Source organism: Bombina bombina, chromosome 10, assembly GCF_027579735.1.
Source record: "Bombina bombina isolate aBomBom1 chromosome 10, aBomBom1.pri, whole genome shotgun sequence".
Classification (NCBI taxonomy): Eukaryota; Metazoa; Chordata; class Amphibia; order Anura; family Bombinatoridae; genus Bombina; species Bombina bombina.
Window position 1 is genome coordinate 73739690 of NC_069508.1, and position 72089 is coordinate 73811778.

Here is a 72089-nt window from a genome sequence, read left to right on the forward strand (position 1 = left end):
TAAGCTGTTAGTGCAGTTGGGGCTCTAGCAAGAAGAGGATCGGGTCAGCGTGGCATGCTCTCCAGCATGCAAAAAGTAAGTATAAAGCTACAGATACCAGGGGTCAAGTCGAGCGGAAACGCATGGGAACAGAGTTTATGCACTATTTTTGCAGGGGGAACTAAGTTCCCCCTGGAGAGAGAACAGAAATGATTCAATAAACACTGCTGCTGATTGTGGGAGGAGCTGGAGCACAGTCTGGTTAGAGGGAAAGTGAGATCCTCTAGAAATGACCAGTAACACTTCCTACAATACACTAAATGCAAGCCTTTCAGCTGTCCTGCTGTGTGATCACCCCTCAGTGTGTGTAACATATGGTGCTTACATTTCTGTGTGGCTTGTTCTAGTTATTTAGCTCCCCTCAGCAGAAATAGGACTATTCAAACATAAAAAAAAGCCTTCCAAATGGCCCCCAAGTATAACTAAATAAATAACCATCTTTCTACCATAAACAATTACCATTTAAACAACCCCCTGACACTAAAATTGTCTTCTCCACTAACCTCGTTAATGAACCACTAAAACTTAAAGCCTCTCAAGTTAAAATAAATAATAAAAAATAATAAAAAATAGTAAGTTAAAAAAATGCCTTAATAAAATGAAGACACATTTCTTACTTGTCTAGAAGCCTTTATGCTGTACTGTCCACAGACACAGGTCAAATTTATTGTTCTTTGTCAAAACCCAATCTTGAAGATTCTTCCTACCTACAGCCATAGAATGCATGTTTTTAATCAAACCGAGATACACACAAGGGTGCAGAGGTCTTATTTAATTTCCCTAGACACAAACACACAGAAATGGACTGCACTCTCAAACTGGACTGGGTACACATCCTACGTCACTGTAAAACTCACAGCCCTGGATAATTTCATACAGCTGTACAGCTTCAAGCAACCCAGGCAGTTAACCCCCTGACCAGCCTGGGTGCAACGTCTCTAGAGAAAATGACAAAACAAAATAACCAAAACAACACACGGAAATTCTGGCACTCTCTTGAGGTGGTCCTGGGCTTAAACCGTTTGGCCAAATGCTGTAACTAACTCTTCTATTTTTATTTTTAATCTTGCTGTGTGCTTAATGGATACTGGAATACCCCAGGACTGCAAAACAATATATTTGGATTTAGTCTTGAGTGGTTAATGGGATTGTTTTCTAAAACAGCAGCCATTTTACCTTGAGTGGTTATCAAGATTATCTTCTGAAATAAAACTGTACTCTTTGAAGCACAAACTGAATAAGTACTTTATAGGTTTTTTTTGGAGAATACATTTGAGATTATTTATGTCTCTTGGAACTTTTTTGAAACACTTGATTGAAACTGATTAGTACAAGTAGTACTTTATATTGTGTTTGTTTGTGTGTGCTGTTTGCTATATATATCTAACTATCTATAACTTGGCTTTAATAAATTCACATAGCATGAGGTTAAGCCATGATTAAGTAAACCCTTTCAGTAATTCATATTTTGCTTTACTTGAACAGTTCAAAAACCCCTAGTTTGCCTTTTGAGAACTATTATAAATGAACATACTCTACCGTGACAGGTCTAAAGGAAACATTACAGTTCATTAACTTTACTTAATAGCAGTACTGGGGAAAACTTGGTAAACACTCAGAGTAATATAAAGTCTCATCACTAATATTATTTTACCTATATTAAGTACTTTATTTTGTAAAACCACATCCATCTGGCTGGCTGTTTATCTGTGTGTGTGTGTGTGTGTGTGTGTGTGTGTGTGTGTATATATATATATATATATATATATATATATATATATATATATATATATATATATATATATAAATATATCACTAGGACTGATGTGTATATTTTCTAACTATAGTGATTATTTAGCACGAAGTGTTACATTTATTTGTATTTCTTTTTTATTGTAATAATTATTTAAAAAGAACACAACTGTATAACCATGTCAAGAACAGTTTAAGGACAAAAAATACAGTTGTTAAAACAAATATAAATAAAGCAAGACAATACCAGAAATTCCCATTTTACATTCTGTGCAAGCTACATTTTTTTTCTATATTGTATACTGTGACTGTATCCGGTTTATACCTAATCTGGTTGTTTTGACCCCTCTTGCAAAGAGTTTAATTCATCAATTAATTTCCCTATGTAGTTTTACGTCTCTACATTGTTTCCCTGTATCATCTGTTGTGCTACATGAAATAAACTGCAAGGAAAAGGTTTATTGATTGAAAGTTCATAATATTTATTTTTTACTCTACTGAAACCCAGAACACAGATGATGTGTGAATGATAAATTAACCCCTTAAGGACCAAGGTTTTTCCGCAGTTTCCATTCAAAACACAAGCAGTTTTGGCATTTTTGCTCACTATTGGTTTCACCTTAAAGGGACATGAAACCAAAAAGTTTTATTTTTTTATTCAGATACAGTAGTTTCATTGCCAATAGGCCGCTAGTAGGGTGTCAATCAATTCAATAGGGTTGATTGCTCTACGCCGCTCAGAGGAGGTGGATCCAGTTAGGTAGCAGTGGTTTTAAGACTGCTGCTTCTTAACTCTGTTTCTGGCGAACCTGAAAGCTCGCGCGGAAACATTGTGAGTTAGCCCCATTCGGGGCATAGTAAATTGGCCCCTGCGCAGTTCCTAGATCCTCTGGCATCCACCCCAAGTAAACCTCTGGGATTGAGGTTTACAAGGGGGGCTTCGCCCACGTTGACCCCCAGGTGCTGGCAAAAAGGATAGTGGAAATGGGGGAATTAGGGTGGAGCGCAGTCTACTTCTGGGATTGATATATATGAGCCTGTAAAACAGACCTACCACTGTTCTCTATTTTAGGCATTGAAATGCTAATTATGGTTGGGGAGTTGACTTGATCACAACCCACATATTTCAGATACAAAATATCTGTCTCTCTTCTACCCCCCACTTGGAGATTAAATAGTGTTATTGTCTACTGTTTACAAGGCTTTTCTAAAGAGAAAACATTTGTTAGTCATATTGTCAGTATAGGTGGGTATGCAACGGGCAAAGGCAGCTATTTCAAATAACAAAATAAAGTAAGATGAAAATTTTTTAAACAAATATACACTCTAAATGGTTAAAAGGACCATTGGAAACACATTAAAGGGGTGAGTACAATGTCTCTTTACATGGGCACTAAACACCTCTTGATTTTGTGTAAAAATGTATCAGTCCCATACTTCCTAGAGAAGACAAAAAACTAAATCTGTCAGCTAGACCTTGTCATGTACCATCTACCTTTTAACCCTTATAAACATTTTTATTATTCCTTTCATGCCGGGGGGCAAGTGCTTTGATCGGAATGAAGTTCAGATGTAAAAATGGACTATAAAAATTAAAATCACATGATCGTCAATGCGATCACGTGATTTCAAGGCCAGGATTGGGACATGGGGGATTGCCTACACTGCTAGGCACACCCTCAAGTACGCTTCTTGTTTGCGTCAAAGGGGGAGGCTGCAGGGCGACATATAAAGTAGGATATTCCACGCTGTCCTAATGTTGTTAAAGCCCAGCACAGTTAGGACAGCATGAAACGTCCTAACGGTGTGAAGTAGTTATATTTGTACCACACAGTGTATATATGTGTTTATTTTAACGTATTTATGTTGTGTTTAGTGCAATTTTTTTTATAACGCTTACACTTTAAGCGAGGTCTTCACTTGTGCTAACATGATATTTTGTTTGCGCTGGAGCGCACCCATTTTAACTTGTACTATGCACGCTAGTAAGCGTTTTCGCAATATTACTTATTGCGTCCCTCTCTAACAATAGCACAACACTTGTAAGCATTTTTATGTAACTGATATTTTTTTCTACCTTTGTCAGAGTAAAAATATTAAACTTAGACTAAAATGTAGAAGAGTAACCAATTGGAAGTGAATAAAATGTACAAATGTACTTCGTGAATAATTCTGTTTATGAATGTGAATTTAAGTTTTAGTAGACAGGTGGATCATTTAGCAATTTGTATTAAGAGATAAATATTGTAGTGCAACTGTATTTTCCTCTAATAAAACAGCTGCATTTGTGATAATCAGCCTCAACAAGATAATATATGTAAAATATGAAAATTAAAAGCTTTTTTCTCCCATATGTGAAAAAAGACAGCAAAATCCTAACTGAGTATTTAAAGAACCATGAAAAAATATACAAAGTGAACTGGTGTCAAATAAAACAAATGGTTGCAATTGAAAATGTTCCACCTGTTTCTCATTAGGCAAACAACTGTGGTAAAATGCACAGTCCAACTACTGGGAAGTATCCTTTGCAATGAAATGAGTCTCGGAACACTTGGGAGGTTAATTAGGGAACAACGCACCATAACAGTTGTATCCATAACTTTTAATATTGTACACAAGAGTGTTTAATTCAGAAGCCATACAGCTGAGTTTTTGGGAGATGCAAATTTAATCACAGAGCTATTTTTTATTTTATTTTTAAATGAAAACCACACAGCTGTACGAAGCACTGTAATTTTGAAATTAAATCTGTACAGTTCAGTAGAGGACATTGGGACAGCAATTTCAATATTGAATTTAAATAAGTTTGTACATAGAGCAATTTCTTAGAAGTCAGCTTCATTGAGTAAAAGTCAACTTTTATTTTATTGCACAGTTAATTAATTGTGTATAATTAGTAAAATTAGAATTTAGCCCCATCACTTCTATAGCAATTTAACTGGAACCTGGGAGCGGTCTCCATAGCAAAGAACAAATTCTTCAATCAACCCCAAAAGAACATCGACAAGCGGTGGAGAGTGTTTACATATAGTTATCCAATTAAACCGATGTTGAAAGTAGCCAGCTTGATTAAAATCTCACCCTCAGGTAAACACCCCCACATAAAATACACGCAGTCGCTCTTCTATAATTAAGGGTGGCCTCCCTTATGCAAATTGCCAGGCATCCTTTCATCTTTACACACACCCATAGGCATTCTACCACCCTTAAACAAATCCCTAGGCATTCTCCCACCTTTAAACACACCTATTTGTATTCTCCCACCCTTATGTATACCCATAGGCATTCTCCCACCCTTACACACACCCCTAGTCATTCTCCCACCCTTATGCACAACCCTATGCATTCTCTTACTTTTTGACACACACCCCTAGGACTCATTCTCCCACCCTTATGCACAACCTAGGTGTTGTCCTACACCCAGGGCCGCCACTAGTAATTTTGGGGCCCCTGACTTAACCATTGATCAGCCCCCCCGCATTTGACATGTGCAATTTTTGACCAAGTGACTAAAACGTGTATGCACTTTATTCTTAAGTGTCTATTTAAACTTGGATATGTTGTATAGGTAATAACATACAGACACACTCATACACTGAAACACACACTCACACATAAGGATTCACATATAGACACTCTAGCAGACATGCAAAGAAACACACTCAGCACTTGTTTACATTGACCTGACAAGTAATGAGGTAAACTACAGTTTTGTAAAAAAAAGGAGATTTAGAAAACAAAATATGGAGTTCTGGTTATCTTTTTGTAAAGGAAGATGCCAACTAAATGACAACAGCATGCAGTGGATGAAAAGAAGGGCCCTGAACTGTCTAAACAATAATTTAAAGGTTAAATGGTGGATTAGGTGACTTCCGGAAAGGTCTCATTAGTCTCAAAGTCTGTAGAAAGATGTGAATAATAAGTAGTACGGTAAAAATGTCCTAAAAAGGAACAGACAATGGACACACACACACACACACAAACTCAAACTTGCACATACACCCAAGGAAACACCGACAGAGACAGCCTCAGAAAACACACAAAGACATACACACACACACAGACACACCCACAGAAAACACACAAAGACATGCACACACAGAGAGACAACCACATAAAACACAGGAATACATACTGTACATACACACACCCTCACTGAGACATCCACAGAATACACACACCCTCACAGAGACATCCACAGAAAACACAGACATACACACCCACCCTCACAGAGGCATCCAGAGAAAATACACAAAGACAAACATATAAACACCCTAACAGAGACACCCATAGAAAAAGCTCAAAGACATACACCCTCACAGACATCCACAGAAAATGCACAAAGACATACACACCCACCCTCACAGAGAGACCCACAGAGAAAAAAATACATAAAAACCAAAGCACAAAGACATAAACACAGAATCCCACAGAAACACTCACAGGAGGGAAAATGTATACACCTTGCATCCCCTAAATCAACAGTGTGTGTAACATGCATGATAAAAAAAATGCAGAAATTAAGAGATCACTTTTTAAAGAATCATAATTGTAATTGTGCGAACAAAAATAATTCTGTGAATTCAAAATTGAACATTAACGATTTGGGTAGATTGTTAGATGAAGAAAAGTACTTTTAAAAGCTTGACATATGTTTGTTTGTTTTTCCCCAACCAAACCACCACTTCAAATATAGTGTACAAATGTTCCCATCTGTCAGCTGTACTTATGGATTTTGAAAATGCTGTACTCTATATGGTCTTGGTGGAACCATAAGCTGTGGTACTCATATCCTATCTAAGTTAATTTCATTTATAACTCTTTATTCCATATTCTATATTTTATAAATACACATCATAAACTTAAAGAAAAAATGATTTGGAGATAGATTTATTATTTTATTTTACATCTAAATGTATTATCTATGAAGAACATATTTAATGTGTAATTCTTCTTTGAAATAGTATATTTTAGTCTAATCATGATTTTATAACTCCACACACATACCATTAGATCTGGTTAAATGCAGGATTTAGGCTTGTTGGTATGTATTTCAAAATTAAGTCAACTGTAGTGTAAACTGAACAGTTTTAAGTTAACCTGTCTCATTTTAAACACTGAGCAATCTTAGTCTGAGAGTATAACATTTTATGCAGATGTAAAAATCTTAGATAAAATGCCTCCTTGCATCTGGAAAGCCCTTGCATAAAGGGGCAGTACACTGGAATGTAATATATATATATATATATATATATATATATATATATATATATATATATATATATATATATATATATATATATATATATATAAATGCATATCTGTCAAAAGGGCACCTACCATTTGTGTATTGAGGAGGAAGCATTTCTGCATGGTTTTAACTATAGAATTTCTACAGCATTGTCAAATAATCCTAAATACACTGCTGCTAAAAAAATGTGTTTTTATGGACCCCTGGCCCCACCATACAACTACTACCACACTGAAGTTACAATCCAAAATTGCACAAAGAAATAAAAAACATTTGCTAAGTAAGTCCTACCTCCTCTGCAAATGAAAGTGATCTGCCGTCTTACCCAGGCACACACTGTACAAACAAAGTGCCAAGTCTGTCTCACACTGTGCATAGTGGCTTTGTGCACACTCAGAAATCCTCTCAAATGCTAATACTTTACTCCTTGTAATAACATTTCCCATGCTCAATTAGCACTCTGCTGTAGTACCCACTGGTGGATACCAAAATTTAAAAAAAAATTAAATTTAAATTTAAAAAATGTAGTTCTTGCCTCATGGGGCCCCCCTGGCCAATTGTGCCCCTGACAGGAGTCACCCCTGTCACCCCCTGATGGCGGCCCTGCCTACACCTATACACAAACCTGATATGCATGATGTTTTCACCACCTTTTGCAAACTAACCAGGTACCCACATCACACACATGATTCACTTACTACACATACAATACCTTGGGCACTCTCCAACTCTTATGCACACACACTAGGCTTGCACTTATACACACAAAAACATACATGTGTGGCCTTCCCACCCTTACACACAGGAATATTAAACAGTGCTCCTTGTAAAAGCAGATATGTTAAATCAGAGTAAACATAAAAAGATATAGACTGTGTAAAAAATAAGATACAACTTACCTGTTTTCAGTGTAGCCACTGCTCTCTGGGTGATAAGAGAACTGGCATGATGGCAACTTAGGTTGCATTCTGCCTATTTTGAGCATGGGCAAATCTGACTCTCTGTTTATCTAGTTTATTCCCTTAAAAGTAAAGAGTTAATGTTACTCTAGAAGTTGTATGACATCAAACTAGATAAACCTTCCTGAAGAGGCCACAGCCTTCATGTGGGGGGGGGGGGGGGTTACAGGAAGTAATGAACACTGCAAAAATTAAGTTTAAAAAAAATAAATAAAAGGTAATTCCATTTAAAATTATAAACAATACAATAATATAAAATATTAGTCACTTCTTTTTTATTATAACAATGAAATAGACTGTTCATATCCCTTGAAGGACACCATTGGGCAGTCTGCAACAATTATGTAGAAACAATTAGGTGTTCCTTCACTGTTGGATACACATCCATCAATCCTTGTGTACTTATCCCTCAAAGTTTCTCCATATTTATGTGTACACACACAGGAGCTCTAATCTCTTGTCCAAAGAGGGATTGCCTGGTATTTCAGGACTGGATAGTAGTTTTTAGGGGAGACCAGACTGAAATACTGCAGGAAAGTTCATCTTTGTGAAAGGCACATTCTGGTCAAATAGAGGCAGCCAAAGAACAATCTATTTTGCTATTGTTTGTTCCATGGTTTGAGCACTTGTCTCTTTCTTATGTATGAAGATTATGTCCTTGGAGAAGAGTCTCCCTAAGGGGGATGGTCGGAATCCAGATTTGGACCTGTTACCCAATTCACCTAGAGGGATATGGCTACACCTCACTGATGAGGCTCACACAAGGCCAAAACACATTTCTGAGTTTTGCCACGTCTCTTGTTTAGAAAGTGATCATCTGTTTTATTGGTTTGGACTGTGCTTTTTATGCAGAAATGGACTGATGTAGTTCAGAAAAGTTCCTTTCTGTGAAAGGCACTTACAGAGGCTGCTCCTTGTGTGGCAACTTCTCTCTATGTATTTGTGATAATGGAAGTAATTTGAAAAGTCTTTTAAAATTGTATGCTCGATCTGAACCATAAAAGTTTAATATTGGCTTTCATGTTCCTTTAAATATATTTTTAAATGTATTAAAATGTAAAATTAGTTTATGAATTTGTCTAATATTTGGTCAATTTTTACAAAAATGCAACAAATGTTGCACAACTGAGAAAGAGCCTTACTCTTGTTTAAAAATTAAAGGGACACTGAACCCAAATTTTTTTTCTTTTGTGATTCAGATAGAGCATGAAAGTTTAAGCAACTTTCTAATTTACTCCTATTATCATTTTTTTTCATTCTCTTGGTATCTTTATTTGAAATGCAAGAATGTAAGATTAGATGCCGGCCCATTTTCGGTGAACAATCTGGGTTGTCCTTGCTGATTGGTGGATAAATTCATCCACCAATAAAAAAAAGTGCTGTCCAGAGTACTAAACCCAAAAAATGCTTAGATGCCTTCTTTTTCAAATAAAGATAGCAAGAGAACGAAGAAAAATTGATAATAGGAGTAAATTAGAAAGTTTCTTAAAATCAAATTCTATCTGAATGAGAAAAGAAAAAAATTGGGTTCAGTGTCCCTTTAACAAAAAAGTATCAAGGTGGGAACATACCACACATGCATACCAAATAACTTTATTTGAACATATTGGAAACATAAAAACTGTACTTATATTAATGCATAATCTGAACATTTAGTTCAATATCCCTTTAGAGACCCTCTTTATGTGACACCCTGTCTTCAAGCTATTTTTAATTTGTGTGTGTGTGCAAGTGTGTGCATTGGTTGACTGTTTTTTATGTTTAAAATATTTTCAATTAACGTTATTTGGTATACATGTGTGGTTTGTTCCCACCTTGATACTTTTTTGTTTAATTTTAAACAAGTGTAAGACTCTTTCTCTGTTGTGCAACATTTTTTGCATTTTTTAAAAAAAAAATATATATATATATAAATAAATTATTAACCCCTAAACCGCCATCCCCCCACATCGCAAAGCAATAAACTAACAACTAAACCCCCATTAAAATAAATTAAATATAAACTATATTAATTACCTTAAAAAAAATAAAACTTAACTGTAAAATTTAATTAAAACCTAAGCTTACATCACCAATGGGACCCGACAGGGGTGCCCTCTATCTCCATTGATATTCGCATTGGTAATGGAACCGCTTGCGAAGGCCATTAGGAGCAATCCAGAGATAGGCGGTGTTGCGATTGAAGGAACTATACAAAAAACTGCATTGTTCGCAGATGATTTAACTATTTTTCTCAGCGACCCTGTTCGGTCTCTCCCTGCCCTATTTAAGTTACTGGACTATTTTGGTCAATTGAGTTACTATAAACTAAACTTAAACAAAACCGAAGCTTATGCTGTTAATATGGCGGAAGATGCACTTGAGTCTTTAAAAGCGACATACCCGTTCAACTTGAGGATGGCGTACATTGGAACAAGCTACCTTGCCTAAGTCTTTATCACTTCCAGATCTTATTTGGCTTCCCAAGCATGTTAGACCGATATACAATATACAAAATAGTATCATAATGCACTCTTTGCGTTTTTGGGATAGACTACGCTCGCTGAAACAAATTGCCCCACATCCCTCTCCCATACACTCCTTGTCAGGGCTTTTCTTGGCCCTTAGAGACTCGCACCCACAATCCTGGCGTGAGTGCGGTATCACTTGCATAGCTGATCTGTTTCCCAGAGGCAAATTTATGGCCACATCTCATTTTATCTCGGCCTACAACCCTTCTCCCCTCTTGCATTTTGAATTCTGGAGGATCCGTAGCCTCTTAAAATCCTGGGGTTTTCTTGACTCTCCCCTTCGGGAGCCCACCGTATGGGAAAAGAGATGGGCGAGCAAAACCAAGATCCCTGGGGCGCTCACGATTTCTTATAGGGACCTGCTGAATTCTCCTCCTTTCTTCAAGTCAGCTTACATTATAGCTTGGGAAAGAGATTTAAAATTCCATGCTGACCCAGCTGACTGGGCCAAAGCGGCCACGCGAACTAAACAAGCGCTTCACTGCGTAACTCTTCTAGAGCTGTAAATCAAACTTTGCACCCAATGGCATCTTACTCCGCTTCGGTTATTCCAAATTTCTCACTCTAACTCTCCGTTGTGTTGGAGGGAGTGTGGGATCGCCAGCTCACATTTGGTGGGGGTGTCCGACATTACAACCATTTTGGACCACTATCCTAAACAAGTGCTCGGCGCTTGACCCCTTGATTGGCGATTCCCCGCAAACTTTGCTATTTCATATAGACATTAAGTCAAGCTCTATCTCTAATATTTTTTTAAGCATTTACCTATTCTCGGCAGCCAAGTTGGCAGTTGCTAGACTTTGGAAGCAAAAGACAGTTCCAAAATGGGCAGATGTAGTTAGGATCATGTCTTACTTTGAGCAAATGGAATGCCCAATATTCACTCAACAGAATAAGGTTGTCCTACACTCCCAAATCTGGGAATCCTGGAGATTGATAACAGACTCACCGGGTAGGCCCTAAAGAGGTACCCTATCCATCAGAAGTCTGGAATACCTAATATGTTCCTTAAGTATAATGAAGAAATGGTTAACACTGAGATCTTATACTAGAAGCATTTGAACATATATGACCCCCTTTTTTTTTTTTTTTTCTCTTTCTTTTCTCTCCTGGCTATCTTTCCCTCCTACCCTCTCCCTTCCATTTCTCTCCTTTCCCTCCTCTCTCCCTGCCACCCCCCTGTTCGGGCCACCTAGACCACTAGTAAGTACAGTATATTAAATATCTTGTAGGTACTGTTATTTGTCCTTCTTATTTACAGATACATGATACAACGCAAGACTAATGGAAAAAAATAATAATACTGAGGTCGCCTGTTGTTTATTGTTTTCATTCTGTATGCTTTCATGTATTGTTTGCATAGCATTGTTATGTACAATGAGCATCGGAATTGTTATTTTCATTTAGATGTCTGATCAGTACCTTGTTATTTCTTTTTTATGATTTTTGACCTCAATAAAAATTCATTTAAAAAAAACCAAAAAAAAAAAACCTAAGCTTACTCTAAAAAAAAATACATTAAAAAAAATAAAAAAACTAACATTACCAAAAAAAATCCCTACCCTTTACAAAAAATAAAAAAACTAACATTTACACACAAAAAACAATCATTACAAAAAAATAACAAAAGCTACCCTTACAAAAAATAACAAATGAAATTACCAATAATAAAAAAAATAATCCTTTTCTTATACCCCCCAAAATAAAAAATAAAAACTATTCATAGTAACATAGTAGATGAGGTTGAAAAAAGACTGAAGTTTATCGAGTTTAACCTATACAAATCTAATATACTTGCAAAAAGCTCCAGTTGAGCTTAAATTAATCCCACTAAAAGGGGACCCCATTTAATACAAGCAATCATATCCATGAATTTTGTTACTAGCCAAATGCACCCAAGCAATTTTTAAACGAATCTAGGGTATTGGCATTCACTACCTCTTTTGCTAATGAGTTCCACAATTTTATTGCTCTTATAGTGAAAAAATAGTTTTCATTGCTGGAGATTACATCTCCTTTCCTCCAACCTTAAATTGGGATCACTTGTCACAAACAATTTTCTTGGAATAAACAAAGCTTCTGCCATCTCTGTATATGGGCCTTGAATATATTTATATAAAGTAATCATGTGACCTCTCAAGCGCCTTTTTTTCTAGAGAAAACAGACCCAATGTGGCTAGCCTCTCCTCATAGCTTACATTCTCCATTCCCCTTATTAGCTTTGTGGCTCTTCTCTAAAATAGTTCTGCAATATCTTTTTATGTGATCGGTCCCCAGAACTGCACTCCATACTTAAGGTAAGGTGCTTTAATACATGCTAGTATCTTATTAGCTTTGAAGACGCTACCCTGCATTGTGCACCCATCTTTAGCTTATTATCTATTACTACTCCCAAATACATTTCCTCCTCTGTTTGGCTAAGTCTTGTCCCATTTAAATAATATATTATCTGCTTATTTTTACTTCAAAAATGTAGAACCTTGCATTTTCGTGTATTAAATATTTTCCATTTACCTGCCCATACTTCTAATTTTTGCAAATCCCTTTGTAACGAAAGTTCATCCTGATCTGACCTAATAACCTTACTCAACTTAGTATCATCTGCAAAAAAATAGAGATATCGCAATTTAATCCTTGCTCCAAGTCATTTAATAAAAATATTAAAAAGAACAGGGCCCAGTACTGATCTTTGGGGGACTCCGCTGATTATCTCCAATCTGAGTATAATCCATTCACTACTACTCATTGCTCCCTATCTTTTATACAGTTATTTATCCATGAGCTAACATTTTCAGCTATTCTCAGTCCCTTAATTTTGTGCATTAATCTCTCATGTGGCACTGTATCAAACGCCTTTGCAAAATCTAAGTATATCACATCAACTGATTCCCCTTTTTCTGTATTTTCACTTACTTCCTCTCCTCATAGAATCTAATTAGATCAGTTTGACATGATCTATTTCTCATAAAACAATGCTGATTTGAACTCATAGGGGCCTAGTTATCAAGCCGTCAACCTCAAATACGCTGTAATTCCGCAGCGTATTTGTGGCGAGGCTGATTCACCTTAGTTATCAAAGGCTAGAGACCGGCAAAAGTAGAATTTTGTGACGTAAACTTCGATCCGCCGGACTCAGTCCGACACAGATCGATTCTTACGTCACTCCAGATGTTCCGCACAATCTGACTACTTTTGCTAGTTATCAAAAAACTAGCAGGTACGCTCTGCACTTTTCCGGCCCAGTGTACCCTGGAGGCGGCGGATCCCATAGGAATCAATGGGAGACTGACCATAGCGAAAGTACAAGTTCGCTGCTGCCAGATATCCCATTGATTCCTATGGGAGCTGTCTACACCTAACACCCTAACATGTACCCCGAGTCTAAACACCCCTAATCTGCCCCCCTACAACGCCGCAACTAAATAAAGTTACTACCCCCTAAACCGCCACTCCCGGAGCCCACCGCAAGCTACTCTATACATATTAACCCCTAAACCGCCGCTTCCTGACCCCGCTGCAACTATAATAAATGTATTAACCCCTAAACCGCCGCTCCCGGAGCCCACCGCCACCTACATTATACCTAGTAACCCCTATCCTGCTCCCCCTATACCGCCGCCCTCTATAATAAAGTTATTAATCCCTATCCTGCCGATCCCGCACCTCGCCGCAACTAAATAGTTTAACCCCTAAACCGCCGCTCCCGGACCCTGTCGCAACCTATATTAAATTTATTAACCCCTAATCTGCCCCCCCTACACCGTCGCCACCTATAATACATTTATTAACCCCTATCCTGCCCCCCACTACACCGCCGCCACTGTAATAAATTTATTAACCCCTAAACCTAAGTCTAACACTAACACCCCCCTAAATTAAATATTAATTAAATAAATCTAAATAATATTTCTATTATGAACTAAATTAATCCTATTCAAAACTAAATACTTACCTTTAAAATAAACCCTAATATAGCTACAATATAAATAATAATTATATTGTAGCTATCTTAGGATTTATTTTTATTTTACAGGTAACTTTGTATATATTTTAACTAGGTACAATAGCTATTAAATAGTTATTAACTATTTAATAGCTTACCTAGCTAAAATAAAGAGAAATTTACCTGTAAAATAAAAACTAACCTAAGTTACAATTACACCTAACACTACACTATACTTTAATAAATTATTCCTATCTAAAACTAAATACTTACCTGTAAAATACCTGTAAAAGAATTATATTTATTTTACAGTTAACTTTGTATTTATTTTAGCTAGTTAGAATAGTTATTAAATAGTTATTAACTATTTAATAACTACCTAGCTAAAAGAAATACAAAATTACCTGTAAAATAAACCTAACACTACACTATCATTACATTAATTAAATAAATTACCTACAAATAACTACAATTAAATACAATTACATAAACTAACTAAAGTACAAAAAATAAAAAAGCTAAGTTACAAACAATAAAAAAAATAGGTTACAAACATTTAAAAAATATTACAACAATTTTAAGCTAATTACACCTAATCTAAGCCCCCTAATAAAATAGCAAACCCCCCAAAATAAAAAAATGCCCTACCCTATTCTAAATTAAAAAAGTTCAAAGCTCTTTTACCTTACCAGCCATTAAAAGGGCCTTTTGTGGGGCATGCCCCAAAGAATTCAGCTCTTTTGCCTGTAAAAGAAAAATACACCCCCCCAACATTAAAACCCACCCCCCACATTCCCCTAATCTAACCCAAACCCCCCTTAAAATAACCTAACACTAATCCCCTGAAGATCATCCTACCTTGGGTCGTCTTCACTCAGCCGAGCAGCGATGGAACCGAAGAGGAGATCCGGAGCGGCAGAAGTCATCATCCAAGAGGCGCTGAAGAAATCTTCCATCCGATGAAGTGATCCTCCAGTCGGCACTGAAGAAGTCTTCCATCCGAGCGATGTCATCTTCCAAGAGGCGCTGAAGAAGTCTTCTATCCGGGCGATGTCATCTTCCAAGAGGCGCTGAAGAAGTCTTCTATCCGGGTGATGTCATATTTCAAGCAGGGTCTTCAATCTTCATCCTGCTGACGCGGAACATCCTTCTTTACCGACGGACTACCGACGAATGAAGGCTCCTTTAAGGGACGTCATCCAAGATGGCGTCCCTTCAATTCTGATTGGCTGATAGCATTCTATCAGCCAATCGGAATTAAGGTAGGAAAATCTGATTGGCTGATTGAATCAGCCAATCAGATTCAAGTTCAATCCGATTGGCTGATCCAATCAGCCAATCAGATTGAGCTTGCATTCTATTGGCTGATCGGAACAGCCAATAGCATGCGAGCTCAATCTGATTGGCTGATTGGATCAGCCAATCGGATTGAACTTGAATCTGATTGGCTGATTCAATCAGCCAATCAGATTTTTCCTACCTTAATTCCGATTGTCTGATAGAATCCTATCAGCCAATCAGAATTGAAGGGACGCCATCTTGGATGACGTCCCTTAAAGGAGCCTTCATTCGTTGGTAGTCCGTCGGGAAAGAAGGATGTTCCGCGTCGGCAGGATGAAGATTGAAGACCCCGCTTGGAAGATGACATCGCCCGGATAGAAGACTTCTTCAGCGCCTCTTGGAAGATGACATCGCCCGGATAGAAGACTTCTTCAGCGCCTCTTGGAAGATGACATCGCCCGGATAGAAGACTTCTTCAGCGCCGACTGGAGGATCACTTCATAGGATGGAAGATTTCTTCAGCGCCCCTTGGATGATGACTTCTGCCGCTCCGGATCTCCTCTTCGGTTCCATCGCTGCTCGGCTGAGTGAAGACGACTCAAGGTAGGATGATCTTCAGGGGATTAGTGTTAGGTTATTTTAAAGGGGGTTTGGGTTAGATTAGGGGTATGTGGGTGGTGGGTTTTAATGTTGGGGGGGGTTGTATTTTTCTTTTACAGGCAAAAGAGCTGAATTCTTTGGAGCATGCCCCACAAAAGGCTCTTTTAAGGGCTGGTAAGGTAAAAGAGCTTTGAACTTTTTTAATTTAGAATAGGGTAGGGCATTTTTTTATTTTGGGGGGTTTGTTATTTTATTAGGGGGCTTAGATTAGGTGTAAGTAGCTTAAAATTGTTGTAATATTTTTAAAATGTTTGTAACTTATTTTTTTTATTTTTTGTAACTTAGCTTTTTTTATTTTTTGTACTTTAGTTAGTTTATGTAATTGTATTTAATTGTAGTTATTTGTAGTTAATTTATTTAATTAATTTAATGATAGTGTAGTGTTAGGTTTAATTGTAACTTAGGTTAGGATTTATTTTACAGGTAATTTTGTATTTCTTTTAGCTAGGTAGTTATTAAATAGTTAATAACTATTTAATAACTATTCTAACTAGCTAAAATAAATACAAAGTTACCTGTAAAATAAATATAATTCCTAAAATAGCTACAATGTAATTATTAATTACATTGTAGCTATCTTAGGGTTTATTTTACAGGTAAGTATTTAGTTTTAGATAGGAATAATTTATTAAAGTATAGTGTAGTGTTAGGTGTAATTGTAACTTAGGTTAGTTTTTATTTTACAGGTAAATTTCTCTTTATTTTAGCTAGGTAAGCTATTAAATAGTTAATAACTATTTAATAGCTATTGTACCTAGTTAAAATATATATAAAGTTACCTGTAAAATAAAAATAAATCCTAAGATAGCTACAATATAATTATTAATTACATTGTAGCTATCTTAGGGTTTATTTTACAGGTAAGTATTTAGTTTTAAATAGGAATAATTTATTTAAGTATAGTGTAGTGTTAGGTGTAATTGTAACTTAGGTTAGTTTTTATTTTACAGGTAAATTTCTCTTTATTTTAGCTAGGTAAGCTATTAAATAGTTAATAACTATTTATTAGTTATTGTACCTATTTAAAAAAAAATTGAAATTTGCCTGTAAAATAAAAATAAATCCTAAGATAGCTACAATATAATTATTATTTATATTGTACCTATATTAGGGTTTATTTTAAAGGTAAGTATTTAGTTTTAAATATGATTAATTTAGTTCATATTAGAAATATTATTTAGATTTATTTAATTAATATTTAAGTTAGGGGGTGTTAGGGTTAGTGTTAGACTTAGGTTTAGGGGTTAATAATTTTATTACAGTGGCAGCGGTGTAGTGGGGGGCAGGATAGGTGTTAATAAATTTATTATAGGTGGAGACGGTGTAGGGGGGCAGGATAGGGGTTAATAAATTTAACATAGGTTGCGGCGGGGTCAGGGAGCGGCGGTTTAGGGGTTAAACTATTTATTTAGTTGCGGCGAGGTGCGGGATCAGCAGGATAGGTGTTAATAACTTTATTATAGAGGGCGGCGGTATAGGGGGGGCAGGATAGGGGTTACTAGGTATAATGTAGGTGGCGGCGGTGTCCGGGAGTGCCGGTTTAGGGGTTAATACATTTATAAGAGTTGCGGCGGGGTCTAGGAGTGGCGGTTTAGGCGTTAATACATTTATAAGAGTTGCGGCAGGGTCTAGGAGTGGCAGTTTAGGGGTTAGTAACTTTATTTAGTTGCGGGAGGCTCCGGGGGTGCCGGTATAGGGGGTAGAACAGTGTAGTTAGTGTGGGTGCTTAGTGACAGGCTAGCAATAAAGCTGTAAAAAGCCGAAGAGCAGCGAGATCGGATGAGTGATAACTCTCACAGTCCGCTGCTCATCGCCCCGTACTTGGTGCGCGGCTTTTTGACAGCTTTTTTGATAACTTAGGCGAATTTTTGCAGGTCCGCGGCGGCGATGTGAGGCGAGCTTAGGCGGGCGTATTGAGCCGGCGAAGGCAGGTAAAGTAGACACGTTGATAAATACCCCCCATAATCTTGTTTACACAAATATGCTCATCAATATATCCCCTTTTAATCCCTTCAAATATCTTCCCCATTATTGATGTCAGACTAACTGGTCTATAGCTTCCTGGATCATCCCTGCTTCCCATTTTGATGAGTGGCAACACATCAGCTTTATGCCAATCCTGGGGTACTATGCCTGAGGATAATGAGTCTTGAAAAATTAAGAGTAGAGGTTTGTCTATAACAGTGCTAAGTTCCTGTAACACCCTTGGGTGTATTCCACCTGGGCCTGGAGTTTTATTTACCTTAATATTATCAATTTTTTTTATGATATCCTCTAGACATAACCCAGTTAATGGTATGGGCTGGCATGTTGTAGTTTGTTCCAAAGTATCCTCCATTGGTTCCTCTCTTGTGTATACTGAACAAAAGAACTGGTTTAGTACCTCAACCTTTTCCCTGTCACTGTTAATCATGCTACCCTCCATGCATTTTAATTGTACCTATATTGTTTTTGCTATTTATGTACTTAAATAACCTTTTAGGGTTAGACTTAGAATCCTTTGCAATTAATCTTTCATTTTAAATTTTGGCTAATTTTATTGCTTTTTTTGCCTGCTTTGTTACATTCCTTATAAATATGGTATGTTGAGTCTGTACTATTTTCATTGAATAAATTAAATGCCCTACGTTTTTTTCCGAATTTCTCTTAATACATTTTTATTTTGCCACATTGGCTTGGATTTTTATTTTTATAATCATATGGTATTTGTTGATATGTATATTTATTTAACAAAGTTTTACATGGTATCCATTTATCCTCTGTATTTTTATTAGAGAATACTTTGCCCCAATTTATGTTATTTAATGATTTCCTTAAATCATTGAATTTTGCTTTCTTTAAAGTAAAATTCTTAGTTAAACCTTTAAGACACTGCTTATTAAAAGAGATTTCGGGGGCGTGTCCGGGCTATGGTCCAAGATGGCCGCTAAATTAGGAGCTCTCTAATCCAATACTGCAATCCACCTGCAATTTGGACTTCAAAAAGCCATCCAGCAGGAATTTATATCCTAAAACATAGGGGACACTTTGCTGACTGGAACGCTATAAAAAAAAAAAATAGAAAAAAATTGTTGTTTGCAAAGCAAGAGGACTTCCTAAACTGGACAGCTGAGACTCACTGGTGGCCTCTACGGAGAGAGAGCTCAGCACCCCCCCGGGAAACCGGGTTAACAGAGAATATAGACATTCTCTTTCCAACCTTAATATTGAACATGGGGGATTTCTATGTCTCCCTACAAAAGCTGATGATCTCCTTTGAAAGCACAATGTGCGACAGATTTGACAGGCTTCAGGCCCGCATGGAGTCCGCCCACCTCAGGGAAATGGCACCCTTTCAGGAAGAAGGATCTATTGCAGGGCCGGATGATGCGGGTATGGACACACAACGGAGTATGTCTGAACCGCGTGAGAGAGGAGACCAGGACGGCACACAATCAAGCAAATGTAAGAAATCTTTGCCCTCTGCTGTGCCCCGGGAGGGAGCGGCCGGCCCTCTTGGGAATAGCAGGGAGAGTGGAGCACATGAGTTAGGCGATAAGGCCGGATGGTCCTCTGCCCCTATAAAAGGGATAGCAAGCTACTTGGTGTCCCCCGCACCCTCGCCATATTTGTTGGGCCTGATAAAGGCAAGCGGAGTATACTTCGCTAGAAATAGATCCTCGCAGCGGTGTCATGGATTTGGGGAGCGCCGGGCTACTTGTGGCTTACAGGCTATTGTGCAGCTCAAACTCTTCATCGGGCCAACTCATCTGGGGCAAATACAGTGCAGAGTTTGTGAAGAAAATGCTCGCTTGGCTGAAAGTATCCTCCTGAAGGGACTGGGTCTCTGCAGATCCGTCAGGGACGGTGTTGGTTAGCGGAGGAGGCTCGCCATTTTAGGTGTTGGGCTGAGTGATGGATACGCATCTAAGCATACTGCTAATAGTAATTAAGCACTCATCCTCAGACCAGGGGTCGGCTTGTTTTTCCTCCATGAGGGCTTATTTGTTTGTATTGGCACTTATGCCTTAACATTTTGTTTTTGTGTTTGTTTTTCTTTTTGCAGCTAAGCCTTGTTCCTCTGCGTATGCCCCTAAAACATGTTCAAACTACAAGATATGCCCCAACCTGGGATAAGGACTAGACTTTGTCGCAGTTATTAATTTAGTTTGGTGCTATGTATTTAGATAGGGACTCAGTTAATAGATCAGATGGGTGTTATAACTCCGAAAATGTTACATGATCTCTGTTATGCATATACCTTAATAATGTACATATTTATCTACAGGCTCTAATGATTGAGTGTTTAGGGCAGCAATAACCTTCATTAGAGTGTTATTCAGGGGACAAAAATGTTTTACTTTATGCTGGTCAGGTGTAATGGGTTTGGCATATCTATGAAGGGTAATCCACACCAACTATATAGGTTTCCTCCCCTTATGTATATTCTTGGCACACTGGATACTACTATATAACGTCTTAAATATGCCAGGGTTGCAGGGGTGGAGTCTCAGATCTTATGAACCCATGCTACCCACTAAACACACACATTCCTGGGTCTAGTACCGGCTAGTTAGGTTTGCTTACATATTTGCGTAAAGAGCCAGGTTTGTGGTTAAGTTTTTTAGTACAGATATGCCCCTCTGCCCAATAACAGTTTTGAATTTTAGGGCACTTTTGGCCCTCTGCTTGCGCTGCTATAACTACTAAACCTATTATTATCCTTGTAGTTTCATACAAGGTTTTAGAAGTCCATATTAGTGCCAACCCTTACAACACTAGGTACAATAATTCTAGCTTATCTCTGCGGCCTTGATGGGACCTATACATCTAACTGGAGCTTCACTAATACGTTGGGTCTTAGAGGGGCTCGCAACTTTAACCCCTACATTTACCTCACATTTTTCTTTCTCACCTGTGGGCCAGGAGTGGCCGCTCACTTTTAATGGAGGTTTACCATTATCAAGTTTTCACATATTTTCAGGGGGTTTGGTGTCAAAATATATATAAAATATGCTATTAATTTCTTGTGTTTGAATGGTTTATGTTCTGATGTAAAGGTATGGACACATTTCCTAATGTCTACCTCATGGTAAAAAATGAGATGCTTACTATTATTGCCCATGTGTAGAGTCTACTAACTGTTGTGTTAGGTTACTTGCTGCTACTAAGAGGTTAATGGTTTGATACCCTCACATAACTGTATAGTAATGTATCTACAGACTTAGGTACGTGGCTTTGGAGTGGAGTATCAAGGTCTCACAAAGTCTACCAATTTCCGTGTTAAGCCATTTAATTCATATCTTGATAGGAGGGTTATAGCTGTAACCTCAGATGTTAATGGGCACAATTTAATCTCCATGGGTATATACAGTTGCATTTATGGTATGGACATATAAGACCTAATTCTTTCCTTAGAGAGCTCTGTTACGAAATCTAGGTTGAATGATGATCACTTGTCATGTTACTTTTTTTGTCCATGTTTCCATGTTTATATAGAAAAAGAGGTACTGCATACGGCCTACTGTATTTCCTGTTGTGCAGGATCTCATATCGCTTACAGTTCTATGACATGCATGTGAAACACAAGATTTGATGTATGTATTTAGGCATGTTGCCGTGATATCGTATGATGTTATATGTATTTCATTGTTACCTCAATAAAAACTATTAAACAAAAAAAAAAAAAGAGATTTCAAATGTGACCATGTTATGATCACTGTTACCCAAATGTTCTTTGACTTCTATGTTTGATATTATATCTGTATTGTTTGATAGCACTAAATCCAATATAGCTTTACTCCTAGTTGGCTCCTCTATTAATTGTGACAAGAAGTTATCCCTGAGAACATTTAAAAATCTATTTTTCTTAGCTGAATTACTAGTTTTATTGGCCCAGTTTATATCAGGGTAGTTAAAGGAATAGGAAAGTCAAAATGAAACTTGCATGATTCAGATAGAACATGTCATTTTAAGACACTTTTACATCCACTTCTTTTTTCAAATGTGCTTCGTTCTCTTAGTATCCCTTGTTAAAAAATTAATATGCACATATCATACACTAGTGGGAGCTGCTGCTAATTGGTTCCTGCACACATTTGTCTCTTGTTATTGGCTAAATATATATTTTCAGCTTCCTGTCAGTAGTGCAATGCTGTCCCTTCAGCAATGGATAACAAGAGAATGAAGAAAATTTGATAATAGAATTAAATTGGAAAGTTGTTTAAAACTGTATGTTCTATCTTAATCATAAAAGAAAATATTGGGGTTTACTATCCCTTTAAAATCTCCCATAATTACAGCACTGTTATTAGCAGCCTTACCTATTTGCATTAGTAGTTGAGTTTCCTCCATGTCACTAATGTCGAGGGGCTTGTAGCATGTTCCAAGTAATATTTGTTTAGGATTTTTTTCCCCCCAATCTTTATTTCAACCCACAGGGTCTCTACATTGTCCCCTGTATCATCATAAATATAAGGTTAGGTTTAATATACATGCAGATTCCTCTACCCCTTTTATTATTCATGTCCCTCCTAAATAAAATATAACCCTCTAAGTTAACTGCCCAGTCATGTGACTCCTCCCACCAAGTTTCAGTTATACTGATAACGTCGTATTCCTCTTCTGCAACTAAGAGCGTCAGCTCCCCCATTTTACATGTCATGCTTCTTGCATTTGTTGTCATACATTTAATTTTCATGTGCTTTCTGCTGCTACTTGGTGTGCTTTAATCAATACTTTCTAATGTGACATTTCTTAAGTCATCCCTTTCATTAGATATTATAGGAGTGACATATCCACATAATGATCTCTCTGTTCTATTGTGTTCTAACTGACCCTCCCCCCTTTGCCTAGTTTAAAAATTAGAAGTGAAAGAGAGAGCGCCTAATGGTGTGATATCGTTTGAGATCAAATAGATATGATTACTATACACTTCCGCCAAATGGATACTCACAAAAGAGTCAGCACTCACAAGTAGTGCATACAGGCAGGCTGACCTTTGTACAGCAGTCAGTACGCTGAATCTGTCAGATTAGTGTTGTAGATCTGTTGTAATAAAAGAGGGAGAGAGCGCCTAATAGTGCAATATCGTCTGTACCAAAAAAGACACACAGAAAACAAGGGGGGCAATCAGGTGGATACTCACAAAAAAGTTGGCACTAACAAGTAGTGCATTTGAGCAGGCTGACCTTTAAACAGCAGTCAGTACGCTGTACTACTAGGATTTGTATCCCTCTGGCCAGTAGTATGATAGTTTGCAGATATTTGTAGATCTTGCTTGTCTTTGTCACCCAGATTTTCTGCACGATAAACGTCTATGGCACAGTGGTTCTGTGTTAACCAATGATCCTAGGAGAATAATGGAAGAACTCCAAAGAATACACCTGAAGCTGTGTGGTGGCTCAGAGTGTATATGGAACAATTTTCAGTCCAAATAGTGTTCATGGTATGGTATGAGTGTTGTATAAAGAGAAAGGTAGGTGTTAGATAGAAGTCATATCCTTAGTATCCATTTGGCGGAAGTGTATAGTAATCATATCTATTTGATCTCAAACGATATCACACCATTAGGCGCTCTCTCTTTCACTTCTAATATTACAGATTATCCGACTTACCACCGGCTTGGAGTGAAGCTGCCTGCCACATTTGCTGAATGTAACAGCGACTCTACTCAACGTTCATTCATTTATTTGTTTTGTCTGGACTTTTTTGTATAGCTTGATACTAATAACAACACGAATATAGATTTGTACTTTCCAAGTGGTGTATGAAAATATCACTTTTTGTGTTCACATTGTGTCACGACACTAAAAACACTTTTTAAACTAAGGATATGACTTCTATCTAACACCTACCTTTCTCTTTATACAACACTCATATCATACCATGAACACTATTTGAACACCCATTTATTCCAGCACTCACAATCACCACACAGAGTGAATAAACCCCCCCCTCCCCCATCTTTTGTGCACCCAATATTATTTTTGCGCACCCTATTGTATGTTTGTTTTAGCATATCTTTTTTCTCTCTCTAGTTTAAAAATAAATGATCTAAACGTGCTACCATCCTTTCCCCCAACACACCAGCACCCATGTCATTCAGGTGCAATCCATCCTTACTGTACAAATTGCACCCAAGTAAAAAGTCAGCCCAGTGCTCTAAAAAGTCAAACCCCTCATTTTTTTCAGCATGTTTTTAACCATGAATTAACAGACCTTAGCTCCTTCTGCCTTACTGAGTTAGCACACGGTACTGGTAATATCTCCTTAAATATTACTGTGGAGGTCCTTGCTTTAAGCTTGCTACCTAACTCTCTGAAGTAATTTTTTAGGACTCTCCATGTCCCACTAATTCCTTTATTAGCAGAAATATGTACCGTGACTGCAGGATCAGACCCACATCCCTCTAAAACTCTATCAATACGCTCCACAATATGCCTAACACTGAAAGACAGCAGACTGTTCTTTTTAAAGGGTCTGGATGACAAACTACCCTATCAACCTTCCTAATAATAGATTTTCCTACCACCAATTTCTTCCTCAGGCCTTGACTTGTATGCCCCTCTTCCATGACTGAAGGACTGTTAACTATAGTATGCCCCGCTACCATGTCTGAAGGACTGCCCACCATAGTATGCTCTTCTTCCACGACTAAAGGACTGTTCACTATACTAGGCAAAACAGCCCACTTATTCTACAAATAAACTACCAATAGCCCTTAAAGGGCCTTTTGTAGGGCATTGCCCTAAAGCGAACAGCTCTTTTGCATAAAATAAAAGAATTACCCCTTAACATTTACAACCCCCACTCCCAAAAATAAAAAAACTAGCTAAAAAAAAAACTATCCTTTGCTAGGGATTGGCGAACGTGTTTATATCCCAATTCGGATGTTAGAACGAATGTTATTGTAGAAATTCGATTTACATATTAGAATGTTGATAAGAACGAATATTCTTAAAATTTAGATTTTTGAATGTTATTTACAGTTTTTGAATGTCACATTCGAATTTGAATGTCACATTCGAATTCGAATGTTACATTCGAATTCGAATGTTACATTCGAATTCGAATGTTAAATTCGAATGTCACATTTGAATTTGAATGTTACATTCGAATATCACATTCAAATATTACATTTATAAAACACAATTGTAGACTAGAAACACTATTTCGAATGTCACATTCAAATCGAATATCACATTCGAATCGAATATCACATTCGAATCGAATGTCACATTCGAATCGAATGTCACATTCGAATCGAATGTCACATTCGAATTCGAATATTACATTTATAAAACACAGTATTAGACTAGAAATACTATTTCAAATTTGAATGCCACATTCGAATTCGAACATCACATTTGAATTCGAATATTACATTTTGAAATTGAATGAATACATAGCTAAACATTCTATTATTCGAACAAATATTTTCAAATTTTATTGAAAAATTCGAAAACGAAAATTAAAAAATAGAATGTTAGAATGTTATATAAACATTTGAAATTCGATTTGAAAGAACGAATGTATAAAAATTTGTTTTAAATTTTGAATTTTTAGAAACATTCGCCCATCCCTACCCATTGCCCAGAAAACTCATTTGGATGGGCTTTGCCCTTCAGCTCTTTTTCTGCCCATAAAAAATAAAAAAAATCCTATTATTTAAAAAAATATATATAGCTTTCATCCTATTGGCTGATTTGAATTTGGAGAATCAGGAATGCAAGGGTACCCCTATATAAAAGGCTGGAGACCACATGAAGAGGGAGCTCCGTGTCGATTGGCCGAAGAGGACCGCCGACATCACTGCTGCCACGGGATGAAGATAGAAGATGGACCGCGGCCAAGAAGAAGATGGACCCATGATGGATGAAGATGGAGTACCGCCGGGATGAAGATGGATAATTGGTGAGTACCAGTTTTGTTTTTTGTTTTATTTTTTATGTTTTTTTTTATTATTTTGGGGGTGGGTATGTTAGGGTGTATTTTTTTATGCAAAAGCTGTTTGCTTTAGGGCAATGGCCTATAAAAGGCCCTTTTAAGGGCTATTGGTAGTTTATTTGTAGAAATACATTTTTTAGGGGTGTTAGAATAGAAATATTTTTTTATTTTTTTGTAATTCTGTTAGTTATTTTTTGTAATGGTAGGTTTGTTTATGTAAATGTTAGGTTTTTTTATTTTTGGTAATGTAAGGTTTTTTTTTTTAAGTAATGTTAGTTTTTTTTTTAGTGTAAGTTTAGGTTTTAATTTAATTTTAAAGGTAAGTTTTTATTTGTTTTAAGATAGTAAGTATAATTTTTATTTAATTTATGTGTATTTTAATTGGGGTTAAATTAGGGGGTGTTAGGTTAGGGGGTTTAGTTTTTTAATTTGCGTTGTGGGGGGATGGCGGTATAGGGGTTAAAGGGACAATCTAGGCCAAAATAAACTTTCATGATTCAGATAGAGCATGTAATTTTAAACAATTTTCCAATTTACTTTTATCACCAATTTTGCTTTGTTCTTTTGGTGTTCTTAGTTGAAAGCTTAACCTAGGAGGTTCATATGCTAATTTCTTAGACCTTGAAGGCCACCTCTTTTCAGAATGCATTTTAACAGTATTTCACGACTAGAGGGTGTTAGTTCACATATTTCATATAGATAACACTGTGCTCGTGCACGTGAAGTTATCTGGGAGCAGGCACTGATTGGCTAGACTGCAAGTCTGTCAAAAGTACTGAAATAAAAGGGCAGTTTGCAGAGGCTTAGATACAAGATAATCACAGAGGTTAAAAGTATATTAATATAACTGTGTTGATTATGCAAAACTGGGGAATTGGTAATAAAGGGATTATCTATCTTTTAAAACAATAAAAATTCTGGTGTAGACTGTCCCTTTAATAGTTTATATAATTTGCACTGTGGGGGGATGGCGGTTTAGGTGTTAATAATTTATTTAGATCATTTGCATTGTGGGGGGGGGGGTGGCAGTTTAGGGTTTAATAGTTTTATTTAGTGTTTGCTATGTGGGGATGGCGGTTTAGGGGTAAATAGTGTAGTATATGGGTGTAAGTGTACTTTGTAATGTATTTTTGTTGTGTTTTGTGCAACTTTTTTATAACGGAATACACTTTACCAGAGCTGTTAGATGGAGGTATGGATTGAAACAGAAAAGACTATTGCGCTAGCACAATGGCGATTTCTCCTGACTTATAATATCAGCTGAAGAAAAATGGATCGCAAAATCGCTGTTGCTCTAGTGCAAAGTCTGTTGCGCCTCACTTGTAATCTTGCCCTTAGTGTAGCGGATCCCAGAGCCTGCACTAAACTGTCTTAAGTATAAACAGCATCCCAGCACAAAGGGTTTAACCCAGAACGTGACCAATATAAATAGGCCAAGCAAAGTCATTCAGACAGAGTCAGCAACAAGCTGACAGAGAAAGTACCAAATCACAGTCCAAAAGGAATGGTCAGTTCAGGCAGTAGGATCAAAAACCAGATGGATGATAAACAGCCAAAATCACAAGACAGGAGAATAGTCACAAAAAGCCAAGGGTCAAGGAATCAAAACAGAAGTCCAAATCACAATCCAGAAGAGAAGTAGAAGCCCAGGCAAGAAGTTGGTACACAGAAGGAATTCTCAGTAGAAGTAATCACACCAAGTAAGAATCCAATACACAGCTATAGCCATAAAGCAGGAAGCTGCTTAAAAAGGCTGCTAATTAGGTAACTGCCTGCAGGCAGATGGAGCTAGAGAGCCAGCCAGGGCAGACAGTAGGTTTCGGCCATCTATACACAGATCCAGAATTCTCCAGTGGCTCAAGAAGACAGACAAATGGCCAGGAGGTTTCAAGATCAACTCTGGATGCCCTCAAACAAAAGGCGAAAAGATGTCTGACCGTGACAGCAACACTATTAGAACTTTATTGTTACTTGCATTGGATTATAATAAGTCATACAAACACGAAGTAAAAATTAGGTAAACATTAAAGTAGTTTGATGAAAACAGTGCAGATTCTTACCTGCAATAGATCACATGACTTCTAGCAACCATGAATTACACATACATGTTGCCTACACATATTTCCTTGAACCTCTTTCATTTTTATTTTTTGTTTAGTTTAAGATTCTGTATTTGTGACTGTGAGAGGCTGAGTTGCAAAACATCTACATTATTTATTATGCACGGGAAGTGCATATTACTTTCTATATAGCTTTAGAACAGTTCTGCTTTAGTAGATAGAATCCTTATCGAGCTGACAGCTAGGTACCTACCGATCTGATTGTGGGTGCTGCTAGCTGGTATTTTGGTGAGACCCTACAAAAGCTATTTGAATAAAGCTGTAGAGCTCAAACTTTATCACCAGTCTAGTGGGAGAACCAAACTGAACCCAAGATTCCGCTCTGTCACCATTGATGCAAGTCTTGCTTCAGAGCCAAAATACATTGCTTCCCTTGGATCTCAGAAGCTAATCACTTTAACAATGGGGTTGTCACCTGCCTACTTGAGATTTGTAAGAACAAAATCAGACTTTCTTTTATTTGACCCCCAGAAAAATGCATCACTGGAGGAAAAGCTTTACTGGGACCAACCAATAAACCAAGAGTCAAAACTATGTGATGAAAGAAACCTCCCTCCTTTTCTGGAAGATATGCTGCCCTCTTAGTGGCCTGCAAAAGAGCAGTTGATACTGAAGGAATCTTTCCATAACAAATTTAAAAATATAACTTTAACAAAGAGTACCATAGATCTGCTGTACAGATTTGCCAATTGCTCAGATTTACATCTGATTTTTGGTTTAAATTCTTTGCTGCACAGGGAACATGGGACAGCTCAAATGCAAAGTTACTCATTGATTATTGCACCTCAAGCAAGTATAACCTTTCTTGGGAACTAGGTAATGAACCCAACAGCTTCAGGAAAAAGTCTAAAATTTATGTTGATGGCTACCAGCTTGGCAAAGATTTTTTAATGTTACATGAACTTCTCAGCTATTACAGTTGCTACAGAAACTCAGGGCTTTTTGGTCCTGATATTGGGCAGCCTAAAAAACAGTCTCAAAAGATGTTACAAAGTTGTTTAAAAACTGGAGGTAAATTCATCAATTCAGTGACTTGGCATCACTATTATGTTAATGGTCAGACTGCCAGCAAGGAGGATTTTCTCAGCGCAGATATTTTGGACACTCTAATACCAGAAGTACAAACTGTGTTCCAGATAATTGATAACACAGTGCCTGGGAAGTTAGTATGGCTGGGAGAAACTAGCTCAGCATATGGAGGGGGCTCATCTGGATTGTCCAATACCTTTATTGATGGTTTCATGTTGCTAGACAAATTGGGAGTGTCTGCTAAATTGTGAATTAATGTTGTCATGAGACAAGCACTTTTTGGATCTGGATCATATAATCTTGTGGACTCTGACTTTGAACCCTTACCTGATTATTGGCTGTCTCTACTTTATAAGCAGCTGGTTGGGTCAATTGTCTTGAATGTTCATTTTAATGCTGCCAAATATATTGATGAAAAGAAACTTCGGGTTTACAGTCATTGTACCAACATTAACAATTCAAACTACAAAGCAGGGGATGTTACACTCTATGCGCTTAATGTGCACAATGTAATTCAGGAGATGCAGCTGCCAAGCACTTTATCTGGAAAGTATGTAGATGAATATCTACTTGAACCCTTTGGGGATGACCTCCTATCTAGATCTGTCCTTCTGAATAGCCAACTGTTAAAAATGGTGGATGACAAGACACTGCCAACATTACATGGAAATCAGTTGGAAACCGGATCTTCTCATGTGCTTTCTGCTTTCAGTTTTGGCTTTTTTGTTATAAGAAATGCAAAAGCTCCTGGTTGCCTATAAGAATATATACATATATTGCTTTAAATGCACTTTCCTTATATTCTCAATTCTGACATCAGCTATCATGTGGAAAAATGTTGTTTCATCAAATTGACAAAATACAGCTTTGTTTCTTTTATTGACAGAAGTATCTTGAAAGTAATTTATCACAATGCAATCAAAATTTAAAGGGACAGTCTACACCAGAATTTTTATTGTTTTAAAAGATAGATAATCCCTTTATTACCCATTCCCCAGTTTTGCATAACCAACACAATTATAATAATATACTTTTAACCTCTGTGATTATCTTGTATCTAAGCCTCTGCAAACTGCCCCTTTATTTCAGTTCTTTCGACAGACTTGCAGTTTAGCCAATCAGTGCCTGCTCCCAGATAACTTTACGTGCACAAGCACAATGTTATCTATATGAAATACGTGAACTAACACCCTCTAGTGGTGAAAAACTGTTAAAATGCATTCTGAAAAGAGGTGGCCTTCAAGGTCTAAGAAATTAGCATATGAACCTCCTAGGTTAAGCTTTCAACTAAGAATTCCAAGAGAACAAAGCAAAATTAGTGATAAAAGTAAATTGGAAAATTGTTTAAAATTACATGCTCTATCTGAATCATGAAAGTTTATTTTGGCCTAGACTGTCCCTTTAATTTGCATACAATATGCTGATAGTTAACTCTTGCCTTTTGTGAAATATTGTGTTTAAACTAATTAAAAATATAATTGGTTTTCTCAGGTAATTCATTTTGATTCAAATATAAAACAGGGCAATCTAAATTTGTTAGCCGACAACAAAATACTTGTCTGAATCCGCCATTGAAGGGATATGAGACCCAAAGGTTTTCTTTCATTATTCGGATAGAGCATGCAATTTTGGCCAACTTTCTAATCTTTCCCGATTCCATTTTTTTAATTCTATTTTTATCCTTTGTTGAAAAGCAGGGAATTATGCTGAGGAGCCTGCCCATTTTTGGAGCGCTATATAGCAGCGGTTTTGCAAAAATGTTAACCATTTACAACAGTACTAGATGGCAGCATTATTTACTGCCATGTATCTATTCAACACAAAATATCATGGGAACTAAGCAAATGTGGTAGAATAAGTAAATTGGAAACTTTTTTGAAATTGTATGCTCTGTCTGAACCACAGGAATTTTTTGGGTTTCTTATCCCTTTAACATGTCAACATGCCAGCAGAATTATTTGTAAATACTATGGGAACATACTTAATAATGTAACAATAATATTTACATTTATTGTTCATTATATATCTATACCTGTATTCAAAATGCATAAAATTAGGGCTTTATCATATTTAGAGGCATATACAGTTAATTATAAGGTGCTAGTTTTAAGGGTTATGAAGCACAAAATGGTTCCCAGGGACTGTCCGGTGCCACCCATATGTTGACTTCTGCTCAACCTGCCAAAGCACAGCCAACCCAACCCAAAATATTGTGCAGTACGAATTATGCATTGTAAAAATTAAGCAAAGGAAAAGGAACAGCCGCACTAATAAGGCACCAAGGAGAAGGGCTGATAAAAACAAAAAATTATTGGAACAGTTTAAAATAAGGTATGTGGCAGGCAAACAAGGATGTTTGCCTACCACATACCTTATTTTAAACTGTTCCAATAAATTTTTGTTTCTATCAGCCCTTCTCCTTGGTGCCTTATTAGTGCGGCTGTTCCTTTTTCTTTGCTATTTTTATCATGGTCCTCCTGGCCGTTTTTACAGATTAGCAACCCCATAGCTAAGTCTGGATGGACTATTCCAGTCACTGCTCATTTTTGTCACAAGCCTCGTTTTGGGATCTGCAGCAGTGGAGAGTGTGTTTGGAGATTGTAAAAATTAAACAAATTTAAAAAAATATACTCAAGAGGATTCCAAAGGGCATGTTCCTAAACTGAAAACAATTTCAAATTTTGCTAAAATAAATACAGTTTTAAGCACAAAATATTGTGAGTGCAGATCTTTTCCACTAAAGTGTTTAATTGCAGATGCGTGTCTAAAAATTATTTTAATGTCTTTTTAATTACACAGTGTGTGGGTTTAATGGGACAGATACCGGTTTGACTGCTTTCAGAAATAGAGGCCTATTTATCAAGCCGTCAACTATGCTGCATTCACCAGCACCAATACGCTCGCCTGACATTGCCTAACATCGCGGCCGCGGACCTGAATACACTCTCCTTATTTATTAAAAAAGCTGTCAAAAAGCTGCGCTCCAAGTACGGGGAGATGAGCCGTGGACTGTTGTTAACTAACAGTCATCAATCTTGCTGCTATTCGGCTTTTTACCAACTTTATTTATACACTGTCACTAAACACTGCCACTATACCAAAATGTTTAACCCCTATCCCGCCACTCCCGGACCCCGTCGCAACTAAATAAAGTTATTAACCCCTATTCCATCGCTCCCGGAGCCCACCGCAACTGTAATAAAGTTATTAACCCCTATCCCACCGCTCCCGGAGCCCACCGCAACTGTAATAAAGTTATTAACCCCTATCCCACCGCTCCCAGAGCCCACCGCAACTGTAATAAAGTTATTAACCCCTATCCCGCCGCTCCCGGAGCCCACCGCAACTGTAAAAAAGTTATTAACCCCTATCCCGCCGCTCCCGGAGCCCTCCGCAAATAAATGTATTAACCCCTAAACCCCTGGCCTCCCACATCACTACCACTTGCTATACCTATTAACCCCTAAAACGCCAGCCCCCACATCGCCATAAACTAAAATTAAGCTATTAACCCCTAAACTTAACAACCCGCTAACTTTACATTAAATATTAACTCATCCCTATCTTATAATAAATTTAAAAACTTACCTTTAGAATTAAAATAAACTATAGTAAACTAGTAATTAACCTACCCTAACTGTTACACTAAAATTACATTAAACTATAATAGTGTTATAAAAAATAGTTGAGTGGAGCGCTAGACTCAACCCACTTTGCCAACCTCTGATACTACCTCCTTCCTAGGTAGTTTGAAAATCAAAGAATCTAGATACGTGGAGTGTAGGTGGCGCTAAAAGTACACTAAGTATAAATAGCTATGGGTTAATAAACTAACGTTAAAAATAGCCCAGCAGAATATATATCTTAGGAAAGTTCCATATAAATTAGCGTGTAAACTATCTGGTTAAATAAATGGAGGTACATGCAACTGAATATGAATTTTGTACAAATTTATTCTTAGTTGAAATAGTATAAAAAAATAGTATAAAAAACCATCAAAAATTCTCTCATACAAATGGCCCACACTCTTCACTCGCAACAACTTCAAAGTCTAAATAGCTACCACAAAGAATAATAGCAATACTAGAACAATTTAATACTAAAATAATGTTAAAACATTGTGGTGATAAATACAGTGAAAAGACAGTCGTCTAAGATCAATATGCACAATTGAATATTTTAAGCCGTTTGATTATAGTATGACTTTCTGGCTGGGGTTCTATTTCCTTTACAAGTCTCTGCTCGTTAAACACTTTCTCTTATTACGGCCACAATCGAACAAACAAAGGCCTGTCTCCAATGGGCTATGGCAACCCGTAAAACAAATAGTTCTTGTTATAAGCCCTGTCACAGAGGAGAATCCAGCTTTCACCTTTGCAAAAAGGGGGAGTTCCTCAGTTTGAAGTCTGCAGTCTTATGCAAATGGGGGCGGATTCCCCAGTATCAGATCAGCAATCTTTTGAGGGTTCCTAAATAGGAACAATAATAACAAACACCAGAGTCTATTTTTGTTAAAATCCCACAGACAATCTTAGTCCGGTTTGAATGTTACTTAGCGGGGAGTTATTGACAATACAGATACTCTCACCTGCTGCTCCTTGTCTGGGTATGTCAGCTCCTGTATGGATTTGTTGTTTAGGATAAGTTGCGGACCTCCTAGTCCCTGAATGTAACTTTCTTCACTTGCGCAAGTCTTATCTAAGTTACCTTTGTACCACAGCCTCTCAACGATTCTCTGCTCTTTAAGTTCTCCGTACGCAGAGTGGGTTATTGCTGTATATCCTCCTTGTTTGTCTTTCACCTTTCTACGCGTTTCACCCCTAAGGTGTGGGGCTTTTTCAAGATACAGTGTGAGAGTGAAGTCTGCCTTTTATCTCCCCTAGTTGCCTTCAATTCGCTATCATCTTTTCACTTCCTCTGGTCACTCTGGAAGTGAATTTTTCTCAAAAGGTGGGATCCTCATGTCTGCACAGGTAACTTTTCCTTTTATCATTTCCTTGCTAATAACCCCAAATTAACTTCAGAAAAGTCATACACCTTAATCTTTATAGTTACCTTGAAAAAATCTTACATAAAATCTTAAATAAAAATCTTTTAATCTCATAGTTTAAAATATAAAATATAGACTAAAAAAGCCAGACAAAAATCAGGAGAAATACTTTTGAAAACTATATATATTTCCCTTGGGGGATCGAACCTAGGATCCCCAGGGCTTGGGGCTAGGATGTTACCTCTAAGCTACTTCCTACTGACAAAACTATGTCAGGATATCAATTGTATATATTTGTCTTATTTGAACCTATAGATCATAAACCTAGCTGTCAATTTAAATCTAGCTGTCCTAAAACAGTATACTTATATCGGAAGGTTCTAGTTAAATCCTAGACTCCTGCTGTGCTAGAGTTTATAGTAATAACAAAAATAAAAAATAAAAATAAAGCTAGCTTCCTTCCTTACACCTAGGGGATTCGAACTCGGGGATTTGGCTTTAAAGACTAACGACCTTACCACTATGCTATAGATGCGCCCAATAGTCAAATTGACATTTTGGAATATAAATAGAAATGATGAGTTCCTTCCTATACTATCAGTATAATTTTGAGTTCGATATAGTATATTTTAGATATCTTCTAAATAACAAAAATATATATAATTCTATAAAAATATATGTATAATTTCTGGTTAGCATTCCAATTAGGGAAAAAAAAAGTTAATTGTGTTTTGGGAGCAAGATATTGAGTGTTATTAATTTATTACTCTGATTATGATAAAAACGGATTTATATCCAGTTCAGAATTTAAACCGTTCGGGTATAAGGTGTTAAAGTTGTAAATCATTTCCGCCTCCTTTTTCAGGAGTAAAGTGTCCAGATTTCCCCCTCTCCAATTGCCTTTTATTTTACATAGGCCCCAAAACTTGAGGTCTTTAGTGTTGTTTTTATGCACCTCTCTAAAGTGCTGGTACAAATGCGTCTCCAAAATGCCTTTTTCAATGTGCCAGAGGTGCTCACGGATTCTATCTCTTAACATTCTTGATGTTTCTCCGATATATATCAGGCCACATGAGCACTGTAACATATATATCACACCCCTACTATTACATCTTAGGACATCTTAAATTTTATAATGAATATTTAATCCTGGAATACTGATGTTTTTCTTTTTTGTACTATGCTTGCATGACTTGCATGAAATACACGGATAGAATCCGTTTAGTTCTTTACCCCATAAGTCTCTTTCTTTACCTTTTTGACACATTTTACCTTTTTTGAATTCGCTTGGGGCCAGCATAGATTTGAGATTTTTTGTTTTTTTTAAATACCATTCTAGGGAAAGGTGGTAATTTATCTCCTACTATAGGGTCGCTTTTGACAATATGCCAATGTTTCCTCAGTATTTTCCTTATCCTATTGTGGTCGTCACTGAATTCGGTTACAAATGGTACATCATATTCATCTCTAATTAAATTGGTTTTAGTTTTATAAGTAAGTAGTGTATCCCTGTTTGTTTCTCTAGCTCTTATAACTGCATTATTTATAATCTCCTCTTTGTAGCCTCTTTCAACAAATTTTTCCTCTAGTAATTTAATTTGTTCTTCAAAATCATCCATTTCAGTACAATTTTTCCTGATTCTCAGGCATTGTCCTACTGGAATATTATTTTTCCACTTTGAAAAGTGGCAACTGGACGCATGGATATAGTTATTGGAATCAGTTGGTTTGAAATGGGTCTTTGTTATTAGTTTATTATTTTCCACCCTGATATCCAGATCTAAAAATGTTATAGTGTCCTTGCTTATTTGATAAGTAAAAGATAATCCTTTATCATTATTGTTCATTATTCCAAACATATTAGTCAAGTCTTCTTCGCTCCCTTTCCATAGGATGATAATATCATCAATATATCTTTTAAAAAGCACGAGATTTGCACCGAGCCCCGCAAACTGGAGAAATCTATTTTCCCAGTCTCCCATAAACAGATTTGCGTAGCTCGGTGCGAATCTCGTGCCCATTGCTGTTCCTTCTATTTGCAGATAATAGTTGCTGTCGAATGAGAAATAGTTATGTTCTAGAATGAAGCGGATGCATTCTATTAGAAAAATCCCCTGCTCTTTTTTAGACCTGAATCTTGTTGTAAAAATCCCTCTATTGCCTCTATACCAAGAGTATGGTTAATATTAGTATATAACGATACCACATCACAGGTAGCTAATAGATAGTCTTCCTTCCATTCTATTTCATTAAGTAATTTTAGTAAGCTGGTAGAATCTTTTAAATAGGTGTCTAATTTGACTACATATTTCTGTAGAAACTTATCGTCATATTCAGATAAGTTGGCCGTAAGAGATCCTATGCCGGAGACAATAGGTCTTCCGGGTGGATTCACTAAGTTTTTATGTACTTTCGGCAGGTAGTAAAAAATAGGAATTATTGGATATTGCGGTTTTAAATATATATATTCTTTGTCTGTTAAAATTCCCTCATCTTGTCCTTTCAGAAGTATCTTATTTAATTTCTCTAAATATTTATTTGTTGGATCCAAAGCCAACTTTCTATATGTCTTCTTGTCATTCAATAGTCTATCTGCTTCTTCTTTATATTTTACAGTATCTAGAATAACTACCCCCCCTTTATCTGCCATTTTTATGGTAATGGTCTCATCATCTTGTAATTCCTTTAATATTTCTCTTTCTTTTTTAGTCAGATTTTTCTTATTATGTTTACCTGATCCCTCCAATTTCCTTAGGTCAGCTAGGACCATCTTCTCAAATGTTTCTAGGTTGCTACTCTTATCGTTACTAGGGTAGAAATTAGACTTAGTCTTCAGAGAAGTATGTTGATACATCTCTTCTTTCTTACGTATTTCTTACGTATTTCCTCATGTTGACATGAGTTTCAAATTTATTTAGTGGTTTCGATGGTGCAAAAGAAAGTCCCAGTTTTAATATCTTTTCCTCATTTTTACTTAATTCTCTTGCACTTAAGTTAAAGATCCCTTTACTCGTTTTTTTATTATTTCTGTCTTTTTGCCTCCATTCTTTCCCCTTCCTCCTCTGACTCCTCTTTTTGTCTTTTTCCTATTCTTGGTGTGTCTAATCTTTGATTTTTCACATTTCTTAATGAGGGTCCTTCTCTTGGGGGGCTTCGACCCAAAAAAGCCAACTTCTTGCGCAAGTGAAGAAAGTTACATTCAGGGACTAGGAGGTCCGCAACTTATCCTAAACAACAAATCCATACAGGAGCTGACATACCCAGACAAGGAGCAGCAGGTGAGAGTATCTGTATTGTCAATAACTCCCCGCTAAGTAACATTCAAACCGGACTAAGATTGTCTGTGGGATTTTAACAAAAATAGACTCTGGTGTTTGTTATTATTGTTCCTATTTAGGAACCCTCAAAAGATTGCTGATCTGATACTGGGGAATCCGCCCCCATTTGCATAAGACTGCAGACTTCAAACTGAGGAACTCCCCCTTTTTGCAAAGGTGAAAGCTGGATTCTCCTCTGTGACAGGGCTAATAACAAGAACTATTTGTTTTACGGGTTGCCATAGCCCATTGGAGACAGGCCTTTGTTTGTTCGATTGTGGCCGTAATAAGAGAAAGTGTTTAACAAGCAGAGACTTGTAAAGGAAATAGAACCCCAGCCAGAAAGTCATACTATAATCAAACGGCTTAAAATATTCAATTGTGCATATTGATCTTAGACGACTGTCTTTTCACTGTATTTATCACCACAATGTTTTAACATTATTTTAGTATTAAATTGTTCTAGTATTGCTATTATTCTTTGTGGTAGCTATTTAGACTTTGAAGTTGTTGCGAGTGAAGAGTGTGGGCCATTTGTATGAGAGAATTTTTGATGGTTTTTTATACTATTTTTTTATACTATTTCAACTAAGAATAAATTTGTACAAAATTCATATTCAGTTGCATGTACCTCGATTTATTTAACCAGTTCGTTTACACGCTAATTTATATGGAACTTTCCTAAGATATATATTCTGCTGGGCTATTTTTAACGTTAGTTTATTAACCCATAGCTAGGTATACTTATTAAACTATAATAAACTATTAATTAACCTACCCTAACTATTATACTAAAATTACATTAAACTATATTAAACTAATATTTAACCTACCCTAACTATTATACTAAAATTAAATTAAACTAACAATTAAATTAACTATACTAAATATTTAAACACCTAACCCTACTCAAATCATTTAAATCTACTATTAAAAATTAATAAGTTACAAAAAAACTAACAACTAAGTTACAAAAAATAAAAAACACTAAGTTACAAAAACAACAAACACTAAATTACACAAATATCAAATATTTAAACTAATTACACCTAATCTAATAGCGCTATGAAAATAAAAAAGCCCCCCCCCCCAAAAAAAAAAAAATGTAGCCTACAATAAACTACCAATGGCCCTTAAAAGGGCCTTTTGCGGGGCATTGCCCTAAAGAAATCAGCTCTTTTTCCTGTAAAATAAAATACAAACACCTCCCCAACAGTAAAACCCACCACCCACACAACCAACCCCCCAAATAAAATTCTATCTAAAAAACCTAAGCTCCCCATTGCCATGAAAAGGGGATTTGGATGGGTATTGCGATTAAAAGGGCATTTAGCTCTTTTTCCGCCCAAACCCTAAGCTAAAAATGAAACCCATCCAATAAACCCATAAAAAAACCTAACACTAACCCCCGAAGATCCACTTACAATTTTTGAAGACCCGACATCCATCCTCAATGAAGCGGCAGAAGTCCTCAGTGAAGCTTGCAGAAGTCTTCATCCAAGCAGGCCAAAGTCTTCATCCAAGCCGGCAGAAGTCTTCATCCAGACGACATCTTCTATCTTCATCCATCCGGCGCGGAGCGGCTCCATCTTCTTCCGACGTCTTCTTTACAATGAGGTTTCCCTTTAAATAATGTCATCCAAGATGACATTCCTTACAGTCTGATTGGCTGATAGAATTCTATCAGCCAATAGGAATTAAAGGGACAGTCAAGTCCCAAAAAAACTTTCATGATTTAAATAGGGCATGCAATTTTAAACAACTTCCCAATTTACTTTTATCACCAATTTTGCTTTGTTCTCTTGGTATTCTTAGTTGAAAGCTAAACCTAGGAGGTTCATATGCTAATTTCTTAGACCTTGAAGACTGCCTCTAATCTGAATACATTTTGACCACTAGAGTGCATTACTTCACATGTTTCATATAGATAACACTGAGCTCATGCACGTAAAGTGACCTAGGAGTGAGCACTGATTGGCTAAACTGCATGTCTGTCAAAAGAACTGAAATAAGGGAGCAGTCAGCAGAGGCTTAGATACAAGATAATTACAGAGGTAAAACGTGTATTATTATAACTGTGTTGGATATGCAAAACTGGGGAATTGGTAATAAAGGTGTTGACTGTCCCTTTAAGTTAGAAAAAAATATATTGGCTGTTGCAATCAGCCAATAGGATTGAGCTCACATTCTATTGGCTGTTCCAATCAGCCAATAGAATGTGAGCTCAATCCTATTGGCTGATTGGATCAGCCAATAGGATGAAAGCTCAATCCTATTGGCTGATTGCAACAGCCAATAGGATTTTTTCTACCTTAATTCCTATTGGCTGATAGAATTCTATCATATCTGTAAGGGACGCCATCTTGGATGACGTCATTTAAAGGGAAACCTCATTGTAAAGAAGATGTCTTAAGAAGAGGATGCTCTGCACCGGATGTCTTGAAGATGGAGCCGCTCCACGCCGGATGGATGAAGATAGAAGATGCCGTCTGGATGAAGACTTCTGCCGGCTTGGATGAAGACTTCGGCCGGCTTCACTGAGGACTTCTGCTGCTTCATTGAGAATGGATGTCGGGTCTTCAAAAACTGTAAGTGGATCTTCGGGGGTTAGTGTTAGTTTTTTTGCCCTTTTCATGGCAATGGGGAGCTTAGATTTTTTGGATAGGTTTTTATTTGGGGGGTTTGGTTGTGTGGGTGGTGGGTTATACTTTTGGGGGGTATTTGTATTTTTTTACAGGTAAAAGAGCTGATTTTTTAGGGGCAATGCCCAGCAAAAGGCACTTTTAAGGGCGATTGGTAGTTTATTGTAGGCTAGGGGGAGTTCAATTTTGGGGGGCTTTTTATTTTCATAGGGCTATTAGATTAGGTGTAATTAGTTTAAATATTTGATCATTTCTTTTTTTATTTTGTGTAATTTAGTGTTTTTTATTTTTTGTCACTTAGTTGTTAGTTTTTTGTAACTTAGTAATTCTTTATAGTAGATTTAAATAACTTGAGTAGGGTTAGGTTTTTAATTATATAATATAGTTAATTTAATTTGTAGTTTAATGTAATTTTAGTATAATAGTTAGGGTAGGTTAATTAATAGTTTCATATAGTTTAATTTAATTTTAGTATAATAGTTAGGGTAGGTTAATTAGTAGTTTAATATTGTTTAATTTAATTCTAAAGGTAAGTTTAAATTTATTATAAGATAGGGATGAGTTAATATTTAATGTAAAGTTAGCGGGTTGTTAGGTTTAGAAGTTAATAGCTTAATTTAGTTTATGGTGATGTGGGGGGCTGGCGGTTTAGGGGTTAATAGATTAAGTAAGTGGTAGTGATGTGGGAAGCCAGGGGTTTAATACATTTAGTTAGTTGCGGTGGGCTCCGGGAGCGGCGGTTTAGGAGTTAATAACTTTATTTAGTTGCGGCGGGGTCCGGGAGCAGCGGAATAGAGGTTAATACATTTATTTGCGGTGGGGTCCGGGAGCGGCAGGATATGGGTTAATAACATTATGTAGGTTGCTGCGATTTTGGGGGCGGCAGATTAGACTCGGGGCTTATGTTAGGGTGTTAGGTGTAAACATAACTTTTATTCTACAATAGAAATCAATGGGATATCGGGCAGCAGTGAACATGAGCTTCCGCTGCTTTCAGACTCCCATTGATTCCTATGGCATCCGCGGCCTCCAGGGTTGCGGATTGAAAACCAGGTACGCTGGGCCGGAATAGTGGCGAGCATACCTGTTAGAAGTTTGATAACTTGCAAAAGTTGTCAGATAGTGCGGAATTTGTATTCGGAACATCTTTAATGACGTAAGCATCGATCTGTGTCGGATTGAGACCGGCGGATCGTATGTTACGTCACAGATTTCAACTTTTGCCGGTCTGTAGGCTTTGATAAATAAGGTGAATAAGGCTCGCCACAATTACGTTGCGGAATTCCAGTGTATTTGCTGTTGCCGGCTTGATAAATAGGCCTCATAGGATTCAAGTGGTTCACCAATTTTAGTAAGAATTTATAAATCCATTTTCAAACATTTTTTGTATCAAAAATGAAATAAAAATCTAAATATCTTCATGGATTTTAGTATAAGTATGGTTTATGTTTGAAATTGAGTGCAATGTCCAAAATAAAATGTTTTGAAAGAAGAAAAAAAAAGAAAAAGAAAACAGTGCAGATTTAATACATACAACATTTTAAAGGGACAGTCTAGTCAAAAATAAACTTTCATCATTTAAATAGGGCGTGTAAATTTTAAACAGCTTTCCAATGTACTTTTATAATCAATTTTGCTTTGTTCTCTTGGTTTTCTTAGTTGAAAATTAAACCTAAGAGGCTCATATGCTAATTTCTTCGCCCTTGAACGCCGCCTCTTATCTGAATGCATTTTGATTTTTTCACAACTAGAAGGCGTTAGTTCATGTGTGCCATATAGATAACATTGTGTGCATGCCTCTGGATTTAACTAGGAGTCAACACTGATTGGCTAAAATGCATGTCTGTCAAAAGAACTGAAATAAGGGGGCAGTCTGCAGAGGCTTAGATACAAGGTAATTACAAAGGCAAAAAGTGTATTAATATAAATGTGTTAGTTATGCAAAACTGGGAAATGGGTAATACATGGATTATCTTTTTTTTTAAACAATATAAATTCTAGTGTAGACTGTCCCTTTAACTTATCTTTAACTTAGTATTTTTTTTTTTTATATTGTTATTTTTTACAAAAAAAGTGGTGTTACCTTAACATCATGTTGCTTTTGAATATTAAATATAATATTCTTTTGTGTGCAGTTAATGTGATAGACATTACCTAGTTCCCCATAAAGAGAAAATAAATTTCACACATTTTTTTTAGAAACACATTGTTTCTAATAATATAGGAAAATTGTCACATTTTGACTATTTACTTCTTATTCTAACTTCAATATATGAGAAGCTATAATTTGGACTGCTTTTTCCCCACAGTTAAATTATAATTATTATTATTATTTGCCATTAATGTCTTAGCAAAGTTAACTTTTCAATTTGGAATTAATTTACTAATTCTGTAGTATGAGTCCTATTGGAACCTTATTGTGTGTCCTTTAAGCTCTTGCGGCTGAATGATTAATTTTGTGTTTTTATATTTTTAAGACTGTTTTTAAAGGGATAGTAAATTACACAAATGTTATTGTTTAAAAAGATAGATAATCCCTTTTTTTACCATTCCCCAGTTTAGCATAACTAACACTGTTATATAAATACACTTTTTACCTTTCTACTTACCGTATATCTAAGCTTCTGCTGACTGCCTCCTTATCTCAGATCTTTTGACAGACTTTCATTTCAGGCAATTAGTGCTGTCTCTTAAATAACTACACGTGCATGAGGTCAATGTTATTTATATGAAACACATGAACTAACGCCCTCTAGTGGTGAAAAACTGTCAAATGCATTCAGATTAAGAGGCGCCTTCAAGGCCTTAGAAATTAGCATATGAGCCTACCTAGGTTTAGCTTTCAACTAAATATACCAAGAGAACAAAGCAAATCTGATGAAAAAAGTAAATTAGAAAGTTGTTTAAAATAATATGCCCTATCTGAATCATAGTAACATAGTAGATAAGGTTGAAAAAAACCCGAAGTCCATCGAGTTCAACCCATACCAATCTAAAATATTTACAAAAAGCTCCAGTTAAGCTTAAATAACCCCACTAAAAGGTGACCCATTTAATACTGGCAATCATATCCATGAATTTTGTTTATATACAGAAATGTATCCAGACTATTTTTTATTTTTTTTTTACTTTTATTTATAACCAATAATGAGTACAGTAATACAAAGTATGTCAGTGGTCCACCTCGCAGGGTGGATTAAAAAAGGTAGAAAATTCAATACAGTAAATTCAATACATTAAATTGTAGCGACACAATATATTAACTGAATATTTTCAAAGAGTCTACACATATTCGGATAAATATATGCTTGTACCACAATATTGTTTTTTTTTAGTAATTTTAAATATAACATACACTACATACACACAAACTAAACACACAAACAAACAAAACGAAAAAAAAAAAATTAGCATAAGCTGCCCCCTCCACCTAGATACTGAGAGACTCGGCATGATTAGCGGCCTGTGAAGAGTATATCATTAGCCTAATGCTGAGAATATTTTGATAATTCTTACGTAAATCCTCTGCTTGAATCAGGGTGTTTTAAGTATAGGCAAGTGAGAAATGTGCTGCAGGCGTCCAGATGTAAGGAATATTTAACAAACCGTTAAAGAAATATTTATGTTGACATGTTTTAAATAGATTACCGATCAGACAACAGCATAATTTGTCACACAGTCTATGTCAATATAGATAACAATCAGCATAACATTAAACTTATAGAACATCAAAGAGAGTAAAGAAAAATTAAAATTAAAATAAAACAAGAACCCTGCAAACAGAGTACACATGCAATAGGGTTATGTCATTTGAACATGCATAAAGATGTCACTATACAGGATATTGTCCTTGAGGCTAAAACTCTAACTTCAAGCCTATGATTTATTACTTAATCTTCTTGGCCATATGTGCAGTGTTATTATAATATCATATAGCTAACTTACAAGCAACAGGAATTTATATGGTTAGATAGCAGTATGACAAAGGAAGGTTTATAAAGTGTTTCCAATTCACACCAGTGAAGTGTTCGTAGGAATAAGCTTAGGTCATGGTCTTATAAACAATAGGGGCAGGTGAACAAAGAAATAGTGTCAGGGGGTCGACCAGGTAATAATTATATCCAGTCAGGGGCTATTAGATCAGGCAAGGCAGCACTATGTCTATGGTGTCTGAGATATCATCCAAGGGTATGCATACAAGTAGTATAATATTGTTCTGGGGGCCTTTTAATGCAGTTTCCCACTTATTTGAGTAAATAATACCAAGGCATTGGTAAAATAGTAGGTTGCTTGTCCTAGGGTAGTTAAAGAGAGCCAACCTGACATATAATGTACAAAATAAACAAATTTAAAATCTAAATAATAATTGCCAACCGGGCTAATACAGACAATAGACAGCTCCACGTTAAAACTATCAAAGATTAGCAGAGGGGGACCACAAGGGCTCAGTGAGTGCCGGAACAAAAGTCTCAAACGTTTGATAATGCACAAAGTCTCTTATCCCATGGAACATTAACCAATGCTTGTTACTGTAATGCTTTGACAGCAGAGCAGTGTCGTGCAGGGTTCCAGGGCAGTGTCCCGTCAGAACATAGTCTCATGAACAAAGTCACCCAACACCGGTAGGCAAACAAAGCCCTGACTGTCCCCTCCAGCAGCTCCCAAAGCATGTAAAGCATAGGGATTCTAGCACTTCAGATGTGCAAGCCTGTGATGTGTTAGCTAATCGCACCCTTCCATACAGTCTAGTAGATAGAAATATCATGGTTGTTTACTCAGCTGGCTCAGATGATACCTTAGTAGGGGTCTGCCTCAAAGTAGGAGTTGAATGTAACGGCGTCTCCGCGGGGTAGTTGCTGGTCACTGAGGCTGACTTTACATCCTGCCTAAAAAGAGGATCCTCAAAGAAACCCACCGCCGCCATTACTGGCTCTATAGTGCTGTGCACAGTTTCCAACTCCTGATGGCTGTATCCAGGTGCATTGTCGGGCAGGACAGGAGAGGCGCCGCTAAGCTTTTCGGTAGTTGTCCCTCTGGTCTCTCTCCGTGCTCCATCTGATGCGTCTCCGGGTTCACATAAGCATAATCGCCAAAGGGCTCTTTTGGAAGGCGATGCCATCTTGAAGAGGGTCCCGTAATCTGGGTATCTGTCAGTAAGGTTTGCAGGGTGGACTCAAGTTTGTTCAGTGCTGGCAGAAGCCAGTCTTGCATGGCCATTAAAATGTCCTTATTTCGGTGTTCCATTTTAGCTGGGGGGGTCCCCGTGCTTGTATTTGTCCTTAGCTGTGTAGCAAACAGCGCACACCACAGCTTACTCCTTCTCTACACTTTTTTGTCATTCCGGGGGCCAAGAGATGTGAACCTTGATCCTTATGAGTGCCCGAACAGCTAAAACCGTTAAGGGCTAGCAGGATGGCAAAGAATTGATCCTAGGATAGGATAAATAGTATGATCTTAGGCAGAGCCGGTCTGACTTGCGACCATCTTGATACACCACCCACCGGAAGTCTTTTGACTATTTTTAAATGTATCTAGGGTATTGGCATTCACTGCCTCCTTCGGTAATAAGTTCCACAATTGTATTGCTCTTACAGTGAAAAAATGTTTCCGTTGCAGGAGATTAAATCTCCTTTCCTCCAACCTTAAATTGTGACCTCTTGTCAGAAACAATTTTCTTGGAATAAACAGAGCTTCTGCCATCTCTGTATATGGGCCTTGAATATATTTATATAAAGTAATCATGTCACCTCTCAAGCTCCTTTTTTATAAAGAAAACAGACCCAGTTTGGCTAGCCTCTCCTCATAGGTTAATTTATCCAATCCCCTTATTATCTTTGTGGCCCTTCTCTGAACTTTTTCTAGTTCTGCAATATCTTTTTTTGATATCGGTCCCCAGAACTGCACTCCATACTCAAGGTGAGGTCTTACCAGGGCTTTATATAGTGACAGAATTATGCTTTCCTCCCTTGAATCAATGCCTCTTTCAATACATGTATTGTGCACCCATCTTTAGCTTGTTATCTATTACTACTCCAAAATCCCTTTCCTCCTCTGTTTGGCTAAGTCTTGTCCCATTTAACCCCTTAATGACCATAGCACTTTTCAATTTTCTGTCTGTTTGGGACCAGGGCTATTTTTACATTTCTGCGGTGTTTGTGTTTAGCTGTAATTTTCCTCTTACTCGTTTACTGTACCCACACATATTATATACCGTTTTTCTCGCCATTAAATGGACTTTCTAAAGATACCATTATTTTCATAATATCTTATCATTTACTATAAAATAATTGTAAAATATGAGGAAAAAAATGGAAAAAAAACACACACTTTTTCTAACTTTGACCCCCAAAATCTGTTACACATCTACAACCACCAAAAAACACCCATGTTAAATGTTAAATAGTTTCTAAATTTTGTCCAGAGTTTAGAAATACCCAATGTTTACATGTTCTTTGCTTTTTTGCAAAGAACATGTAACTTGCCATAAATATAAGTAGCACTTTGCTATTTCCAAACCACTTTTTTTTCAAAATTAGCGCTAGTTACATTGGAACACTGATATCTTTCAGGAATCCCTGAATATCCATTGACATGTATATATATATATATTTTTTTAGAAGACATCCCAAAGTATTGATATAGGCCCATTTTGGTATATTTCATGCCACCATTTCACCACCAAATGGGATCAAATAAAAAAAAAATGTTCACTTTTTCACAAACTTTAGGTTTTAACTGAAATTATTTACAAACAGCTTGTGCAATTATGGCATAAATGGTTGTAATTTTTTCTCTGGGATCCCCTTTGTTCAGAAATAGCAGACATATATGACGTTGGCGTTGCTTTTTGGTAATTAGAAGGCCCCTAAATGCTGCTGCGCACCACACGTGTATTATGCTCAGCAGTGCAGGGGTTAATTAGGGAGCTTCTAGGGGCTTGTAGGGTTCATTTTAGCTTTAGTGTAGTGTAGTAGACAACCCCAAGTATTGATCTAGGCCCATTTTGGTATATTTCATGCCGCCATTTCCCCGCCAAATGCGATCAAATTAAAAAAAATAGTCAACTTTTTCACAAACTTTAGGTTTCTCACTGAAATTATTTACAAACAGCTTGTGCAATTATGGCACAAATGGTTGTAAATGCTTCTCTGGGATCCCCTTTGTTCAGAAATAGCAGACATATATGGCTTTGGTGTTGCTTTTGGTAATTAGAAGGCCACTAAATGCCACTGCGCACAACACGTGAATTATGCCCAGTAGTGAAGGGGTTAATTAGGGAGCTTGCAGGGTTAATTTTAGCTTTAGTGTAGAGATCAGCCTCCCTCCTGACACATCACACCCCCTGATCCCTCCCAAAGAGCTCTCTTCCCTCCCCCACCCCACAATTGTCCCCGCCATCTTAAGTACTGGCAGAAAGTCTGCCAGCACTAAAATAAAAGGTATCTTTTTTTTTTTTAGCATATTTACATATGCTGCTGTGTAGGGTCCCCCACCTTAGCCCCCAACCTCCCTGATCCCCCCCAAAACAGCTCTCCAACCCTCCCCCTCTGCCTTATTGGGGGCCATATTGGGTACTGGCAGCTGTCTGCCAGTACCCAGTTGCAAATAAAAATGTTTTTTTTTAATTTATTTTAGTTTTTTTCTGCAGTGTAGCTTCCCCCCCCAAGCCCAATCCCCCACCCCCTCCCAGATCACTTAGATGACTTTCATCAGGGATTTTATCCCTCCTTTCTCCCCATTATATAAAAAAAAAATTTCTGTAGTGTAAGCGGCTCCCACCCGCTCCCTCCCCGTGCACGCGCCCGCCCGCCGCCGCCCCCGTGCAAGAGCGCACCCGTGCGTGCCCCCGGCGATCCTGTCCTTCACTCTGACTAAGAAGCCATTGATGGCCGCCCACCTACCTCTTCAGCTCCCACCCACCAACGAATGCGGCCATTGATGTCCAGTGCAGAGAGGGCCACAGAGTGGCTCTCTCTGCACAGGAGGGTAAAAAATTGTTATTGCAGGATGCCTCGATATCGAGGCATCCTGCAATAACTGGAAAGTAGCTGGAAGTGATCAGGATCGCTTCCAGCTGCTTTCCAAACTGAGATCGTGCAGGGTACGTCCTTGGTCGTTAAGTGACTTTTTTAAGAGGACGTACCCTGCACATCCTCGGTCGTTAAAGGTTAAAAAATACGTTGCCTGCTTATTTTTACTTCCAAAATATAGAACCTTGCATTTTTCCGTATTAAATCTCATTTTCCATTTACTTGCCCATAGTTGAAAGTTCATCCTGCTCTGACCTAATGACCTTACTTAATTTAGTATCATCTGCAAAAATAGAGATTTCACTATTTAATCCTTGCTCCAAGTCATTTATAAAAATATTAAAAAGAACAGGGCCCAGTACTGATCTCTGGGGGACTGCACTGATTTCCTTTGTCCAATCTGAGTATGATACATTTACTACTACTCGTTGCTCCCTATCTTTTATCCAGTTATTTATCTATGAGCTAACATTTTCAGCTATTCCCAGTCCCTTAATTTTGTGCATCAATCTCTCATGTGGTACTGTATCAAATGCCTTTGCAAAATCTAAGTATATAACATCAACTGATTCCCCTTTATCTATATTTTTACTTCCTCATAGAATCTAATTAGATTAGTTTGACATGATCTATTTCTCCTAAAACCATGCTGATTAGAAGTCATAATCTTGTTTACACGAATATGCTCATCAATATAATCTCTTATAATCCCTTCAAAATAGCTTCCCCACTATTGATGTCAGACTAACTGGTCTATAATTTTGCTTTCTTGAAATTAAAAGTCTTAGTTCAACCTTTAAGACACTGCATATGAAAAGAGATTTCGACTAGAACAGATACAGAACAAGAATAGCAGTCAAATATCGGATCTATGTGCAAAAATAGAAGATCTAGAAAATAGAGCACGTAGAAACAATGTAAGAATTATAGGTCTACTAGAAAGGGGTATGGAAGAAAGTCTACAGGAATTTATGTCATTACAGTTACCTAGGATACTAGGGGTTGAAGAGAAAGCCCTACCATTAAGGATAGAAAGAGTGCATAGAATAGGGGCAAGAAGCCAGAATCTCACTGAGCAAAAACCTAGATCAGTAATTGCTAAATTCCTAGACTTCCAAGACAAAGTTAAAATTATGAATTTATATAGAAAGAAAGGAAGTTTGGAATTTTACGGGAAAAAGCTGTTAATGTTCAGTGATTATTCTATGGAAACACTGAATAAAAGAAGAAGAATGACTTCCTTGTGTACAAGCTTAATAGCAGCAGGGCACAAAGCAGTTGTTATATATCCAGCAAAATTGAAATATGAGGGTGAAGAAGGGGTGAAAGTTTTCGAAGATCCTGAAGAAGTTAAGCATTTTTTTAAAATTGCCTAAGGAGATCGTAACGAGTTGGAATAATAAGTTAGGTTTTTTTTTTAATATTGGTTACATATTGTTTGATTTTAAATATGTGTGCAAATTTTATAAGAAAGAGTAAACAAGCAATAAGGGTAAACCTTGTTGTTAAGGATGTTTTTTTTTTTTTTCTCTTCTCTCCTCCCTCTCTTGCCCTGCGGTCCCTCCCAGCCCCCCTCCTTTTTCATTGCTCGCTGGCTCTTTTAAATACACCCCTAACTATAATCTAATACTTTATGAATACACATTTTTATAATTATATAGTAAGATAATGCAAAAACTCAAGATAATTTCATGGAACGTTGGTGGGATAACATCCCCTATTAAAAGGAAGGCTATAATAAAATATTTGAAAACATTAGGAACAGATATTGCCTTAATTCAGGAGACCCATTTAAAGGAGATCGAAAATATGAAATTAAAGTGTAACTGGGTAGGTGAAATTATTGCAACTGATTGTAAAACAAGGAAAAGAGGAGTAGCTATACTTATCAATAAAAACTTAAATTATAGAATTGTGGAAAAAAAAGTAGAAGAGAATGAGCGCATAGCTATTATTAAAGTAGAAATTAATTCTGAAGTTTTTACAATTTGCAACGTATATGGACCTAATGAGTATAATAAAAAATTTTGGGATGAACTTCAGTGTAAATTACTGGAATATTTTGACACAAAAATAATTTTAGGGGGTGATTTTAATATGGTCCCTAGAATGCCAATAGACAGATTCCAGCTTGGAAATAAGAAGGATCCAGGAAGGAATTCTCGTAGAGAGACTAAGATTTTCAAAGATATATTTGCCAACATCGTCTTATGTGATCTATGGAGATATAGGAACCCAGGAGTCCGGAATTATACTTGTATCTCAAAAACCCATAGATCCTATTCAAGGATAGATCACTTATTAGTTTCAAAAAGCTTAATACCATTAGTCACAGATACATCTATATACCCTATAACAATATCTGACCATGCACCGATAGGTTTAATATATGGATCTCGAATTAAAAAGGGGAATAATTTTTCTTCCCTAAATATTGGGCAGAAAATACAGAATTCTTTAATTTTTTTAAGGAATAAATTAGAGGGTTTTAGGATTACTAATAGCCAACATATAGGGGAACCAATACTTTACTGGGAAACTGCAAAAGCAGTTTTAAAATCAGAGATGATCACATTTATGGCTTATAAAAAAAAGAAACTAGGTAAACGCGAAATACAGCTATTAAATACAGTAAATAATACTTACAATCAATATCTTAGAGATGCTTCTATAGAAAACTGGAACAAATATAATTGGGCTAATAACCAACGGAATTTATTTTTAATGCAAAAGTATACGCAAGAGGAGATAAAAGCTAAAAGTAGATTTCAAAGGTTCGGCAATAAGTCAGGTAGATATTTGGCAGGTCTAAATAAAATACACAAGAAAAGAACAGTCATAGCCAATATCAAAAGAGACGATATTAATATATCTTCCCAAGAGGAGATTTTAAAAGCCTTTAAAGAATATTACTCAGATATATATAGAACGCACGGAATAAATCAAGAAAGAAAGAGGAAGTTTTGGGAGGAAGTCAAAGTTCCCCAAATCCCGATAGATCAATTGGAATGGCTGAACCGGCCAATCGAGTTAGAGGAGATAATTGGGAAGATAAAATCGCTATCAGTAAATAAAGCTAGCGGTCCAGATAATCTCCCAAATGAATTCTATAGATTAATGAATAAAGAATTAGCACCAATATTGGAAAGAGTTTACAACTATGTATTTTCTTCCCTTCAGGAACCTAGGTTAAATAGATTTATGGACTCTACCACTATAATTTTACTTAAACCAGGGAAAGATTCTCAAGATATGGCATCCTATAGACCAATCTCATTATTAAACTCGGATTTAAAGATATTAACAAGTATTATAGCTGAAAGGTTACAAAAAGTGATCCCAATTTTAATACATCCAGATCAGTCAGGATTCATTAATGGTAGATCATCCTTCTATAATATCAGAAGAGTTACAAACGTTATCACATATGTATGGGCTAATAAAGATAATTTTTTTAAAAAAGGAAAGGATTTATTACTATTAACGTTGGATGCACAAAAAGCATTTGATTCGGTAGAATGGGATCATCTCTTTCAGACCTTGAGGATGTTTGGGTTGAAAGGTAATATTTTGGAATGTATTAAAAATTTATACTCCTCCCCAAAAACTGCCTTCTGCATAAATGGACAACAATCAGATTTCATAGAAATGTTCAGAGGCACTAGACAGGGATGTCCTCTCTCACCAATTTTATTTGATCTAGCCTTGGAGCCATTAATGATACAAGTCAGGGAAACGATTCAAGGCATAAGAATTGGGGACACTGAAATAAAAGTAGCAGCATATGCGGATGACATGCTAATATTTTTAAGAAATTCTAAAAAACAGATCCCACTAATATTGGAAATAATAGAAATATTTGGGTCATTCTCTGGCTACAAAGTCAATATACAAAAATCAGAGATCCCGTGGCTAGTAAAACAGAGAGGTTCTGTTTTAGACTCTAAGTTCAAAGTAGCAGATACATTTATAAAATATTTGGGAATAAATTTTTCTAACACACCAGGTGACTGGTATAAGTTAAACTATGAACCCTTATTTTTTAAAATCATAGAGGAAATTAAAAGATGGTCACATCTACCTATAACCCTAGCGGGGAAAATTAATATGTTCAAGATGATAACAACACCTAAAATTTTATATGTTATCCAAAATTTACCACTAAAAATTAAAAACAAAGATTTATTACGAATCAAAAAAGCCATAACTCAACTTTGTTGGAAAGATAAAAAAGCTAGAATATCATATGCAAAACTATCTATTGCAAACGAATGGGGCGGGATGTGGCTACCTGACAATCTTATATAACCAGGTGTTTTTTGCTAAAATAGTATTAGCTTGGATTTCCAACAACAATAAATTTGTAGATTTAGACCTAGAAGAGAATATAGTAAAACCATTTAGCCTAAAATCCCTAATACACGTGGATTACAATAAGCTACCAGATAGGATTAAAAAATTGGATAACATTACAAATTTAATTATAGCCTGGCAAAAACTATGTAAAATCTTGAAAATAGATTTTCACTTTTCAAATTTTTTACCTTTAAGAGGGAATCCTGAGGTAATGTTGAATGCTGAAGTATGTCAAAAATGGCAGGAAAGAGGCCTTACCTATCTATACCAGTTAATCGATAACCAGAAGAAATGTATTTGGGACTTTAAATATTTGAAAGATATGTTTGGATGGGAGAACCTACAGTTAAGACATTATTGTAATTCATTAGGAAGGGTGATTTACATGAAAGATAATTGGGATAAGCTGACTCCCATAATGATTCTCTTCGCCCAAGGAAGTACTAGATGCTCAGTATTATACAATAAACTTAATGACCAAATTAGGATGAAATATATATATGAATCAATCAATAAATGGTTAAGAATCTCCCCAGAGCTCGAAATAACTAAGGAGGATATAAGAGGAAGCATGAATAGAATAAGAAAAGCTACCCTATTATCTAGTTGGAGAGAGTCACAAGTTAAAATATTGCACCACGTATACTTAACCCCTTATGTTATGGCGAAGTGGGGCAATTCTCAAAATAGCTGTTGTAAGCGATGTAGATATGTAAACGCAGATATAGTACATTGTATGTACTCATGCCCTAAAATTAAAACTTTTTGGTTAAAAATCACTTATTGGTTGAAAAAGAAATGTAAGATTAGTCTAGACATTACCCTGAAAGAAGTTCTTTTTTTAGTAGAAGGTTCAACTCACGGGTCAAATACTCGTTTCTTAAATACTATAATATTAATCGTAAGAAATATGATATTAAGTGAATGGAATTCCAAAAAGAGTTTAAGCATAAAGGTTTTCTTAAGGCGAATACAGCAGCAATTGACTTATGAACAATTTGACACAAACAATCAGTCCGAAAAACAAATTGCAAAATTCATGCTTAAATGGGAACTATATATAAGATCACTAGATCGGGCAATGCAACAAATAATTATTAAACCATTTGAAAATTCGATATATATTCAAGAGGAACAACTTAGGGGGAGCTGGAGAGTGTAGGGTAAGAGCGGGTTGGAGCGTGAGAGGTTTAAGGTCAAAATTATTATTATATATATATATTTTCTTTTTTTTTTTTTTTTTTTTATTATTTTGTTTTATTGTTCTATCTCCTTAGAGTTAGTAAGGTGTATGTACTAATAGACAATACAATGAGCTAAAAGAAGAGAAAGGGGGAAAGGAAGGAAGAAGGTTAAAAGATAGATAAGGGAAGGGGGAAAAAACGAGAGTAAAGACTACATTAGTATATATTGAATATATTGTGTTAAATATTTATATAATATATATGGATATAAGAAGGAAAACGATGTTTATATGTTATTTAATAGTAGAAATATTATATCAATTGGATTTGTGAAATTGCAACTAGAGTCATTTTCAAGAAGATGATATTGTAATTGTAATAGTTAGCAATACGCTTTTTTTTTTTTTCACATTATATGTACATGATATAATATATGATTATCTCAATAAAAAAATTCAAACACAAAAAAAAAAGAAAAGAGATTTCAAATGTGACCATGTTATGATCACTGTTACCGAAATGTTCTTTGACTTCTATGTTTGATATTATATCTGTATTGCTTGATAGCACTAAATCCAATATAGCTTTACTCCTAGTTGGCTCCTCTATTAATTGTGACAAGATGTTATCCCTGAGAACTTTTAAAAATCTATCCCCCTTAGCTGAATTACTAGTTTCATTGGCCCAGTTTATATCAGGGTAGTTAAAATCTCCCATAATTACAGCACTGTTATTAGCAGCCTTACCTATTTGAATTAGTAGTTGAGTTTCCTCCGGGTCACTAATGTTGGGGGGCTTGTAGCATGTTCCTAGCAATTTTTTTTTAGGATTTTTTCCCCCCACTCTTTATTTCAACCCACAGGCTCTCTACATTGTCCCCTGTATCATAAATATCTTCCCTTATTGTAGGTTTAAGGTTAGGTTTAATATACATGCATATTCCTCCACCCCATTTATTATTCCTGTCCCTCCTAAATAAAGTATACCCCTCTAAGTTAACTGCCCAGTCATGTGAATCATCCCACTAAGTTTCAGTTATACTGATAACATCATAGTCCTCTTCTGCAACTAAGAGCATCAGCTCCCCCATTTTACCTGTCATGCTTCTTGCATTTGTTGTCATTCATTTAATTTTCATGTGCTTTCTGCTGCTACTTGGTGTGCTTTCCTCTATACTTTCTAATGTGACATTTCTTAAGTCATCCCTTCCTTGAGATATTAAGGGAGTGACATATTCACAGACTGATCTCTTTGTTCTATTGTGTTCTAACTGACCCTCCCCCCCTTTGCCTAGTTTAAAAGGTTCTCTAAACGTGCTACTATCCTTTTCCCCAACACACCTGCACCCATGTCATTCAGGTGCAATCCATCCTTACTGTACAAATTGTACCCATGAAAGTTTATTTTTGACTAAACTGTCCCTTTAACCCTTTGAGTGCTAATGACAGCTCTGAGCCGTTACAGAGTTCCCCACTCTGGTACTAATGATGGCTCAGAGCTGTCACTAGTACTCTCCCACCTTGAGGGAGATCTGGGGGCTCCCACCCGCTCCTACCCTGGCGATCGTGCCTGTAGAGTAACAGGCATCGCCGGGGCTTCCCGTTTTGCGTGATGACGTCACTGCACAACTTTATTTATACTTAAAGGGACAGTCTACCATAGAATTGTCATTGTTTTAAAAGATAGATAATCCCTTTATTACCCATTCCCCAGTTTTGCATAACCAACAGTTATAGTAATATACTTTTTACCTCTGTGATTACCTTGTATCTAGGAACCTTCTTCCAACCCCCTGATCACATGACTGTGACTGTTTATTATCTATTGTCTTAAATTTAGCATTGTATTGTGCTAGATCCTAAATAACCCCCTGTGCCTGAACACAGTGTTATCTATATGGCCCATGTGTGTTAAAAAGAGATTTAAAAGCATGTTATAAGAGGCAGCCCTCAAAGACTTAAAAATTAGCATATAAGCCTACCTATGTTTAGTTTTAACTAAGAATACCAAGAGGAAAAAGCTAATTTGATGATAAAAGTAAATTGGAAAGTTGATTAAAATTAAAAGTCCTATCTGAATAATGAAAGTTTAATTTATACTAGACTGTCCCTTTAACAATGTATCTTAGGCATCTAAGCAGCTACAGACCCCCAAGACCGCCTAACCTTTCCAACAGAGTAAGTCTTGGGGGTCTGAAAAAAATAAAAAAAAAGTAAAAATTTTTTTTTAAAAAATTAAAAAAAACATTACAAAATCCTAGCACCCAGGTGGGAAAGTACTTAGCACTCAAAGGGTTAGGTTAGCACCTACATGACAAAGATGCTGTAATGTTGCTTTTTTCTTCCTATCTGAATCATGTAAGTTAATTTTTACTTTAATCCCTCTAAATTAAACTTGATGTGACTTTTTTAATCAGCATGTCACTTTTTTCTTGAAAAAATGTAAAGGTAAATTAAACTCCTTTTGCTTATATTGAAACATGGTGCTTGGCTCATGCTTCATAGATGGGACAAAAAGAAAATTCAGTCGCCCAAGTTTTTTTTTTATAAACGTTTTTTATTGAAGTTCTAAATACAGAAAAGCATATGAATTTTGTCCAGACACATAAATTGCAACAGTGCAAGAGATTCAAAGTTAATACAAAAAGAGCATCAAGAAAATTAAAGATTATATCTTCAACTATTATTCTTATAGTCACATGGATAACATAAATAAGTAACAATGAAAAATAGAGCTATCTCTGGTACAGTCTTAAGCATGATGGTAACGGACTCTCTAATGCAGGGAAGAGATGCCAATATAACTTATATGAAAAATGTCTGGAACAAATAAAATGGAACTTCATTTTTTATCATTATATAGTAAATGTTCCCCACTTCAACCATCTATAGACTAATAATTCCAATAAATTTAGGGAGTAGGGAATTAGCATTTGTTTTGGCCAATAGTGGGCCACAGTGTGTAAAGGGGAAAGGATAAAATGCAGCGGGCAAGAGCCGCTCGAAATAGAGAGGGAAAAGGGGGGAGGGAGGGGCGGGGCTCCCTGGGGTAAAACAACACATTAAAACTCAGATCTCTTGTCTGCTTTAGGAGGTGCGGGTTATGACACACTCATGGGTAGGAAGAAAGGGAAGTGCGGTTATATGGGAGATCAATAGCTTCTGGTAAAGTATAGGCATACAAAGTCCTTCTATGTCAGCTTAGGCTTTTTATCCTATAGTAGTACATTGCCCTTTTGATGCTCATGTAAGGGCTAATTAATTAATAGGGAGGACTGTAACTTGCTCAGGGTATAACAATGGACAAATTCTTAGTGAACTCTGTATATAGTGGAGTTTTAGGGTCTATTTAAGAGTAGAATGTAGCGCACCGTTAAATTTATAGCGACTAAGGTATTACACTGTGAAAACTATTTAGCATATAGATGTAAATGTTAGGCCTGTAAGTTATAGAAGAATTAGCTACAGTAGATATCCAGACTACAACATATACAGTAGTGGAGCAAACAGGATAATATAAAGGACGGCCTGATATTATTGAAAGATAGAGAACACAAAGAGAGAGCGCCTAATGGTGTAATATCGTCAAAATCAAAAGTGATACAAACATAAAAAGTATCTGCCAAGTGGATACTCACAAAGAGCTTAGCACTCGCAAGTAGTGCATACAGGCGGGCTGACCTTTGTACAGCAGTCAGTACGCTGAATGTGTGGAAGTCGTGTCGGAAATCTGTTGTGATAGAAAAAGAACACAGAAGACCAATGGTGCAATATCGTCTAAATCCAAATGGACACGGAAAAAGAACACAGTTTCAGCAAGATGTATACTCACAATGGAGTTGGCACTCGCAAGTAGTGCATTAGGGCAGGCTGACCTTCATACAGCAGTCAGCACGCTGGTAGTTAGTAGCTGTAGTTAGTAGCTGTAGCTGTTATCGGCTTGAGCTTGTCCTCTGCACACCGGCGTGTGTACTGAATACTCAGCTGTGGCTCAGCTGTTTGCTGAGGGAAGGAAATCCTCTAGGTATGACGTGAAAACACCAAAAAATGCACCTGAGGCTTGTTGTAGGCTCAGAATACACAAGGTGCATACAAATTAGTAGGTCACAGAATCAAAACGGGTGACTGAAATGTTTTTTGAAATTGCCAATAAAAAAGGAAGTCAGCGGACAGAATGTTGGGTAAAAATAATTTAAAAGAGATTTATTTAAGAGCTAAAACAACGCGTTTCTCGGCCGATAAAGCTCACTGGCCGTTTCATCAGGTAAGTATATAAGTATAGCGGGAAAACCACATTTAAAAATACATAGGAAGGTCATGATTGGTTGGTACATCCACCAATAGATAACCAAACATTTTGTTACATTTAAAATACAATATTTCGCTGACATCCTAACAAAATACTTTCGTTACATGCAATAACAAGAAAAAAAGTGGTGTGTACATGGAAACAATGTTATAAATATTGTGTAATTTAAAAGCTGCAGGAGAAAACTTTTTGCTCTTTAGCTGGAAAATACAAAATACTAAGCAGCTCGTTATGATCCTGTCGTAATGGAGGAGATGGTCAAAAAATTGTAGGGACAAATGAGGCCACAAGAACTATAGAAATGATACATCAAATTGATAATTCTGCTGTTTTAGAATGCATAATAGACTATAAACCCTAGTCGAGTCTTCAGTGTCATATACGAGTGTCAGCAACTGTGTCATGAATGACAAAGAAATGGACATAATTAAGTATGTTGACGCTCACTAATTGAGACACAGTTTGTTTTGTATATATATAGTATATGCATTTGAAATGTTATGATGGGATTCTTGTACCTGCAATATATGGTGCAATATAACTAATACTGTGTACTTTGGAGTAGAAATGGCATGTATTTGGTGTGTTCTATTTTAAACTTCACACTACAGGTAGACTATTTTCTGCCTGTATAGGATATACAGATAATAGAGTAGAAAATTTGATAATATTATATTCATTAGTTAAATGCTGCCAAATCCAAGTTTGAATTCAAACCTGAAGGCCACAGAGTATTCAACTTGTGAATCCAGAAGGTTTCACGTTGTCTTAATTTAATAATTCTATTATAATCTGTTGAAGGGGGTATATAGTCTATAGGATAAAATTTGAAAATTTCAGGATTGCCCTGATGTTTATTCAGGCAATGTTCTGGTATGCTATGTTTTACCTTTTTCTTTTTGCAATTTTTACAATTGCGTAAATGTTCTCCCCACCTAGTTCTGGCTTTTCTTGAGGTACGACCCATGTATTGGGCCCCACAAATACATTCAAGGACATAAATTACAAAGATCGAATTACAATTTAAGAATTTTTTAATGGGAAAAATGTCCCCAGTTATTTTTGAGGAAATTTTTTTCATACCAGATGGTATGTATTTGCAAGTATTGCAGCCTATTTTCCCACATTTGTAGACTCCTACATGACTAAGAAAATTTGTGTTATTATTGGATTTTTTGTTGGAAAAAATGTGTTTGACTTTTTTTACTGGGAGCTAGCTTGCTCCTCAGAGTAGGAGCCCTGGTATATACGATTCTGGGAAAACTGTCTACTAAATTTTTCAAAATGGGATCTCTAAGTATTATTGGCCAATGTTTGTTAAGAATCTGTCTAATCTGTTTGTAATTGTTATTGTATTGAGTGATGAACAATGGTTTTGCTGAAAAATTATCATTCTCTCTTTTTTTAGGGGTCTTATTTTTGTTGAGTAAAGTGTCCCTATCTAGGAGTCTGGCCTTGTCTCTACAAGTTATCAAAAGGTCATTAGGATACCCTTTGTCAAGGAACCTTTGATAGATGATTTTACTCTACAAGTCAAAGGATTCTAGCGATGAACAATTGCGTCTAATTCTCTCGAATTGACTAAAAGGGATGTTTGATAGCCAGTTGATATGATGGTTGCTTTTGAAGTTTAAATAACTATTGCTGTCTACTTTCTTGAAAAATGTTTTTGAGCAAAGATTTCCTAACTGGTCCCAGCTTAATGTGAGATCTAAAAAATCTATTGTCTGCTTGTTGATATCAGCAGTGAAAGACAAACCAAAATCATTTTGGTTGAGGGAAGCAGCAAACAATGTTGCTGAGGAAAGGTCACCTCTCCATAGAAAGATCAAGTCATCAATGTAGCGGCCATAGAACACCAGACTCGCCCCAGCAGAGGAATTAAAGATGTAAATATCCTCAAAAATGCCCATAAAAATGTTGGCAAAGCTAGGGGCGAATCTGGTGCCCATGGCCGTACCTTTGATTTGCAAATAATATAAATCCTGAAACATAAAATAATTGTGTTGTAAAATAAATCTAATACATTCTATAATATACTCTTTTTGAAAGTGAGGCATATAGTGATCTTCATTTAATTTTAGCAAGATTGTCTGTAAACCTAATTCGTGAGATAGAGAGAACTAACGTCACAGGTGATCCATATTAGGTCACCATTGTTCTTAAAGTCCTTAATTTTATTGAGTAAATGCGTACTGTCTTTGATATAGGATCTGAGGCCAACAACATGTTTCTGTAAAAAAAGGTCAATATAGTAAGATAAATTATATGTTAAGTTGTCTATCCCTGCGATAATTGGTCGGCCAGGGGGGTGTTTTTGATCCTTATGGATTTTTGGCAAATGATAATAATGTGCCACACTAGGGTTGCTGACTTTAAGAAAATTTCTTTCATCTTTATTTAAAATATTAAGATTGGAGCCTCTTTCAATCAATATATGATATTCTTTTAGAAAAATAGGTGTGGGGTCTGTTTTTAGGACTCTATAGTAGTTATTGTCATTCAGGATCCGTTTGGCCTCTGATAAGTAATCACAAAAATCTTGTATCACTATTCCTCCTCCCTTGTCAGCGTCCCGTATGATGATATTGGGGTTGTCTGCAAGGGAGGAGACTGCCTTCCTTTCACCTTGTAATTTGTAAAAATTCTTTTTTGATAATTTTGAAGAAATTTTTTCAAGATCGTCAATTACTAAATTGTGATAAATTTCAACATATTGGCTACATCCCAATGGAGGAGAGAATGATGATTTCATTTTTACGTCAGTGTGAATGACACTTTCAAAAAGTTGATCAGTAAGAGAATTTATAGAACCTTGGGTAGAGATAACCCTTTCTCCCATATTCATATTGTCAGTGAGAATGCAGATAGTGTCGTTCTCCAAAAGATTATGTTTTTTAAGATTTTTTTGGGCAAAATATTTTTGCAATGACAGTTTCCTGGTAAATCTATTTAAGTCTACAAAGAGGTTAAAGATGTTGTGGGGATTGGGTGGACAAAATGATAGACCCTTGTGAAGGATTCTTTTTTCCTCTATGGATAAGATGTGTGACGATAAGTTGAAAATGCCCTTATCTAATTTGTTGTGTTTTTCTTTCTTGGTGGCAATACCTCTCCCTCTTGTGCCTCTTGGTCTAAATGAAGAGGTCTTTTTCTGGGATTTGGTTCTTCTATTATTGCTCTTCGATGGTGGGGGGCATGATCTAAAAAAGGCGAGGATGCAGAGGTAGTGTTGTTTCTATGTATTTTTAAATGTGGTTTTCCCGCTATACTTATATACTTACCTGATGAAATGGCCAGTGAGCTTTATCGGCCGAGAAACGCGTTGTTTTAGCTCTTAAATAAATCTCTTTTAAATTATTTTTACCTAACATTCTGTCCGCTGACTTCCTTTTTTATTTGCAATTTCAAAAAACATTTCAGTCACCCGTTTTGATTCTGTGACCTACTAATTTGTATGCACCTTGTGTATTCTGAGCCTACAACAAGCCTCAAGTGCATTTTTTGGTGTTTTCACATCATACCTAGAGGATTTCCTTCCCTCAGCAAACAGCTGAGCCACAGCTGAGTATTCAGTACACACGCCGGTGTGCAGAGGACAAGCTCAAGCCGATAACAGCTACAGCTACTAACTACAGCTACTAACTACCAGCGTGCTGACTGCTGTATGAAGGTCAGCCTGCCCTAATGCACTACTTGCGAGTGCCAACTCCATTGTGAGTATACATCTTGCTGAAACTGTGTTCTTTTTCCGTGTCCATTTGGATTTAGACGATATTGCACCATTGGTCTTCTGTGTTCTTTTTCTATCACAACAGATTTCCGACACGACTTCCACACATTCAGCGTACTGACTGCTGTACAAAGGTCAGCCCGCCTGTATGCACTACTTGCGAGTGCTAATCTCTTTGTGAGTATCCACTTGGCAGATACTTTTTATGTTTGTATCACTTTTGATTTTGACGATATTACACCATTAGGCGCTCTCTCTTTGTGTTCTCTATTTTTCAGTTCAACCAATTTACCACCGGTTTGGAGTGGAGCAGCCTTCCAGAATTATTGATTTCAACAGAGTTGATTTCACCTATCTATCATTGACTCTGCACTCTATGTGAAATCGTTTGTATTTTTATATATATATTTTTTTATTTATAATATTTTATTATATTCTATCTATTGTCAATATATGTAATACTGTATCACTTGATTCATACGTATGCACTTTTTTTGGGATGAAGTTTTTGTGAGTACACACCACTATTTATGTGAAGTTACTTATTCATTCAACTAGACACATTCAGTTTCTTAGGTATACACCTTTAAAAACATTGTATTTCTTTTGTGTTTATATTCACTTACACAGATTTACACGCACATTTTTTGTGCATCAGTATAGCGCACCCTATTGTATGATTTTATATCGTACTTTTTTTACTGATATTATTGAAGTTACACAGGCGAGTGGGTCCTCTAGGTTAAATAAGTGGGGATGAGAGAAGTTTAGCATAAAAAAAATAACAACTATGTACTATTAGAACCTGCTGAACAGAGCCCTGTAGTGAATACACCTTTATGCCAATAAGTTACAAATGGTGGTAGCAGGGTGACGTAAATAAATAATAATGTAAAACCTGATGGTATGGAATAGGGAAAACATAGTTTATGTGAAAATGAGTTGGGAGCTTATAGGATACAGTGAAGACAACCCATATTCAAAAAAAGAAAAAAAAAAAAAAAAGAAAAGAAAACAAAAATATGTAATAGTATCTCTGCAATGTCGGTGGATCAGTTGAGCATGATACAACATACAAAAAGCTTAGCCACCCTGTCCCAACCACTGACTATATGCTATATCTCACTCTGAATGGTCCAAAATAAGATATATGTTACAGGATATATGAAATGTGGTATATTCAAGTAGGTCTACTAACTAGACTACGGCACTCAATCACAATTATCTAAAAATAACAAATGACCAGCTAGTGCCCTAACTATAACCACAGATTATAAACATTAACTCATAAATTCAGCTTATGCAGATAGCTTGTAAGAAAAACAATAACTAGGGTATATGTCTGGTCATGGATCCTCTTTTGTTTTACAACTATATTTGAAAAGACTCTTATGTAGCCTCCAGCATAACCATGCACTCTATGTTAGTGTGAAAACAAACCCTGAATGTAATTCGCAGTCTAGGCTTACAAAGTTAGTGACCTTAGTCATTTTAAGAGATTATCTGAGTTACACTCATGTAATATGTTGGGCTAGTGGGATAGGAATGCTGGGAGGTTATGCTGTTGGAGGGAGGGGATAATTAAATCTAATGCGGAGAACTCAAGTTTCCAGAGTAACATAAATTTGGAGTCAGAATGTGACAATAAACAGGGGTGGAGGAATTAATACAGCAAGTCACATCCCGCCCTTTAGCCAATAAAGAAGTAGAAACATTAGTATATAGAAGATTAACTAAACCTTATGCATTATAACTCTTATAACAAATAGCTAACAGTTTACAGGTTACCCCAAACGAAGCATCTACATAGGGTAATAGATAGAGGTAAGCGCTGCAGAAAAGGAAAACCAGTCAACATAAAATAAATGAGAAACTGTATTTCAGTAGGACTGCAGAACTGCTAACATCCAGAATGTGTATACGTAGTGGCATCAAACACAAGAGTTATCATCAATACATGCTCTACTGGAGAGACAAGCAGATGCAGTTTCTAAATATATGCTTGTATGCATAGTTAGCTGCAGTATTAACACAAGTTCCATCTTCCTATGCACACTTCTATTTGAGTCCCAAGTGGATCTATGGGTAGAAATATAGTTAGTGGAAATTCCATGGGGTACTAGAGCCTGGGCAAGCGTAATCAGTTAATGAGTTTGAGGATACTAGTTGGCCGGTCTTTATCTTATTTCCAGTAAGAATCAGTTATTCGGCCACAAGTCAGCTCTCCCAATCTGACCAGGGTTATTCCATGCAAATGCTTACCCAATTCCGGTTTGAGCAAAGCGTTTCTCCTTGTTAAAACAACCATGATTCAGTAAGAGTACAGATAGAAGGTGTAGCTCTGGGGGCAGCCTTGTCTTAGTCGCGACCTCCAGGAACTCAACCAGCTTAACCTCCAGGTCTAACAAGGGGCTTCTTGTTAGATCCAGATCTACGATGTAACTAAGCGTGTTAGTTGTGGTTCTCCTGGAGCGTAAGTGACTTGGTTCCTCCAATTGTAGCTGGGACTCCTCTCTCCATCTTGCCTCCTGTACGAGTGTGTTGTCCCTAATATCTGCTGTCTATAAGGGCTTTCTCGCGGAGGGTTCTGGCGAATGCTCAGTGACTAGTTGTAATCCCATGTCCGTAGAATCAGTATCAAGGCCATTATGGGCGGGATCGCCCGGTTGCTCCTCAGGTCGATGCTCTGAAGGCTGCTCCGTTGCCTTGTGATGTTGCTCGGTGTTGTGGTGGTTAATGTCTGCCCCTCCTTGAGTCGCCAGTACTATGGTGTTGTGTAGGTCCAGAAAGCATCTATCTAGTTGGCAATCAAAGCTCTGAAGTACATTCCATAGTGATTTGCATGATCGCTCCATTTCTGTTACAAGCATGGTATATGTAGTAGGTAGTGTTGCGTAGAGAGGCCTTAGTTGACCGACTCAGAGCATTGGGCCATAAACTTGCCAAATCTAGTATAATAGGACTATCATTAGCTCCCAGACTCCAGTCCAGAATGTCTTATATAGCTAGGATGGTCTCTAAATCTAATATAGGCTAAGAAAAAAGTTAATTAAGACCCATTTTCTATGTTTGGAGCTAGGAGCTCTGTATAGATGCAACCTCCAACTTCAGCGGTTAGCCCCGCCCCCGCCCAAGTTTTTTTAAAATGCTTTAAATCAAATAGCTGCTTTAATCAATTTGCTGAACTTTAAAAAAAAAGTACATAATTTGCTTTTTGACCTCACTAGAAAGTATGAGACAAGTACAATTATTACAAAAAATTTTTAAATGGTGCTTAACTTCCCTTTAAAAAACACTGAAAGCAGCAGAATTCTTCTTTTTTAAAACACAACAGAACTCCACAGATATTTATGCAGTACTGCAACTTTCATTAAAAAACACTGAAAGCAGCAGAATTCTTCTTTTTTAAAACACCACAGAACTCCACAGATATTTATGCAGTACTGCAACTATCATATGTACTGTGTGTTCCAAAAACCTGGGACCCTAAAACAGCCACACAATGCAAGCTCTCAATCCAACAAACTGGGAACAAGTGAAGGGTGCACAGGCTTATGTAATCACCCCAGACATATACAAAAGACGAAAGGGGACTGCACTCTCAGACTAGATCACTGGCACTCACAGGAAGCTGTGCTGTCCCCAGAGTCACAGGCAGTTAACCCCAGACAGGTCTGGGTGCAAGAACCATAGGGAAAATTACAAAACAAATTAATAGAACACACAACGTCATTCTAATTACTAGTGGGAACCAATACCCAAGCTAGAGGACACGGAATGAATAGGAAGGGAGAATAAGACAGGCAGACCTAAATAGAAGGCACCACCGCTTGAAAAACCTTTCTCCCAAAGGAAGCCTCAGCCGAGGCAAAAGTATCAAATTTGTAGAATTTGGAAAAGGTATGCAGGGAGAACCAAGTTGCAGCCTTCCAAAACTGTTACACAGAAGCTTCATCTTTGAAAGCCCAAGAAGAGGAGACAGCCCTAGTGGAATGAGCTGCAAGTCTCTGATGAGGCTGCTGTCCAGCAGTCTCATAAGCAAAACGAATCATACTTCTCAACCAGAGGGAAAGAGAAGTAGAAGTAGCCTTCTGACTCTAAGGCTTTCCAGAGAAACAAACAGGGCAGAAGACTGGTGAAAATCCTTAGTAGCCTGTAGGTAGATTTTTAGAGCATGCACCACATCCAAGTTGTGCAACAGACGTTCCTTATGAGAAGAAGGATTAGGACAGAGAGAAGGAACAACAATCTCCTGATTAATATTTCTATCTGAAACCACCTTACAGAGAAACCCCAATTTAGTACAAAGTACCACCTTATCCGCATGAAAAATAGTAAGGCGAATCACACTGCAAAGCCGAGAGTTCAGAAACTCTCCATGCAGAGGAAATAGCCATAATAAACAAAACCTTCCAAGATAAAAGCTTAATATCTATGGAATGCATTGGCTCAAATGGAGCCTGCAGCAAAACTCTAAGAACTAGGTTAAGGCTCCAAGGAGGAGCAACAGATTTAAACCCAGGCATGATTCTAACCAGGGCCTGACAAAAGGATTGAACATCTGGCACATCCGTGAGACGCTTATGTAAAAGAATAGATAATGCAGAAATGTGACCTTTCAGAGAACTGACAATCCTTTCTCCAGACCATCCTGGAGAAAAAAAATTTCTATGAATCCTGATCCTACTCCAAGAGTAGCCCTTCGATTCACACCAATAAAGGTATTTACACCATACCTTATGGTATATCTTATGAGTAACAGGCTTGCAAGCCTGAATCATAGTATCAATAACAGACTCAGAAAATCCACACTTAGCCAGAACTAAGCGTTCAATCTCCAAGCAGTCAGCAGTCAGAGAAACGAGATGTGGATGGAGGAAAGGACCCTGAGTTAGAAGGTCCTTCCTCAGAGGTAACCTCCATCTTCACTAGGTCCGCAAACCATATCCTGTGAGGCCATACAGGAGCTATTAGAATTACCAAAGCTCTCTCCTGTTTGATAAGAGCAATGAAACGTGGAAGGAGAGCAAACAGAGGAAACAGGTATGCTAGACCAAAGTCCCAAGGAACCGCCAGAACATCTATCAGGGCGGCCTAAAGATCTCTTGACTTTGAACCATACCTTGGAAGCTTGGCATTCTGACAAGATGCCATCAGATCCAACCCCCACTTGAGGGTTAACCTGGAGAACACCTCCAGATGGAGAGCCCACTCCCTGGGATGAAATGTCTGTCTGCTCAGGAAATCTGCCTCCCAGTTGTCCACTCCAGGAATGTGGGTGGCAGATAGAAGACAATTGTGAGCTTCCGCTCACTGCGAGTCACCTCTTTCATGGCCAAGGAACTCTGAGTTCCTCACTGGTGGTTGATGTAAGCCACTGCACTGAGGTGATGTTGTCAGACTGGAACCTGATAAACCAGGTTAAAGACAACTGAGGCCAGGTCATCAGAGCATTGAAGATCACTCTCATTTCCAAGATGTTAATTGGAAGAGAAGACTCCTCCCGAGTCCATAGGACATGAGATTTTAATGAGTCCCAGATTGTTTCCCAGCCTAGCAGGCTGGCATCCGTGGTCACGATCACCCAGGAAGGTCTCCAGAAGCATGTGCCCTGAGACAGATGATCCTGAGAAATCCACCACGAGAGAGAGTCTCTTGTTGAATGGTCTCCATTCCATTGTCTGAGCATGCATAATTGCAGAGCTCACAAATGGAATCAAGCAAAGAGAATGATGTCAATGGAAGCCACCATCAGACCAATTACCTCCATACATTGAGCCACTGATGGCCAAACAGTAGACTGACAGAGAGGCAAATAGTGAGAAGCTTGGATCTTCTGACCTCCATCAGAAACATTTTCATAGATAGGAAATTGATGATGGTCCCTAAATAAAACACCCTTGTAGCTGGAACAAGGGAACTCTTCTCCAGATTCACTTTCCAGCCGTGGGAATGTAGAATAGACAACAAGAGCTCTGTATGAGAGTTTGCTTTTTAAAAAGATGGTGCCTGAACCAATATGTCATCCAGGTAATGTGTCACCGCAATTCTCTGAGACCTTACAACTGCCAAGAGAGTCCCTAGAACCTTTGAGAAGATTTTGGGAGCTGTGGCAAGGCTAAACGAAAGAGCCACAAACTGAAAATGCTCGTCTAGAAAAGCGAATCTCAGGAACGGGTGATGATACCTGTGGATGGGAACATGAAGATACACCTCCTTCAGGTCTATGGTCATCATAAACTGACCTTGGACCAAAGGAAGAATGGAATGAATGGTTTCTATTTTGAAGGACGGTAACCTGAGAAACTTGTTGAGATAGTTTAGGTCTAAAATGGGTCAAAAAGTTCCGTCTTTTTTGGGAACCACAAACAGATTTGAATAAAATCCTAGACCCTGTTCTCTTATTGGAACTGGAACAATCACTCCAAGGGAGGAAAGGTCCTGAACGCACCTTAAGAATGACTCTCTTTTTACCTGATCCCCAGATAACCTTGAGAGGAGAAATCTGCCCCTGGGAGGATGAGATTTGAATTCTATTAAGTACCCCTGAGATACTATGTCCACAGCCCAAGGATCTGGGACATCGCGTATCCAGGCTTGATGAAAAAAGGAAAGTCTGCCCCCCACTTGATCCGATCCCGGACTGGGAGCAGAACATTCATGCTGACTTAGTCTCAGCAGAGGGCTTCTATAATTGCTTTCCCTTATTCCAAGACTGATTGGGTTTCCAAGAAGACTTGGACTTCTCCTGCTTGGAGGAAGGAGAGGAAGATTTTTGAACTTTGAAGTTATGAAAGGAACGAAAATAACTTTGATGTCCTTTAGGTCTATTCATCTTGTCTTGTGGTAGAAAGGACTGGTTTCCACCCGTAATTTCAGAAATTATTTCCACCAGACCAGGACCAAACCAGGTCTTGCCCTTGGAAGGTAGCGACAGAAGCTTAGACTTGGAGGTAACATCAGCTGACAATGATTTTAGCCACAGAGCCCTGCGGGCTAGGACAGCGAAGCCAGACATCTTTGCTCCCAGTCTAGTGACTAGCATGTTAGCATCAGAGATAAAGGAATTGGCTAGTTTGAGAGCCTTAATCCTATCCTGGATCTCCTCCAATGGAGTGTCCTCTAAAATCAGTTTTGACAAGGCATCACCCCAAATAAGATGCTGCACTTGCTACTGTGGCAATACAAACTGCAGGCTAACATTGAACCCCCTGATGAACATACATTTTCTTTAGATAAGCCTCCAGCTTTTTGTCCATGGGATCCTTAAAAGAACAGCTATCCTCAATAGGAATCATGGTTCTCTTAGATAGAGTAGAGATAGCCCCTTCTACCTTAGACACTGTTTGCCATGAGTCTTGAATGGAGACAGCAACAGGAAACATCTTTTGAAAAACGGGAGATGGGGATAAAGGTATCCCGAGTTTATTCCATTCCTGGGCAATGATCTCTGACACAAGGTCTGGAACAGGAAAAACTTCCACAGCGGAAGGAACATCATAGTATTTATTAACTTTACTAGATTTCTTAGGGTTGACAGCGAGAGAAGCGTCAGAGTCGTCCAAAGTATCTAAAACCTCCTTTAGCAGTACATGGAAATATTCAAACTTAAATCTGAAGTTTACCTCTTCAGAATCAGACAAAGGAATTATTCTGTCAGAGGCTACCGAGGTATGCTCCTCATCAGACTTATGAGGGAGGTCCACCTTTACAGCAGCAGATGGAACAGACACCATACCATCTGAAAAAAGTTTAGATTTCCTCTTGCGTTTTCCCAACATAGGAAAAGCAGATAATGCAGCAGAAACCACAGAGGTTATCTGTGCAGCCAAATCTGATGGCAAATAAACTTCTCCAGGAGGCTAAGAGGAACTGCAGGGTACTGTTTGTGATGCCATTGAGGCTTGGGACGTTTGAGGAGAAAGCTGTGGCATTGCCTGAACAGCATCATTCTGAGAGACATTAGGCACAATAAAAAGAAATGTATCTTTACATTTTCATGTTTTATCTAGACATGAGGAACAAAATTGCATAGGTAACACAATTTGGGTTTCTAGACACAACAAACATTTGTCCATAAGGACAGGATCCTGCTCCATGTCCATATCTTAAGCCAGAGATTGAGGAGTGAAAATAATTTTTTTTTTTTTAAATTGACACTTTAAAATCTGCTCTCAAAAACGTACCCCTAAATAAGGACCTCTACACATCAGCAGACTGAGGTGCCCTACCTGCCCCACCGGATTAAGAAAATCTTGCCAGGAATAAAACTGCCGGTCTCACAGTCGACACCACTCCGAGCAGATCTGAGAGCGGAAAAGAAGGAGTCGTGACCGGCTAAACAGAAACTGTGCATCAAAAATAAAAGCGCACGTTTCTGAAGCCGTGTTAGCCCAGAACAGTAAACTGACACAATCAGTTTTAAAACTACCAGTCTCCCTCTGGCTTTCCCTCTTGAGTTAAGAAAGTGTATAAAACACAGACAGAAGCCCCAATAAAACCCCCAACAGAGTCCAAAAATAAAATGAGCCACACATTTTAGGTTAACTTCTTCAAACCCATAAAGGAAAATTAACACCTAAGTCTCCTGTTAACACATAAGTTTTTTTGTGCCTGCACACTGCCTAAATAAAATCCTTCATTAAGGATTAAGCATGTCCCAAATAAATAATGCAGATAATCCTATTAAGTGCAAGTCTCCAAGACCTAGAAGACAAAGGCACATACCTGCACGCCAGCTGTCTTGCAGAAAGACAGCTCCCAAGGCGTGAAACGACACATACTCCTTACAGAGACCTGTAGAAAAAGAAAGAATAGAGTAAACAACTTTTAATACCAAGGGCAGCAAATATGTTAGAAACCTGAGCAAGGACCACCTCACTACTTTCTAACTGCTTAAAAGCCACCACTACTCTTACTCAAGAGATTGATATGGACACAGCTAAACCCAAATCCTTGCTTGCAAGGAAAAGTACCCAAGAAAGGAATCAATATCTTCAGACACCAAACTTCACCTCCCCCATTGACAGAGGCAAAGAGACTGACTGGGGGTTATGCAGGGGTGTATCAAGGCCTAGGCACACAAGGCCCGTGCCTAAGGTGGCAGATTTTGAGGGGCGGCACTTTTTTATATTGCCCCCGGCCGCTGCTGCACTTTAACAAACGCTTTTGTGTAAGTAAAGGATTTCCAGTCGGAGTTGAGCACGCACAGTGCACACCACAAATACACTTTAATAACTGTGCATATCATTTGCCTTTCACCTCTGGCAACCTGCGTAACTCAGAGATAGGAACGTATGCGTTGTGGAACCAGATTGCCGCTGCCCCCTTTACACCCGAGGATATTTGACAGGTGCTGCCTCTAGGTGATGACGAGGCTGGAGTAAACATGGCTGCGGACATCACTTTACTGTTTAGAGTTAGAGTGAAGACACGGAAAATAAGGTGCTGGGGGTGTCACTGTCTGAGAGCGACGTGCTCAGGAGAAGCCGCCCGTGGGGTGGAGTGAAGGGCAAAGATGGTTGATATGGTTACCAAGGCAACCTGTGTGCTAGAGGGAGCCCTGTTTGTGCTGCACATTTATTACATTTGAGTTCAACCTGCTGAAATGTGATATGTTTGTCACTTGTGCTTATGTGTATATGCCATGCATAATCAGATGATGATCTCTTTGCCAGCTCACACTAATTAATAGTGGTCCTATTATATGTCACACTGGTTTGCACAGCTCTCCGACATCCATACTCAAACCATATGCCACTTTTTGCTACCATACGTTATGCTTACCTGTAGGTTACATTACTGTAAGCTACACCAAGATTTTTTTTATATACTTCACATTTTCTTATGTCACACCTCTTACACTTTCTACTTAGTTGTTGGCCATAAGGGTGCATCATAAGTGAGTGATTTTAACTATTAGGTGTGAGTTAGCTATATATATATATATATAACATAATTTATGTAAGAACTTACCTGATAAATTCATTTCTTTCATATTAACAAGAGTCCATGAGCTAGTGACGTATGGGATATACATTCCTACCAGGAGGGGCAAA

At 37.2% G+C, this 72089-nt stretch overlaps 1 pseudogene; it reads left to right on the forward strand.

Moving 5' to 3' along the window:
* The first annotated feature begins 19607 nt into the window (after positions 1 to 19607).
* On the forward strand, positions 19608 to 30232 carry LOC128640720 (heparanase-like; annotated as a pseudogene).
* Positions 30233 to 72089: the final 41857 nt, after the last annotated feature.